Source organism: Sus scrofa, chromosome 1 (genome assembly GCF_054392235.1).
Source record: "Sus scrofa isolate SSC_HxYL_T2T_F1_AM1 chromosome 1, Sscrofa_HxYL_maternal_Yorkshire_Landrace_v2.0, whole genome shotgun sequence".
Lineage (NCBI taxonomy): Eukaryota > Metazoa > Chordata > Mammalia > Artiodactyla > Suidae > Sus > Sus scrofa.
In genome coordinates, this window is record NC_139383.1 from 31,200,563 (window position 1) to 31,261,510 (window position 60,948).

At 39.6% G+C, this 60,948-nt stretch overlaps 1 protein-coding gene and 2 long non-coding RNA genes across 4 annotated transcripts; all 3 read left to right on the forward strand.

The window, feature by feature from the left end:
• The first annotated feature begins 6,387 nt into the window (after window positions 1-6,387).
• Window positions 6,388-16,395, forward strand: LOC146406009 (uncharacterized). The gene is made up of 3 exons (XR_014803321.1): window positions 6,388-6,566; window positions 8,809-9,251; window positions 14,128-16,395. It is a non-coding gene; the product is annotated as an uncharacterized LOC146406009 (long non-coding RNA).
• On the forward strand, window positions 6,418-58,658 carry STX7 (syntaxin 7). 2 transcript variants are annotated; one of them, XM_001926476.5, is made up of 10 exons: window positions 6,418-6,518; window positions 13,890-14,040; window positions 41,612-41,681; window positions 43,613-43,706; window positions 47,206-47,343; window positions 48,079-48,131; window positions 48,937-49,033; window positions 49,884-49,956; window positions 54,116-54,198; window positions 57,313-58,658. In XM_001926476.5, the coding sequence occupies exons 2-10, from the start codon at window positions 13,956-13,958 to the stop codon at window positions 57,403-57,405; spliced, it is 786 nt and encodes a 261-aa protein (XP_001926511.2). In that variant the 5' UTR covers window positions 6,418-6,518; window positions 13,890-13,955; the 3' UTR covers window positions 57,406-58,658. The 2 variants fall into 2 exon arrangements, with proteins under 2 accessions (XP_001926511.2, XP_084812115.1); XM_084955989.1 differs by lacking the exons at window positions 54,116-54,198; window positions 57,313-58,658 and having other exon boundaries at window positions 49,884-50,848.
• LOC110260060 (uncharacterized) lies at window positions 32,423-37,154 on the forward strand. Its single transcript, XR_002342869.2, has 2 exons — window positions 32,423-35,904; window positions 36,299-37,154. It is a non-coding gene; the product is annotated as an uncharacterized LOC110260060 (long non-coding RNA).
• Window positions 58,659-60,948: the final 2,290 nt, after the last annotated feature.

Genomic DNA, 60,948 nt, shown 5'->3' on the forward strand with positions numbered 1-60,948 from the left:
CACAACCCAACAATCACACTTTTAGATATTTACCTAGGTGAATTGAAAATTTATACTTGTATTAAAATTTGTATGCAAATATTTATAGAAGCTTTATTAATCATTGCCAAAAATTAGAAACACCAATAGGTGAAAGGACAAGTAAAAGGTCTTACATCCTGGGAGTTCCCTTCGTGGTGCAGCAGAAACGAATCTGACCAGGAACCACGAGGTTTTGGGTTTGATTCCTGGCCTTGCTCAGTAGGTTAAGGATCCTGCGTTGCCATGAGCTGTGGTGTAGGTCGCAGATGCAGTTTGGATCTGGTGTTGCTGTGGCTTTGGCATAGGCTGGCAGCAACAGCTCCTATTAGCCTGGGAACCTCCATAAGCCACCTGTGCAGCCCTAAAAAGACGAAAAGCCAAAAATAAATAAACAAATAAAGGTATTATATCCTGACCACGGAATACTAGTCAGCTATAAAAAAGAACAAACCAATGACTTATACAACATTGTGGAGGTGTTTTAAATGCATATCATTAAATGAAAGAATTAAAACTCTAAAGTTTATTCATTGCATAATTCCATTTTCATGACATTCTGGAAAAGGGAAAAAGCTAATAGAGAAAACATAAGAATGGAAGAGGAATTGACTAAAAGTTACTGCAAAAGGGAATTTTTAGGGGAGATTAAACTGCTCAGTATGGTATTGGGGGTGATTGGTACATGACTCCATGTATTTGTCAAAATTCCACAGAGCTGTACATAAAAACAAAACAAAACAAAACAAAACACTTTTTTTCTGGGAGTTCCCATCGTGGCTCAGCAGATTAAGAGCCCAACACAGTGTTTATGAAGATATGGGTTCATTCCCTGGCCTTGTTCAGTGGGTTAAGGATCCAGTGTTGCTGCAAGTCTCGGCATAGGTCATGGATGTGGCTCAGATCCAGTGTTCCCGTGGCTGTGGGTAGGCTGTCAACTACAGCTCCATTCAACCCCTAGCCTGGGATCTTCCATGTACCACAGGTGTGGCCTTAAAAACAAACAAACCAAAAAAAGAGTGAACTTCGCTCAAATTAAAAAAAAAAAATTCAGTGCATGCCCAAATGGAACACAGGCACATGACAAAGGAACCAAAATACAATCCAAACATATACTTTCAGGGAAGGGGATGAGGAAAAAGGGCTGATCTTGGTAATTTTGGAAAACATAGTTTTGACTCAGTAGCCTAAGACCAAAAACAAAAGAATTGTCCTTAGATACTACTCATGTTTTTCCTTCACAGGAGTATGAGTTAGCCTGTTCTGAAGCTATGTTGTACCAATAAGTAATTGAATTACAGATAAGGGAACTAGGTTCCCCCTTGTCAAAGAAGTTAACAATAAGGAAGCAGAGAAGGCTGGAATGAATCTTGTGATGCTGGTTTAGAGTTGGAAATATCTATATGAACTCATGCTTATATTTATGTAAAATAAAGTCAGATAATATTATAGATACATGTGCATACATGAGTTAAGAGGCAGACATTTATTTCCTAGTCCTGGCCACTGAGAGGGTACAGAAGTGATGACACCCCAGGAGCTGGCACCCAGACCTTGGTTTCTAAATAGCATTTTCTGGTAAAAGGAACAATGGCTCCATAGTAAAATGACTGATTTTAGAGCTGGAGCGAGGAATATACAAGGTAAACTTGTAGTATCTTGTAATACTAACAAATAAGACAGTGCTAAGGAAAAGAAATTGGGGCCTGCCCAAATGCAGAGGAACCACCCTGAAAAAATCCGAAATGGTGGAGAGGGAATTCAAGTATAATCTAAAGTATAAAGTAAATATCCATTTATTTGGAATTCCCCTAGTGGCTCAGCGGGTTAAGAACCTGACTAGTATACAGAAGGACGCAAGTACCATCCCTGGCCTCACTCAGTGGGTTAAGGATAGAGTGTTGCCACAAACTTCAGCATAGGTTGAGGATGCAGCTTGGATCTGGCATTGCTGTGGTTGTGGCATAAGCCAGCAGCTGCAGCTCTGATTTGACCCCTAGCCTGGGAACCTCCATATGCCAAGGGTGTGGGCCTAGAAAGAACAACAACAACAACAAAATCCATAAATTCATACTGATATAAATAAATGATTGAAGAAAGAAAGAAATTTGGGAGAAGTGACAGATATTCCTTATAGAAGAACTGAAGGAAATAGAAAAATCACCTTTACAACACAGCGGAATAACTGCAATTAGGCAGGTGGACAATACGAGGAAAGAATACATGAAGAACGTAGAATCGAGGTTCAAAGCTGTAAAGAGCAAGATGGAACATTCATGGTCAGGATCTTCCTATGGAAAAAGAATTCCATATTACAAAAACAAAATAGTTATGTACATAAAATAAAGCTGAGAAAAGAAATCACAGCAATTTCCTAGTTTTTCTACCTAAGAAACTAGGTAGAGTTGAGCCTGAGAATCTATCTTAGCATCAAGTATCTGATGTGAGGAGGTACTTTCCTTAACTATTCACTTGAAAATCTTTTCTTTCCATCGTAATAACAATGATCTCTTATGGTTTAGCCTCAAAGCATCTTTGTCCAAATATTTGTAAGTTACTGTGGTAGTTTCAATATATGTCCATAATTTTTTAATATTCCTCGCTTTTGGAGATAGAATTCAGTTCTCCTCCTCTTGATTGTAGGCTGGATTTAGTGGTTCTCTTCTTATAGCATAAGAATGGAAAAAGAGTGATGCGCAGACATCACTTTAACCAAGGTGTGAAGATGAACACCATCAGTAAACAGCTTCTGTCCTGTACTCCCTGAAAGGACATGATAAGGACACTTCGCCTCCATGGTAAAAATCTATAACTCAGTCTAATCATGTGAAAACATCAGGCAAGCCTGAATTGAGGGACATTCTACAAAATGCCTACCAGTACTCTTAAAGCGCCAAGGTCATGATAAAAAAGGAAAAGGCAGAAAACGATCACAGATCGGAGGAGACAAAAGAAACATGCTGTATAAATACAGTGTGGGATTGGATCCTGGAACAGAAAATGGACAGTAGCAGAAAATTAGTGAAATCCAAATCAAGTCAACAGTTTAGTCAACACTGCTATACTAATGTTAATTTCTTAGCTTCGGCAAATGCATTAGCATTAGGATTATAAATGCATTAGGATTATGTAAAATGTTAACACTGGCTGAATCTATGTGAGGTGTAATGAGAACTCAGTATTATATTTGCAACCCTTCCATTAGTCTATAATTATCCTAAAATAGAGTTTATGTTAAAAAGTGGGAGGAAGAAAGAACATATTCCAATTAAAGGGAACTGATGGAGCAACACACAGAAATAAGAAAACCCTTGATGAGCAGTTTGTGAGCTGGTGGGAGGGAGGTGAAAGCAGAAAGAGATGGAGAAATTCTTTAAACTGGCATATTCCAAAGCATAATTTGAGTGCACAGAAAGGCAGGATCCAGATTATGTAGGTTCTTGTATGGGAGTTCCTGCTGTGGATTAGTGGGTTAAGGACCCAATGCTATCTCTGCGAGGATGTGGGTTTGATCCCTGGCCTCACTCAGTGGGTTAAGGATCTGGTGTTGGGCAGGTTGCAAATGCAGCTCAGATCTGGTGCTGCTGTGACTGTGGCATAGGCCTGCAGCTGCAGCTCCAATTCCACCCCTCACCTGGGAACTTCCATATGCAGCAGGTGTGATCTTAAAAACAAAACAGATTATGTAGGTTCTTGTGTACAAGGTGACTGTGACCATATAATATGTCATCTGAACTGGGACACTTTTGAGAAGCAAATGAAGAAGTAGAGCTAGATTTTTTGTTAGGCTTTCTCTAGCTTTCATACTTTATGGCTGAAACTGAAACAAGAGGGAAGGAGGGAGGGCATAACCTTCAAAGAATGACATAGCCATTGAGGATAAGACAAAAACCAGTTAGAACCAACTAGGTCCAAGATGGCAGAAGATTCAACTTCCCGTGGATTTTGAGCCTCATTATATGCTCATTGTAATATATTAGCATGCTAAATGACATGCCCACAGAGGCCAGGACAGTTCCAAGGGCAACCATGAAAGGCCAAAAGTGGGTAGTGGCCTATTTTCTGGAAATCCCACCCCTTCCCCTGAAATAGTTGGAATAACCCTCCCACTCAATAGCCTATGAACTTACCACACCCATAAAAGCTCACTACCCCATATTTCAAGACCTCTTGCATCCTGAGACGGCCCACACTTTGTGGAGTGTGTTTCTCCCAGGGCTGCTCTCTTGCCTTTTCAGATAGATCGCATTTTGTCTGTGGAGTATCTTCCAGGCAGCTTTCACCTGCTGAGATGGTCCATACACAATTGGCCTATTTCTCTCTCAATAAATCTACTTCTTACCTACTACTTTGCCATTTTTTTTTTTTTTTAATGTCCACACCCATGGCATATGGGAGTTCCCAGGCCAGGGACTGAATCCAAACCACAGCTGTGACCTACACCAGAGGTGCAGCAATGTGGGATCCTTTAAGTCACTGCACCTGGCCTGGGATCAAACACACACCTCCGCAGCAACCTGAGCTGCTGCAGTCTGATTCTTAAGCCACTGTGCCACAGTGGGAACTCCTCACTTTGCCTCTTACTGAATTCCTTCTGTACTGAGACATAAAGAACCTGAACTTCAATAAGTCCCAAGACAAGGTGTGTGATTTTAATTAAAAACAAAAACAAAAACAAAAACAATGGCTTTGAGTCCCACTGTGCAGTTTTAAAACTGTTGCCTGGAGTTCCCATTGTGACTCAGTGGATGAATATGACTGGTATCCATGAGGACGCAGGTTTGATTCCCTGGCCTTGCTCGGTAGGTTAAGGATCCAGCGTTGCTGTGAGCTGTGGTGTAGGCCAGCGGCTGCAGCTCAGATTCAATCCCTAGCCTGGGAACCTCCCAATACTGTGGGTGCAGCCCTAAAAAAAAAGACAAAATAAAAAATAAAATTATTTCCTATTACAAAGGATGAAATACATATTTTATTTGATCACAGAATGTTTTTATAAAAACTTAGAAAATATTGAAAAATAGATTTCACGTAAAAATCAGAATTTGGGGTTAGTAGGAGCAAAATTTAGAATGGATAAGCAATGAGGCCCTATAGCACAGAGAACTACATCCAGTCTCTCGTGATAAAACATGATGGAGGATAATATGAGAAAAATAAAGTGTACATATGTATGACTGGGTCACTGTGCTGTGCAGCAGAAGTTGACACAACGTTGTAAATCAACTATACTTTAATAAAAAAATTTAGAAGTATAGAAGTTTGGGGTAAAATAAAAACGAATCAAATTTCCACTATATCTCAAGAAAGCAGATAATTTGCTTATATTAGGCAATATTCCTAAAAGTCTACTGTTGGCTCTAGCTGAATCATGCTGCCCCTTTAGATGGGGTGTGTACCTTCTGCTTGGCCAGCGTGCCCATCTCTATTGCCCCTCTTCACAGAGGCAGAGTATAATTGCTGCTTATTATCACACTTACACCATAGTTTTCTTTAGGAAAAATGAGGAATAGAAAATACTTCTTCTTCCTGCATCTCTCTTAAAAATAGAAAAATGAAAAGTGAACTGAGAGCCTCTTCTGTTTCTTATCCTTGGTTAATCTCTCTCACATATGTACATATATGTGCATGTGATTCCAAACAACCTAGACTTTTCTCAGGTGGTACCAATTCAAAACATTGTTTTGTTTTGTTTTTTTCCACCTTAGTCTATCTGGACTTTTGATATCCTGACGATCCTTTTAGGAAATATTGTCTTATTACAGAAAAAGGCCTAATTAATTTGGTATTCTTTCATCAAAAGAAATTATACTTTTATCTAACAATTACTTTGACTATTTATCATGAGAACCTCTCTATGTTTTGGAAATCCGGTGAAACCTACTTCCCGCCCTTGAGGATGCTTAGAATGACTTGTATATGTATGAAAACTTGTCTACTTAGCACATGGGAAAGACTTTTCGCTTATTCCTTCATTGTTCCTGACTGAAATTTCCTCTATTCGTGTTAGTATGCCCTCCCCCCAGGGCCTCATTTGCGGGCGTCCGCATTTTTAATGGAGTTGTAAATATGGTCTACTACAGAGTCAAGGGTTAAGAAGCAAGGCAGGCATGAGTTAATCGGGCCAGCTGAAGACACGAGGCTAGGGAGGCCGGCATCCCCCGATAAACAGAGGGGCTCTCCATTCCCTCCTCCTGTTTTTGCTCGCAGGCTAAGACGTTCACCATCCGCAGGTCAGGCCTCAAAAAACACCTCCCTTGCAATTTTGCTGGAACCCCCATTCCTTAGCTTAGAACCAGAGGGGCGGGGAAGGGCTGCCGTCATTTAACCCCGCTGGCCAATGAGAGAGGAGCTAGCTCCGCCTCCTTCCCCAGGGAGGTATTGCGGGCATGCGCACTGGCCATCCTGGTGCCACCACCCATCAGCTGAGAATCGCAGCTGGGGGCTCTGCGGCCCTTGGGTGCCCGCGGCTAAAGAAGAAGAAGGAAGCAGAGGAAGTCGGGGTAAGAGGAGTCTCGGGAGGTGCCCATGGCCGGGCGCCCCGAAAGCGCGTGTCCCCGTGGCTGTCGCGCCACCTTGTTTGCGCGCGTTGTCAGGTGGCCGCCGCCCTGCGCTTTGCGGCAGGCGCTCGGGAGTCTGAGGGCCGGCGTTGCCCCAGCCCCGGGAGCGCGCTGCTCCCCACGCCCCTCGGCTCCGTGCGCGGCGTGGTCAGGCGGGCCCCGCCGGTCCCTGCTGGCCTTGCCAGCCCGGCCTTCCCGCCGCCTGATGCGCAGCAGCCCCGCCGCCTCCCCCTGCCTCCCCGGCCGCGCTTGCTCAGGCGCACCGGCTGGCTGCGCGTTCCCGGGCGGGGCTGGCGTCCGAGCCGCCCCGGCCCAGCTCTGGAATCCAGCTTCTTCTGCCTCAGGCTGGACATGAACTGACCTCTTCCTCTTTTTAATTCACGGGTTTAGAAAACGTGCTTTAAAGTTCTCCTCCCAAATGTAGAAGAACTGAAGATACGTATTTCTGTAGTGAAGGAACCATATACATTAATACAGAGGCTCATTGTAGTTGGTCTTCTCTTTGGTTTGGAGACTATGATATGCTAACTTTCTTTGGCCCTTTCAGTGATGTCCTTAATTGGTTTGCATAAAGCCAGTTACAAATACATGCAATATCTCAAGACACCTCCCCACACCCACCCTCTTGGTTTTCAGGTTGTTACTTTCTTTAAATTCAGACAAAAAGAAAAAAATTGCCTTTCAGGTTAAATGCTTTTTTCCCCCCTCAGATTTCTTACATTTGCTAGACTCTTATACAGTAATTTTTGTTTAACTCAAATCAACACAGTCTGACTACAGTTATATGTAATTTAATACTTGTGCGAACTCTGGAAGAAGAGGAAGTGATTATGAAATGCTGTGCTCTTTAGTAATATTGGAGGTGAATGTTTCTTCTGAGGTTGGCCCGATCGTCCCCCAGTACAGAGACTGATAGCAGTGTTCAATTGTCTGGTGATGTGTACAGGCCTCTGCTTTGCAGGCCACTTTGAGAAGTTTGCCTCAGACTTGTGACTCGTTGAAATTTAAGCTCCAGTTTCAAAGTTTCTGTGGAGGTTAATATGATACCATGTTAACGCATTAACTGCTCCCCCAAACAAAGTAAGCCTTAATTTTGGTTACGATCCTAAACTTTAGCCAAATGCTGCTGGTTGAAAAATAAATGATAGGAAGCACGTGCAGTAAGCCTGAGTAAAGTTTGCCATGATTCCATTTTATTTGAAAGTTTGGTGTATGAGCAGATCAAAAATAATCCTCGGTATTGTGAACTAAACCCAAATGGCATAATAGTTTAATGGATGCAGTTCGTGTAGTTCAGGTGGAGAATGCTCCTGTTTGTAGTAAAGGGATCACCTGCACATTCATGGAACATCTGTGCTCCCTCACAGCACAGATACCACAAGATGACAGCTTTGTCTCTCTTTATGTTCCAGAGGTAGGGACATAATAAATGATATACTAACTAGATAATTTTAAATGATTAGTAGCACCGTGATGCAGTAAGTTAGATCAGCAGAGTGGCAGGTGGTGACTTGGATCAAAGTGAATATGGAATGCTTATCTAGCATGTGATGAGACTTTGCTGTGGAAAAGGAGCAAGTCACATGGAGAATCATGGGAAGAGCCTTCTAGGGAGAGGAAATGGCACCCTGGGAAAAAGGAGCCAGTCACATGGAGATCATGGGAAATCCTTCTAGGGAGAGGTGATGGCCCCAGGCATCGTTAAGCCTGGGACATCCTGGATCTCAAAGAAGGCTCTGCAGTGCTGTCTTAGAAATGGTAATATTTATCCTCAGACCAGTTGTGAGTACTTAGGAAATAGTTACATTTGTTTATTCTACAAATATTTATTAAGCACCTCTTATATATCCAGGTATGGAGAGTAGAGAAGTCCACAAAGTAGATTTAAAAAAAAAAAAACAAAAACCTTTGCCCTTCTGGGAATTTACCGTTTTGGAACATGGGGTGAAGGGAAGTCCGGTGCTTTATGCTGGTGCTCACCACTAAGAAAGTGAAACTGACTATTGCTGTTGCTTTATCCAATTTGGATTTATAGAGAATGATATTTGTACTTCATGGGAAGCTTAAGAGGCTACACTTTGTCCAGCAGTAACTAAGGATAGTGTTTGACATGCAAGATTCCTCTTTAAAATTTCCTTTGTTCTTTTATTTGTGCTTTTTAGAAACAGTCTTAAGAAGATTCTCATTAGGAATATTGTACTTTGATTTGCTCCTCCCTTCTTTCCCTTTATAGTGTTTATATATCCTCATAGAAAGCTACTTATTAAGGTTTGGTGAGGACCATTCAATAGAACTTTTCTATAATGGAAGTAGTCCATTGGTGAGCTGTCCAAGCCAGTGGCCACACGTGTGATATTTGAACACCAGATATAGGTAGTGAGATATTGGTGTTTTGTTTTGTTTTGTTGTCTTTTTTTTTTTTTTTTTTTACTTTTTTCTAAGGCCGCTCCCACTGCACATGGAGGTTCTCAGGCCAGGGGTCGAATTGGAGCTGCAGCCACCAGCCCACGCCAGAGCCACAGCAATTTGGGATCCGGGCTGCGTCTGTGACCTACACCACAGCTCACTGCAACGCCAGATCCTTAACGCACTGAGCAAGGCCAGGGATCGAACCCAAAACCTCATGGTTCCTAGTCGGATTTCTTAACCACTGAGCCATGACGGGAACTCCCGATAGTGAGATATTTTTATTCTTAGCAATAAAACGAGGAATTCTGAATGAGCTTTCAAAAGTATACAGCAAGAGTACTTCTGTACATACTAGCTATGGGCCAGGTGCTGGAGACTGACATGGAAAGCAGACATCAGGAAAACTTGGTTGATTTGGCCTATAGGCAGAGAGCATACACTTTTACATCAATTTATAGTTAGCTACCTGTTGTTATGTTTTTTACAGTAAAGTTAGTCATTTGCGTCCTTTATTTTTCATATTTCATCATCAGAAGGGCTGCCCATTATTGTCTTTTCAGTATCCCTATGAGTAGAATAAGAGGGAAGAGCAGCAAGCTATTCATCAGTGTTTCCTTGATCCACTCCTGTAGTTACCCCAAGCCCATTTCCTCATCTTCCTCGTGGGTTTAGCAAAACTTCAAACAGAGTCTGCAGAAAGGTGGTAAGTTTGATTTTTCTAAATTGAGTGGGCTCCCCTCTCAGTTTATTTACATAAATAAAGCCATAAATAAAGCCATAGTATGGTTTTGAGTTTTAAAAGTATGGACTCTAAGATTTAGTTTCAAATTTCAACTCTTTAGCAACATTAAGCACATTGCTTATTATGCCTCTGCTTCTTCATGTGAATAATCATAATTATTATTGCACCTACCTCATAGGCTTGGTGGAAGAATCAGTTGAGAAAATAGCTGCAAAAGTCCTAAATGCTTGGGAATAAGTTAACCAGAGCTAATTTTGTTGATTTTTACCTACCTTCCCTTCCATTATTCACAATTTCTTTTCACTCTTTGCTCAGCATTGAGCTGAGGGAACCACTACTGGGCCCTTTCTCTGAGGAAATGCCAGCCAGTCCAGCAGTAGTAGCTTTTGGATGAATGAAGCTTAGTTACTGCACCAGCAGGAACTTTCCCAGATTTAGGTGCTTGAGTAAAGGGGTGAGGAAAATGGTAGCGTTTGTAGGTGGTTGGTTGATTCTCTGAAGAGAGGGAAAGGAGACCGTAAAAGAAAACAGTGAGAGGGTTTAGACCAGGCTTGTTGAATTTCAAGGGTTAAGAGAAAGTGGAAATCAACGGGACTCAGTGATTATACTTCCTCTTTGGGGCACAGAGCAAGCTCTGCTAATAATGTGGTTGTGTGGTTCTGATGCAGGTGAGGTTGTCATGATCTGTTGATGCTGGTGCTGCAGATGTCCAAGCAACTGTACCTTTCCAACTCTGCAGACTGGGAAAGCCCTGGGCCCCGAGATAAACATTTATTCCTTTGGATCCTGGCGGCAGGCCCACATGCTGAGTGTCTGCCCCAAAGTAGAGATTTCTATTGCCGGTTCCCCTGGCAGCTGAAAAGGTAGTTGGCAGGTTCCTGTAGCTTCAAAGACAAGTAGACACTAAATAGAGTTAATGGAGACATGGATCTGAGAGCCACTGGTGTGTCAGTGTGTTGTGTATGTGGACAGAGGAGCACCCCAAGAGAGTACACAAAGTAGAAAAAGGAACATTTCCTCGATCAGTGTGTTTGTGTGGGCTGTGTGCCAGGTTTTCTGGAGATCTGGTTGGCAGAGGGAGAGGAGAAAGGAGGATATATTGAGCCCAGAGAGCATTGCCCCTATTTGTATAGTGGAGGGTTGCTTGGCAGCGAAAGGAATGAAGGTTTTTTGGGGTTTTTTTTGTCTTTTTAGGGTTACCTCCCGACATATGGAGGTTCCCAGGCTAGGAGTTGAATTGGAACTGTAGCCTCTGGCCTACACCACAGCCACTGGAATGTCAGATCCAAGCTGCATCTGCAGTCTATACCACAGCTCATGGCAATGCCGGATCCTTATGCCACTGAGCAAGGCCAGGGATTGAACCTCTGTCCTCATGGACGCTAGTCAGATTCGTTTCCACTAAGCCATGATGAGAACTCCCAGGAATGAAGTATTGATACAACATGGATGGACCTTGAAAACACGCTAAGAGAAAGAAGTCAGTCACAAAAGAACACATACTGTACGATTCCCTTCATATGAAATGTACAGAATAGGCAAACTTATAAAGACAAGATAGATTCGTGGTGGCCTGAGCTAGGGAGTTGGAGAGAAGTGAGGAGTCTCTGCTAATGAGCATGGACTTTATTTGGAGGGTAAGGAAATGTTTTAACGGTGATGTGATGGTTGCACAACTTTGTCAGTATTTAAAAACACCTTTGGGAGTTCCCGTCGTGGCGCAGTGGTTAACGAACCGGACTAGGAACCATGAGGTTGCGGGTACGGTCCCTGCCCTTGCTCAGTGGGTTAAGGATCCGGCGTTGCCGTGAGCTGTGGTGTAGGTTGCAGACGCGGCTTGGATCCCGCTTTGCTGTGGCTCTGGCGTAGGCCAGTGGCTACAGCTCCGATTCGACCCCTAGCCTGGGAACCTCCATATGCCGAGGGAGCGGTCCAAAGAAATAGCAAAAAAAGACAAATAAATAAATAAATAAATAAATAAATAAATAAATAAATAAATAAAAACACCTTTGGATTGTACACTTTAAGTGGGTGAATCATATGGTATGTGAATTGTCTCAGTAAAGCTCTTATTGGGGAAAAAAAAAGATGTGGAATTTAAAGGTTCAATTGGTAGTTTATAGGGAGCTTAGGATGGTATAGGTTTCATTGACTCCCAGGATCAGCATTGCTTGGGGCTGCAGGCCCAAGGCCAGGGCTACCTGAAGGGAGTTTTCTTCCCTGCTGCCCTATTGCGGTTCTGTTTGAGTTGAGGTTTGAATTAACACTTTTGTGAAATTGGCTTTGGATCTCTTTTCAGTGACTTAGGTCCAAAGGGCTGAGAATAGATTTTCTGGACCTGTGGATCCATGAGGGAGAAAGGAGAGCTTCTAAAAGCTCCCAAGGATTCCGGAGTGGCGTCAATGCACCAGAGTACAGACACGGCCCAGCACTGGCCTACCCATTGCAGCAGTTCCCCTGTGGTACTTCCTGCCAGCACCAGCCCTTAAAACAGAACAACGTATTTACTTGTGGCCTCTTCTCCCCTACCAGAAATCTCTAGGGGTTCTTCTTGGAACATATTCAGCCTCAACCTGGCTTCCAGGGCCTGCCCTCTTCCATGACATTAGCAAGGATGTATAGCTTTAGAACCAGAACCCTGGGATTGAATCTCACCTCCACCTGGTGGGTGGGTCAGGGTCCCTTTCCAGTTACTTAATCTTTGTAAGCCACAGTTTGCTCATTGTGAAAGCAAGGTTTATTTGCTACTACCTACTTTAAAGGGGGAGATTTTGAAAATTAAATTAGACAATCTGTGTGAAATGCTTTTAATTTCACAGTTGTGCAGTAAATGTTAAGTCACTCCTCTCCTTCCCTTTCTCAAGGTTGTCTCCTACTCATCCCAGCCTTTAGGCATCTGGTTCAGGGTTGACAGAACTTCCCCTCCTTTGATAAATGACCTACTACATTTGTACTGTCCCCATGGTCTGGGTCTGTCTGCCCCAGGCTTCATGTCTTTGCATGTTTTGTTTTCCGTGCAGCCCTCCTCAGATATCCAAGTCTTATATCCAGGTTTCACAAGTTCTTTCTAGGTAAGGGTGATAGTGGTATTTCCTCTTTGTCAACCCTGTCACTTTTGCCTACCCTGTGACTTTTTGCTGATTCGTACTGTGTTTGTTGTTTTACTTTATTAACTTTATCATTTTTTCTAGATGACAAACTTGAGCAGGTAGTTTACCTTGGTTTTGTTTGTCTGCTTGCAACTCCACAGAGTTTATTTCATCTAAGACAGGGAATGTAGCCAACTTGTAGCAGCCTCAAAGTTAGGGGACACATCGACTGCCCATGTCTCTGCAATATTCAGTGCACACTCTGGGAAAAGATGGTGTAGGTGTCGTTGAAATTCTTTGCCATCCACACCCCTCTTTATCCTTTCTTTCCAAACTGTGACTGGCATGGTGTGACTGGTGTGGATTGAAGAACAGAACTTCATCTTAACTCCTTCCTATGGCAGCATCTTAGCTTCCTGTCCTAAGACGTTAGCTTATGCAAGAGGAGAGGTGTTCTCCTTGCTTTGTCAGGAAGGTGTGTGTATGATAGGCATTTTACAAGGCATTGCTTTTTTTCTTACTTGTTGGCTTTGCTCCTTCACATTTGACCTTTCCCATTAAAATTAGAAACACATTAGTGAGCCATTACTGTGTAAGTTAAATACAGTGAAATTTCTGGGGATAGCCTAAAATCCGTGAGCCTTATAATTCACATTTAAATTCCTCCTCTCTGCCAGGAATTATTTTAAATGTCGGAGAAGGAAAGATAAATAGTATGTAGACCCTGCTTTATAGTTGCTCACAGTTTAGTTAAGGAGAAAATGTATAAGCAATTAAAATGATACACAGAAAAGGGACTTACGAAGTCTTCCTTAGAGAGAGCACAGGTGTTTCCAAAGGGGATGGACAGTTTGAATGTTATTTTGTTTAAAATGTTGAATTCAATTCCATCCTATAAACTCCATTTTAAAAAATATAGACATGAGTTTTACTCTTTGATGTGTTCTGTGCAAGATTTCAACCCTGTTAGGGTCATCAAATTTGTACTTATAACCTCCCAGATTGACACTTTGGAAGATGTAAGCCAGTAACTTTAAAAATACAATTATGTGATTTTTCTTTTGTGTTGTATAGGTGACTGCTGAGAAAACTGCACAGCCCACCAACAGCTGATGAAATTAGTGAACAAGCAAATCAACCATGTCTTACACTCCAGGAATTGGTGGTGACCCAGCCCAGCTGGCCCAGCGTATCTCTTCCAACATCCAGAAGATCACACAATGTTGTAAGTTGAGTTTTCGGTTGACCTCACGGTTTTCAGTTCTTAACTGAAACTTGGAGACTTATAAGAGGACAGTTAGTGTTCCTCTAGAAACAGATTTTTAAAGGCTAGACCTCTTTACAATGTAGAGAAGAAATAATTAATATTAGAAAAGATTAACACTTAATGCATTTTTCTGTAGAGTGTCAGGCACCTAAGAAACATTCATTATTGAAAGAAAGATTCAGAAGGATAGATTCTTAGGTTTGCTCTAAACCTATCTGGCTATAGATGAGAAAACGAGACTTGATTAAATCCCGTAAGCTTGGGCTAAGGAACACCAACAAGGGTTTAAGGAACATATGTTTATTAAAAATAAAATCTGATTGGATATGGTTTAGGCTAATTTTGTAAAGGTACCTTTACAAAACATCTGCACCTTTACAAAAGTAATATGGTACATTATTAAGGAGCAGGGGTGAACTAAGGAGGGGACATTTTTATCTCTTGAAGCAGATATAAAAATAACTATCCAGATTCCTCACACATTATCCTTTGCTACACCTCTGCAAGACAGACTACTAGAAAACTGATGTAATGTAGCATTTTGCTAGAAATTATTACTCTTCACAATATATACAAGAATTAAAAATAACAATCAGTATAGAAGATTTGAGCCTAGAGTTTTTTTTCTTTTTTCTTTTTTTTTCTTTTTTTGGTTTTTCTAAATTACAGCTGATCCTATAGCTGAGTTGTTCTAGTCATTTTGTGATCAGTATTTTGGCCCTCTGGGCCCATTGCCTGGACTCTTTCAGGGTATGTTAATACACCTAGTTTGATTCTTCAGCCTGTCTCGTAAAAGCCACTCTCTTTACTAGAATTCTAACACACTACAGAACATCTGCAGTGTTTTCCGATGGCCAAACTGTGTTTGTTGAATCATTAACTTCCCAACAGTTATTACTCCACCTGTGAGATTGAAATGAGATGTCAGTGTGTTTTAGAGTCATAGGGAGTAAAATGAGATTATAGGTGGTTCTAAAAAAGTGCTGCTGTGCACAGCAGTGTAAGATAAGCCTTATTATGATTTGGGGCAATACTCAAGCTATCCTGGGAGGAGCAAGGAAGGGAAGGGAATAGTGAAGAGGTCTCACATTATCCCCAGCAGGGTCTATTGGTTTGGTGTAGCACGGATTGTTCCACTTTGTCCCAGAACACCAGTGTTGGCTCAGTTTTGCTCTTCCAGCATCAGATCTGTTCTGAAGGTAGCCAAAAGGGCCTCTCCTTTTTGTGGTTCCCTTGGGGCCGATTGGAAGTAGTGCTGGTCTGCTTCAGACTATCTGTGTGAAAATTAAGAGAGTTTATAATTTTAATGTATGTGTGTTGAAAATCAGGGTCTTTATCCAAGAAAGGAAGCGAGGAGGTCTTTTTCCATAAGCTAGGGCAGGTGTGCTGTGTTGGGAAAGCTAAACGGTGTCAGGAATTCTGGGAAGAGGATGAGGAATGACTACAGTACCCAGAGGTTGCAGAAACAGCACTTAGTGGTATGAGAAAGTCACGTGATTGGAGATGGTGTGTGAGCTTGAACGGGAAGGAAGGAAGAGTTAACTTCAGTCAGGTCACTCTCCCACTTGAGACCAGCCAGAAGAGATGTGGTAAACTAGGCCAGAGCCACGTATTCATGGCATAGTTGATATCTAAGTGTGACTGCCTTGCGGTTTGGGGCAGTTCGGGGGTATGTGGGAAGGTGATGATAAGACCCGAAACTCTTTGTTTTTAATAGCCTTGTGAAGAGCTGTTAAGGGGACTGGGACTCTTCAATCATGAAGGTACTGTCACCACCCTCAGATGTCTGTGTAAAACGGAAGAAACGTACTCAACTTGGTGATAGAGGCCTCTGAGGATAAACAGAAGGAACAGAAGTCAGACTTCAGCTTGAGAAGAAATAGGGGCTTTTGAATAATCCTAGTTGTTCAGGGATGGCTTTGTCCACTCAGGAGTGTAGTCCCTGTTACTAAGTGAGCAGGATGTGATGGTCAGATGTTTCTCAGGTCTGTTATTAAGAGTTTTAGACACTGGAGTAATGGTTCAGACTGAGTGACTTTTTGTTTTTCATTCATCAAAGAATTTACTGAGCACTGACTGCTTGCTGTTCCAGACCTTGGGAATCCAGCAGTAAGCAAGATCTGCAAGGTCCTGTTGTCCTGTAGTTGCCAGTATAAGAAGAAACTGATGGTTTAAAAAAAATTTAATGAACAACGTAATTTCCTATGAAGAACATAAAATGAGAGTGATGTGAAAACAGGCAATTAGGAAGAAGCTGCCTTAGTTTAGCTGGTTCTCCCCTGAATGAGGATGAGAAGGGGCGGGTAGTGAGAAGAAGGATAAGATACTGGGAAAGAGCATGAGATGGAGGCCACAGCAGTATTTAAAAAAAAAAAAAAAAAAAAAAAAAAAAGGTCCAGAGCTTAGGGTATTCAGAAAACAGGAAAAAAAGAAAAAATCCACTGTGGCTGAAGCACAGCACTTGAAGCAAGAGTGGCAGGAGATGAAATCAGAGAGGCCAGTCAGGTCATCTAGAGCCTGCAGAGCTTAGATTTCATTCTAAGAGGCGGGGAAGAGACACAATCAGATCTGTACTTGGAACAGATCGCTTTGGCTGCTGCTTAGAAAACAGACTGAGGAACTGGAAGGAGACACACCGGCCCTGGCAGGGGTCTGATGAGAGAGATGTTGGCTTGCACAGGGTTGGTACGGAGGAGTTGGAGAAATGTGTGGCAGAGTCAGCAGGACTTGCTGATGAATGGGGAGGTGGGGATGAGAGGGAAAGAGGAGTCCAGGGTGACTCCATGATTTTCGCATAGAGCAGCCAAGTGGCTGGTGGTGAGAAGGTACTAAGATGGGCAGAACTACAGTTCAGGAGATGGGGGGCGGGAGTTGTTTTGGCCACGTAAATTTTGCAATGTCTTTTGAACATTTGGTGGAGATACCAAACATTTAGTTTGGATATATGAATTTGGAGATCAGAGTGTGATCAAAATATAAATGGTATTTAAAACCCTAGGTCTAAAATAATCACAATGGAGTGAGTAGAATTCAGAGAAGAGGGCAAGTAGAAATCAGGAAAGTGGGGAGAAAACAGCATGAAGAGTCAGGGAAGGAGCGACCAGTGAGGTAAGAAGAAAAGCAGGATCTGCTGGGTTTTCAGAAATTAAAAGAATGTTTCAGGAGTGAGTGAGGCCTCACGGATCTGATGCCGCTGAGAGACAGAATAAGATGAAAGCAGACAATTGGATCTGGCAAACTGGTGACTTTGAAAGACTAAATCCCTGGATTTATTCCAGGGATGCCAGGCTGGTTCAACGTCTGCAAATCAATCACTGTGATACACACACTGCATCAACAAAATGAAGGATAAAAAGCATATAATCATTTCAATAGATGCAGAAAAAACAGTTGACAAAACTCAACATCCATCTATGATAAAAACTGTTAGCAAAGTGGGTATAGAGGGAACAGACCTCAGCATAACAAAGGCCACATATGACAAACCTGCAGCTAACATCATACTCAGTGGTGAAAAGTTAAAAGCTTTTCCTCTAAGATCAGGAACAAGATGATGGCCATTCTTGCCATTTTTGTTCAGAATGGTATTGGAAGTTCTAGACAACATTTAAACAAGAAAGACAAATAAAAGGCATCCAAATTGTGAAGGAAGAAGTAAAACTGTCACTGTTTGCATAGAAAAGACTCTATTAATAAACAAATATAGTAATGTTGCAGATTACAAAATCATTACCCCCAAATGTCTTGGGTTTCTATACACTAGTAATAAACTATCAGAAAGAGAAATAATAATAATAAAAAAACCAGTCCCATTATAGTTGTATCAGAAAAGAATCAATTTAACCAAAGATGTAAAAGACTTCCTACTGGAAACTACCTGACATTAAGGAAAGAAATTGAGGGAGACACAAATAAATGAAAAGATAGTCCATGGATCAGAAGAATTAATATTATGTTCATACCACCCATAGCAGTTCACAAATTCAGTGCAATCTCTCTCAAAATTACAATGGTAATTTTCATAGAACAAACAATCTTTATTTTTATTTTTATTTTATTTTATTTTTTGTCTTTTTGCTATTTCTTTGGGCCGCTTCTGCGGCATGTGGAGGTTCCCAGGCTAGGGGTCTAATCGGAGCTATAGCCCCCGGCCTACGCCAGAGCCACAGCAACGCAGGATCCAAGCCGTGTCTGCAACCTACACCACAGCTCACGGCAACGCCGGATCGTTAACCCACTGAGCAAGGGCAGGGACCGAACCCGCAACCTCATGGTTCCTAGTCGGATTCGTTAACCACTGCGCCACGACAGGAACTCCAAAGAACAAACAATCTTAAAATTTTGTATGGAACTACAAAAGATCCTGTATAGCCAAAGCCTTCTTGAGAAAAAAGAACAAAGCTGGAATCATCAGGTCCTTGATTTTAAACTTAATTACAGACTGTAGCAATTAAAACAGCGTGGTATTGGCATAAAAACAGACACATACATCAATGAAACAGAATAGAGATCCCAGAAATGAACCCATGCATATATCATTAATTAATTTACCATAAAGCCAAGAATATATACAGTGGAGAAAGGATAGTCTTTTCAATATCATGTTGGAAAAACTGTACAGCCACATACAAAAGAATGAAACTGGACCACTCTCTTGCACTACACAAGTCATAGAAGAAAATGTAGATGGTAAGCTCCTTCACGTAGGCCTTGACAGTGATTTTTTTAATCTGACAGCAAAAGCTAAAGCAACAAAAGCAAAACTAAAGAAGTGGGACTACATCAAACTAAAATGTTTCTCCACAGCAAAGGAAACCATCAACAAAATAAAAGGGCAACATATTGAATGGGAGAAAATATCTGCAAATCATATATTTAATAAGGGATTAATACAAAATATATAAAGAATTCATACAGCTAAATAGCAAGAAAAACCATCTGATTAAAAAAGGGGCAGGAGATCTGAATAGGTATTTTTTTCAAAGACATGGGAGGCCAACAGGTACATCATTAATCATCAGGAAAATGTAGATTAGTAAGATACCACCTTACACTTGTTAGAATGGCTACTATAAAAACAACAAGAAATAGTTAAGTGTTGGAGAGGATGTAGAGCAAAGGGAACACTTGTGTACTGTCGATGGGAATAGAAATTGGTGCAGCCACTATGCAAATGGTATGGAGGTTCCTCAAAAAATTAAAATCCATGTGATCCAGCAGTTCTGCTTCTGGGTATTTATCCAAGGAAAACAAAAATACTAATTTGAAAATGTATCTGCACTCCCATATTTATCACAGAATTATTTATAATAGCCAAGATATGGATGCAACCTAAGTGTCCATGGAAAGATAAAGAAGATGAATACATAATACCATATCTTTGTGTATATATATATTTATTATGTGTTATATAATTATATATTATAAATATTATATAAATGTAGAATAATTATGTGGTTATTAATATTAGCCATAAAATAAAGAAGAAAAGCTTGCCATTTGCAGCAAACAGATAGACCTCAAGGGCAATATGTTGAAAGAATTAAGTTAGAGAAATGTATGTATGGTCTTTCTTATGTGTGGGGTCTTTAAAAAAACACCAAAACAAACAAACTAAGCTGATGAATTTGCAGAACAGATTGGCGGTTTTGGAGGGGGGGGAGAAGTGGGTGAAGGGAGTCAAAAGGTTAAAAAAAAACCTTTTTAATTAAAAGAAAAGATGGTGCACAGATTTTGATAATTCAGAAATTTTAAAAAAAGTCTCATATCTCTCTTGCACACGTGGATGGAGAAAACGAGGAAGGAGGACCGATGTCTTCCATTTAAAGAGACTTCCCAGAATCCGACTCACCTCTGCATATGTTATTGACCAGAATTTAGACATAGTCACTCTGCTGCACCCACTGCTAGGAAGGCTGAAAACATTTTTTAGCTGAATTGCAGTGAGCTCTCTACAATTGGGGATTTCTCCTTTTGTGAGAGAAGGGAGGAGTCAATGTGAGGAGACAAATAGTAGCTTCTACCATGGAAGGAGAAAGAGGGTCAAAGGAAGAGGGTGTGTTTTTCCACTACCAAAGGGAGATTCTAGTGAGAGTATACTTGCAAAAGAAGTGTCTTCGAAGATGAGAAGGGGCAGGGAATGGACCCCGAGTGGGTGGTTTGCCTTTTACCCACTGTACAGATTTGATGCAGAGTGTGTGGTGTGGACGCTAAGTGCGGTGGATGAAGATGGAGAATTCCTCTCTGAGTGTTTTTAAAGGAAATAGGCGGCAAAGGCATCAAAGAAGGAATGGGAGGGAAAGCTGCTAGAAGTTTATGGAAGGAAGAGAAAGCAAACTACTTGTAGTTTTGACAATTGAGAGAGTAGATTCTCAGGGAAGCAGAGAAAATATCTGCAAATCATTTGATAGGTTGAGTACTCATTTGAGATTTGGGGTCATGAATTCAGTGAAACCAGTTATCACTGTGTATTCTTTAAAGTCTGCATTTCAAAGTTTAAATGTGGGGAAGTTTAGGTTTCAGTAGAGCAAGTTATTGTTAAAAATCTAACCTACCAACCAGTGTTCATTACTGATAAGGGCTATGCAGAAATCACGTGGAAGTGAAAGGGAGAAGTGTGAAATTTCAGTTCACTTTTCCCCCCATCTGTTAATGCTAATAATACTGGATGTGATTGAATAAAACGGTACTTATCACCACATTTAGGTGTTTCTCTTCACACTGCATTTGCATCTTTTGAATTTATGTCGGTACAAATTATCGACTTTTGTAAAAGAAATCCAAGTAAGGTAATAATCTTGTAGTTACAATACATGCGTCTGTTCCACTAAAGCCAAAGTCTTCCTGAGTACCACAGTGGGGAAAGTTTACTTTCACATTAGTTTTGATTAAGACCAATGAAAACTTGTAAAATACTGAGAATGGTATAATTTATACCAAAAAAAGAAAATAGCAATCAGAAGACTTTTGATTCTTGGAGGAACCTAAGAAAAAAAACATTTAATAAGATTGGAATTTTGTGAGTTTTTAAAAATAGTGTTATATCCTGGCAGTTCTGCTTTGCAAAGAGTAGGAGAGATGAAATAAAATGTCTTTACACTTAAGTGGCTTTTTTTCCTGTTAAACTATTTTTTTGTTAAAAATAGTCTGTAGTCTTAATTGATTTGCTTTACTAGTGAAGTATTTAAACTATATTACACTAATATTTGTATTAAATAAAATATTTAACTATCATAAATATGTAAGTGTAAAATATATTAGGCAGAAATAGAATTATGTTAAAATAATATCACTTCCTAAGTATGAGTAGTAAGTCATTATAATAAACTAGAACTTTATAAGGGATTTCTCTGTGGAGCATTTAAAATGATTAAGAAACTACTTTTGTCCTATAGGAGAGAGTGTGCTGTTGACTCCAGCAGAGTCAGCAGCATGTTTGTGCTCCATCCTTTGCCCATGGCATCCTTTGTCCTAACCTTACTCTCTGTCGCTGGCTTCAGCATGACATCAAGTCCTTCAGAGCCCAGTGCTCCAGGCAACCATTCATTCCCAGTGGAGTCAGCATGCACATTAAACCAATTAGTTATTCTTGGTCTAGAAGATCATAATGCATCAAAGAAGTGCTTAAGATTTAGTTCTCAAGCTTTAAAAAAAAAAGTACCATTTTTATTAGCATTATCTGGAAATGAGATATGTGCTCATTTATCCTGTATCATCTGTTTGTATTTACTTTGAGACAGGCTCCTGCCTGCAATGTATAGAACAAGGATAAACAAGTCTCAGGGGGTTGAAATAGCTGAACCTATCACACAAAGTGAACCAGAGTGGGGTATTTCACAAGGCCCTTCATCCTGGCACAAATACATGCAATACAGAAAAATATATTCAGGACAAATGGAACACTCAGAAAGGACTTGTGTTTTTGAAAGAAGCAGAAGAAATTATTGAAATCCGTTACAAACTTAAAGATTGGGTTTTTTTTTTTAACTTTTATAAAGCAGAAGTACAATATATGTAGAGAGCGTTGTATTCCAATTGTTAGTGTATAGCTAAATGCATTACAGCACCACATGTGTCTAGGAATAGAGCATTACCAGCCCCCGAAGCCCTTCTCATGTTTATAACTCCCTCTGTACTTTCCAGAGATAACCAGTGTCCTGACTTCTAACATCACTGATTAATATTTTTAGTTTTTAACTTTAATAGAATCAAATAATACGGTTTATATTGGACTTCTTTCTTCCATGAGGTTTGTGCAGTTCATCGATGTTACAGGTAGCTGTCGGTCATTTGTTTTTATTACTGTAGAGTATTCCATATTTAAGCATACTATGTCTGTTCTTTCTATTGTTAATCGACTTTTGGAGTGTTTCTGTATTTTTGGTTTGTTTGATTTTGTTTTTCTTAGTTATGAACAGTGCCGATCATTCTTGAATGTTCTTTTGTTTCATATATGTTTCATATATATTCTTTTGTTTCATATATGTAGTAGATACAGTTGAACAGTTACCTAAAGTAGCTGTTCCAGGTTATACTCCCAGCAGCCAGTGTATCTAGAGTTTGTGTTGCTCCAGAACCTTGCCATTGTTTAACATATAAAGTCTTTTAAATTTTACCTATGTTAGCCGCAGTTGTGTCTCATTGTGATTTATATTGCAGTTCCCAGGCTAGAATCAGACTCCAAATATAGCTGAGCTAGGACAATCAACAAGACAAGAGGAAAAGTTTCTAATTAGGCAAGCGGTATGTGCATGCATGCACATTTCCTGAAATCAGCTCCAAACAACAGTGTGGCCTGAGGAAGCTGTTTCATCTTCCAGGAAATGATTTTCTTATATAAATTTTCTGTGGGCTGGATCATGGTCTCTTTCAACTTTAACAGGCCATAATTTTAACCAAGTTACAGTTGTGAAGAATCCTGAAAGCTCTCCTAACATATGAAGGATTATTCTCTTTGTTATTAGGAAACTGGTTTCCATATCTGAATCCATCATGCATGCTTTTAAACACCCAGGTAGAGTTCCACTTAAGAGTTAGGTATTATTTCTAAATGAGGAGTAGGAGGTAGGAGAGTTGTAGTTACAAGGAATTCTAGTGTGAATCGTGTCAGAATTAAGTTATGAAGTGAAGGAAACTGATAAATAGAAATAACCATGGTTGACCAGGAAACACAATCCTTGAGATAAAAATTTCCTGTACTTACACATTACATTAAGTCTTACCAGTGCTAATGAGAATTCTGGCATTTGAGTATTTTTTAAAGAATAATCTAAAAGAGGAAGATAGAGTGGCTAAAAGTTAGCCTTTGGAATGTGAACAAAATAGATCCCTTGGTAACATAAAATATAGTTGGCTGAATATATAAGTGCAGAAATGTTCTGCCTTTTAGCAGAAATATGCATAACATGCCATATGTGCTTGTGTGTATTTGTGTGTTCAGGAAAGCCAGAACTTTCCAGGGAAGCATAAAATATGTCATATTATAAAGGTTAAGAGATGGTGACTGAAAGAGGTTTAGGTTGAATCTTCATTGTTTTATTATTTTATCATTTATCTCCTCTAGATTAAGGCTGTTAGTCCAACAGATTTGTTTAGATTGGCAAAAAATATTGTTGGTTTCTCCATGTTGCGATGAGCTTCTCTTTCTGTGTGCACACGTTCTTTGTTTATTAAGAAGCATCAGTGCTTGGCTCTTGTCCCTGTAAGATTCTTAGGACTTTGAGATGAAACATAAAATCTCTATAGTTGTTACTTTTGAAAATGAATACAGTTCTTTTAACTAGAGTCTGGTGAAGGGGGACGCTTGTTTTGCATCATAAGACGTGACTGCAAAAAAGGGGAAGCTAATATCATCAACTTCTCCTTTCTGATTGCCAGGGCAGACTTTTCTTTTAAAAAAGAACTCCAGTCCTGAGAAGTTAGTGAATTGACTGGAACTGTATTTACCCAGAAGCTGGAGATGTGTCTTTTTGGGGGGTAGGGGGCATAGTCTGCTGGTGGGTGCTGGTGGATGAGAAGACAATTGATAGAGGAAAAAGAGTTGAAAATGTGTTCTCTCTTTATCTCCCTCCTTCCCACCCTCCCCTAAAATGCTGTTTGTTATGTCTACCTCTGATGTCACACTTCTGAAAATACTTGGTTGAATTTTTTTCCCCTTGAGAAAAGCTTCAGTGGCTTTGATTTCATTGCTGCGATTTTCTTCATGCCTAAGGTATTGACATATGGCAGAGCTAGGGGTGCAAATTAATGTCTTATCCCAGGAAATTGGAACAGAGAGCAACCACCATTTCTTCTCTCTGCGGATTTTTCCTGCATGACTGAGCACAAGTGGTCTTTATGACTAACGTGAGTGAACAGTTTCGGTTCTATGAACGAAAACTTTTAAGAAATGGCTCCAGGGAGCTCAATCACTCATGGCTCCTATATGTGAACCATCTACGGGCCTCTGTCCTGAGCATGAACTCTCTTACCCTTGTTCCCACCCCAATCCCTAGGACTGTCTGTCCTTGCTCCCCTTTGACAACCTAAGTGCAGATCCTGTTGGTCCTACCTGCCACACTTGCCCATTTCTCTCCATCTCCACTCTGTGACCGCCAAGGTGTCAGCTGCTGCTCTTTCTTCTCTGCATGACTGCATGTTCTCCCTGCTTCCTTTCCTGCCTGTCTATAGTCTATTCTCTGTACTGCAGTCAAGGTGAACTGTAAGTCAGATCATGTCATCTCACAGCTGAAAACCTTGTAGTGACTCCCTGGCAGACTCATTCTCTGGTGGCAATCCCTGCCATGCCCCGCAGCACCCATTCAGATCTGATCTTGCCCTCATCTGCCAACTCCTACCACTCTCCACCTCGAAGCTGCGAGATCCCAGCCACATAGCTTTCTGCCTTTCTGCTGCTTGAACATTCAATCTCCTTCTTACCTCAGGGCCTTTGCACTTGCTACATCTTTGCAAATCTTCACACAAGTGGCTTTTCTTTGACATTCAGGTCTCAGCCCAAAGATCATGTCCTAGAGATGTCTTCCCTGATCTATCATTTTACCTCCTCCAGTCATTCTTTTCTCATTAACCACTTTTGTTTTTGCAATGCTTTTTATCAGTAAATTAAACTGCCATAATTGTCTACTTACTTTCTGTATTCTCTACTAGAGTGACAGCTCCTGGAGAGAAAGGGCTAAATGTGCCTTATTCACAACTCTGTACTACAGGAACAGAGCCTGGCAATGAGTCAATACTCAATAAAATGGAAGTGAATGACTTCAAGTAGGTTACGTAATGTTAGCTAAACTGCATTTATCTATTTTCAAGAAATAGGACTAAGTATGCCGAGCATGTAGTAGCCATTAGAAATGTTTATTTCTCTTCTTTCCTCTGACCTTATGGCAGCAGTCTTCTCTCACTCCTTTGGTAATGAAATGCTGGCTTGTGGAATTTTTTTTCTTCATTTTTGAAAGTTTTATTGAAGTATAGTCGACTTGGCTTGTGAATTTTTTTGTATGTTATCTTTATAATTTCTTCCAAGTGCCAATATTTTTTTTCTGTAACCGCTGGGGTCCTCTTCTAATGGCAAGGGATTGTGTCTTTATGCAGAATTAGATCCCTCAAGAGTTTTGCATGCAGAGGCTATTAAGGATTGAATTGGATGACAAAGGGTAGAACAGAAAGGATAGAATAGAAATTTTCAAGAGAGAGCTTTGATTCCATGTTGTGACTCTGGAAGGAAGGAGGATGGTTTGATAAGGTGGGAAACTCAGAAGTCGAGACCACAATGTAAAATCACCTAAATGAGAAGGAAACAAGTTACGTAAATTTTAAAGAAGAGGCACATGGCCATCCTTTGAGCTCAGTTCTAAAAGAAACAGTTGTTGAATGTGAATAACAGAAAGAGAAGGGAATGAGAAGGGTGTAGAAGTCATACTAGGGTACAGGGATACAGCAGCATTTGGAAGTACTAGGAACACTTCATCCACAGAGTGGGTAGGATTGCTGCTTTGGATAGTTGAAGGGGTGTCAGGTGAAGAGGGTCTCCCTTCCTTCTGTGTAATATTCAGGAGGGTGATTAAGAGATAAGTAGAAGGAAGTTAGAGTGATGATGAGTGGTCCTTCCAGCATAGCTTTCTGAGGATGCCGTAGACTGATGCAAGTTACTCATTCACAAAGGTGTTAGAGCTTAGATTGACAGGTCTCTTAATTTATTCATTACTACCTTTTTTTTACACTTTTCCCTCGTGTAAATGCTGTCAAGTTCCTTTATTTTTTTATTTTATTTATTTATGTTTTGTCTTTTTGCCATTTTTTGGGCTGCTCCCGCGGCATATGGAGGTTCCCAGGCTAGGGGTCTAATCAGAGCTGTAGCTGCCAGCCTACGCCAGAGACACAGCAATGCAGGATCCGAGCCGCGTCTGTGACCTACACCACAGCTCATGGCAACGCCGGATCATTAACCCACTGAGCAAGGGCAGGGATCGAACCTGCAACCTCATGGTTCCTAGTCGGATTCCTTCCTGCGCCACTGCGCCACTGCGCCACGACGAGAACTCCTCAAGTTCTTTGTTTTAGACTGAATTGTGTCCCTGTCAAATTCCTGTGTGAAGTCCTAACCCCCAGTGTGACTGCATTTGGAGATAGGAACTTCAGGGAAATAATTAAGGTTAAATGAGATTATGAGGGTTGTGCCATAATCCAATATGATTGGTGTCCTTGTAAACAGAAGAGGGACACCAGGGAGGCTGAGGCACAGAGAAAAGGCCACACGAGATCACAGCAGAAAGGAGGCCATCTGCAAGCCAAGGAGAAAAGCCCATGACACCTTGACCTTAGACTTCCAGCCTTCGTCCTGAACTGTGAGAAAATGAAATTCTCTTGTCTAACCCATCAGTCTGTGGTATTGTGTTATGGCTGCCCCAGAAAACTAAACACAGCCCTGCATTCCTTGGCGTGTTGCAGTGGGATTTAAAGTTATGGGAAACCCAGATAACACTGAAGTTTGCTTTTGAATCCTGAGATGCTACACTTGGTTGTAACTTACTATTACTTTTTGTACAAAAGGTAATGTGCATTACTGTGCTTAGGAAAATATGATTGATTTATATGATATAGATTGAGAGAAGAGATATTTATATATATTAACATCTTTTGACTTTTATGAAAAACTCAAGATTTTGAAAGATGTTTTCATTTAATAGCATGTTAAGAAGAGAAGTTAACAGATAATATAGAAAAACCTTTATTAAACATGCATTATTATAAGATTCGCTTCTATTTGATGATATTACTGATAACGATTATAAAGATAAACCAAGGCTGATAAAGTAACATCAGTTGATTTTTCTTATCTATCAAATCTATCTCATCTACCAAAAATAGTTATTTCTGTCTTGCTATACTTGTTACAACAGTGTCAACCTAAGGAAAAGAGCTTTGAGATCAACTTGCATACCCTTTTATTTAATGAAAAACCTGAATGGCTCCAAAAGTATTTATACCAAATTGTATTCTTTCTCTTTTTATGAAAATATCACACTGTACATTTTTTTGGTGCTTGCTTTTTCTCTTCTGTGTTGGTTGCATAATTTGTTATTATATGAATGTGTCATACATCACTTAATTAAACTTTTGTTAATGGATATTTTATCCTAAGATTATATTTTAAAAGTTCAGGAACCTACTAGTTATGTTGCATCCACAAATGAGTCCTTGAGTTCTATATAGATAAATCGTGATGCTGATTGTATGATAAAAATTCTTATATATGTTTCCCCACTCTTACTTAAAGTTTCATTTATTATTAGATTTTTTTCACTATATTTAATATGCTCAGTAATTGCATTGTAGGGTAGCTTCCCTTTTATTAAAATGAAGGTCATGTTTGGTGTGTAATGACTACTCAGTTGCCCTGTGATGTTGCCTGTCTGTACAGTTTAATTGGCTCAGTGCTGGTGTGAGAGTAGACAGCAAAACTCAGGCTGTGCTGTTTGGTTTTGGTTTGGTTTCCTGTAATGGTTTTGATAATTCTTCTTTTTTTTTTTTAATGGCCACACTCGCAACATATAGAAGTTCCTAGTCCAGGGACTGAATCCAAGCTGCAGCTGTGACCTGTGCCGTAGTGCAGCAACACCAGATCCTTTAACTCATTGCGCTGGTTGGTGTTGACAGTTCTCCTCATTTCTTTGATTCTTTTTTTGTTGTCTTTCGACAAATACTGAGCAATATTTCATTAAAGAGTAATTGCCTTTTATACTTCAGGACTAGTATTTTTCTTAAAGCAATTGTTAATTGGTTTACCTACTAATTGATTTAGAAAACTCCACAGGTCATACAAAATAGTGTTCTGTAAGTCTTGGTACATTTCCTTTTCCTGATCTTCATTCTTATTATAATGTCATTATCATGATCATTATTTGGAAAAACCATCATTGCAATAGCACATCACTGGTAATGAGTATGCCCCCAACTTACCTGGGGTGGATCACTCTTCATCCCATTTAATATCCGGGAGGATGTCCACAGATATCACCAAGATCCTCTCATAGCCTATGAATTATTATTTTCTTGCTGGGGAGTGTGGAAACCATTGGCTGAAAATCAACTAAGGCAGGCTTACTTGGGAGCCCTAGAGCACAGCCTTGCTGCAGGGGTGTGGGGAAGAGAGCTGGGCAGGGCAGCCCAGATACAGCCAGTGATTTTAGTCCTGTAGCATTGCCTATATGCCCTGCTTTATTCAAAAATCCTTCTGGAAGGATGTGTAAGTATCTTTTAGCTGTCTTTTATTAACTGTTCACTTTGTGCCTCATATTTGGTATTTTTAATCTTTTTTTTTCTTTTACATTGTATTTGATCTTCTAGGCACTCTGTCAGATGAGAAAATTTAGATTTTTAAGTGGTTAAGTCACTTGCTCAGGTTCATATAATTTTTTGGAAAGACTGGTACTTGAACCCAGAACGGTGTAAATTATATAGCACTGTGCATTTGGATCATGTTTTCTATGGTACCTGCTCATCAGTTGTGCATTTATATGCATTCATTCATTCCATGAGTGTTTATTAAGCATCTATGATGTGTTAGGCACTCTTTGGGTGCCAGAGATATGTAGTTAACCTTTAGTGAGAGAAGACAGACATAGCATAAATACATTGTGTAGTGTATTGAAGGAGATGTTAAGCGTTATGGAAAGCAAGCTGACAGAACCGTACCAGTGGGGATCTGGTGTCCTGGAGAGGGGACAGGGAGCCAGCATAGGCCTTACGGAGGAGATGACAGTTGTGCAAATATTTAAAGGAAGTACAGGAATACATCCTTTGGTATCTGGGGAATAGCAGGTAGAGGCTCCTTGAGGTAGGAACGTGCCTGAGTGTTGGAAGCATGATGAGGAGGCCCGTGTTTGCAGAGCACAGAGAAAAGAGAGAGAAAGAGCTGGGATGGTGGGTTGGGTGGGCTCTTATAGGTCATTGTAAGGACTCCAGGCTTTTACTCTGGGTAGAACTAGGCTTTTGAGTATGTAAATAAATGGAATATGGAAACATGGGCGACTTTTCTCATATAGTCAGCAACACCTTTTATTTTATCTGTATGGAACTCAGAAGGATTCATTCGTGGAGATAGTATAAATGGTTTAAGTCCCCCAACTTGTAAACAAGGATCTCAAGACAAAGTGTCCGTTAACAGAAATTTGGTTAACTGACGTTTGGCACAGTCATGTCATAGAGGGGACACGGTGTTGGGCTCCCCTAGAGTTTCATAACTGTCACGTGGCTGAGGTGAATGGAGAGCGGGGCTCGAGGGGATACCAGCAAGAGAGTGAAGATGACGGTGGAGTTTCCGGTGGTCTGGAGGCAAGGAAGGGCATGGAGGGAGGCAGAGGTCTCTGAGGGGAAGTGTGCAAGTGGCAGGACCAAAGGATGCTAGGTCCTGAGGGGTCAGAGGCTCGTTGGGGTCAAGGTGTCAGCGGGAGAGAGCCAGACACACAGGAGGTGGCGATTTATACGTGGTGTGTGGAACCTAAGGCTATGAAAGAGTTATAGTTTGGTAAAGAGAAGGCACGTGAGAAGTGTCCCTTCTCTTGGCAAGTGTCCCTGCAGCAGCGTGGAGAACAGGATCATCTGGGGAGAAGCCTGCAAAGAACTGAGGCCAGGATGGTGGAAGGATTATCGACAGGGGTATGGAAATCACCCAGAGTTGAGATAGGAGTTGAGAGTGATGGTGGGCCAGGAGCTAAAACCATCAGAAAGGGGGGTGTGCGTGTGTGGCTTGTGCATTCCAATATGACAGCAGTTGTAACATGGTAGTGATGGGGCTTGTGCTTTCAATGTGGCCTGTCTTTCCTGCCTTAGGTCTTCATTTCTGAATTTGTCTTTCTCTTTCTTTCCCCGAGTTCCTTGACTTTCTGCTTCGCCAGTGCCTGTTACCTGTCTCTCTCTATGAGTTCTTTTTGTGATCTTCCTTTAAAATTGCAATTGCCTCACTTAGTCTAAAAAAAAAAAAAAAATCGTGGTGCTATTCTGAGTTATAATTGACACTTTATCCACTTCTGTGGCAATGTTTTTATCCTGCTGTGTTTTCTTTGTAAGGAGTTATGCTGTTCTTTTCCACAATTTTTTATAGTCTCTTGAGTGGTTCTTTTTGTTGTTATTCAGTGGAGTGAGTTTGCTTTTCCTGGCAGGAGATTTCAGTGATGGGAGAGGTGGGTGGCCAGTCTCTGCTCTGGGGCCCCTTTCTCCTGTACCTCTCTGAGGTGCTGTTTCTCTCCCTCTCATCCTCTCAGAACTGAGCCTGGGGTAGGAGGGCCTCCCCTCCAGTCCTCATGTCCCCCCATCACTTCCTTGGCCCCCAGATGCAAACCACTCTTTAAGGCACCCCCTTCTCTCAGAGAATGGTGACACTTTCAGAGAAGGGCAGCATGTGCCCCCACACCCCCCGGCCCTAAGTACAGTCCAAAGCCCCGTCCCCACCTTCTCCAGCAGAGTGCTCAGTTCTTGCTCAGCGCTGCTGCTGCTTCCACTTGGGGTTTGATTGTCCTCTGCTGATGGTGGCTACTTGCTGGTGACGTTTTGGAGCCCTGCCACCTCTGTTCTCTGCAAAGCCCCTTGTTCCCTACCCCACCCACATGGCTTCCCACTCAGGATCTGCTCCTTTCTGTTGCTTTGGGCCACATACACATATTTTTGAGAATTTTGTTGTTGTCTTAATTTTTCTGAAAATGTAACCTGTGTGGGGGGGGTTCTTTCTTCCCCTTCTCTGTTCTGTATGGCTGAAGGAGGGCAGAAGAGGGAAAGTTGAAGAACAGACTTATACCATGTTCCTGTAGGAAGCCGAGATCCATTTGCAGTGTTTTAGCAAAAATATGACTAACAAGATCTTGCAAATAGAACTGATCAGAAATTTGGACTGAGGTAAACAGTTGAGGAATCACTGTTGTATAAACTGGAGGTGACCTTTGTGACCTGGCTAATACTTGGGCTGCTGGCACGGAAGGACTCTTGGGCCATCTGGTGGGTGCCCAGAAGGAAGCTCATCAAGGAGGTGGGGTGGCCAAGGAGGGGTAGGAAGGCCCGAGCACTCAAGGACTGCATCGCCACTGGCAAGTCCACTGTGTAACCTGCTTACACAGATCACCCGCAGGGGGCCATGTCCTCCTTTGGGCCTCTCTCCTTGCTCCTGATTCTAGACTCTCGGAACAGGGCAGCTCATCAGGGCCACAGTATAAGATATTAGGACTGAACATCTTTGCTAAGACAAAGCTTGGAGTGTACTGGCCATCTTAGAAAAGGCACTGTTTACATACAGTTTTCAAATAACTTGTTTTTGTAGTTTGTTCATTTTTAAGAACCATACCTTCAGATTTAACCCTCTATTAATCTACAGTAGCTTTAAAATGCCATACATTTCTACGTTATTAGCCTGTATCTCTTTCTCCCTTTAAGTATCTGGCCAGAAAACCATTGAGAAATTCAAAATTAAATGTGTTTTAAATGGGAGATCTGCAGGTGTTTGGGGAGGAGAGCATAGTAGGCCAGCGGGCTTGGCCCGGCAGCTGCAGGCTCCACCGTGAGCTTCTCAACTCCAGACTTATCCTTCAGAAGATCCTTCATCTTCCTGCCACCGATCTCTTCTCCACCATTCACATCAATTCTTTTACCCGCAAAGAGAAGCTCCCTGTTCAGGTCACAAGACCGAGCATGAGATAGAGACCATATTGGGGAAAAGCTCGTAATTATTTTAGTAGCTTTTTGTCAGATTCTGTAAGGAGTCCTTCCACTTGTGATGTGCTTTTTAGAATTATGACACTTTTCATGATTTTTCTTTTTTTTGTCCCCTTCTTCTTTTTTTTTTTTTTTTTGCTTTTTAGGGCCGCACTCGCAGCACATGGAGCTTCCCAGACTAGGGGTTGAATTGAAGCAACAGCTGGTGGCCTATACCACAGCCACAGCAATGTGGGATCTGAGCCTCGTCTGCCACCTACACCATGGCTCATGGCAACACTGGATCCTTAACCCACTGAGTGAGACCAGGAATTGAACCCGCATCCACGTGGATCTCCTAGTTGGGTTTGTTAACCTCTGAGCCATGAAGGGAAATTCCTTTTTTCTTGATATAAGAGTTAGACCAAGTTCACTTTTTTTTTTTCCTTAGAACCTTTTTGTGTTGATGCTTATTTTCAACCAGCTATATAGATACTTTCTCTCGATATGTTATCATATGCACCTTGACCTATATATTTGAGCTCTGCCTAATGACTCTAACTCTGATTATAGCGGACTTAGCATCTTGTGTTGTTATAGAGATCTGTGCCATTTAAAAAATGCTTATATATACGCAATCTCCAAACTACCCTTTAAAACAGGTAGATGGTTTGATTGATGAGGAAGGAGTTTAGTCTAAAACAGAATTTGTTTCTGTGAATATTTGGTTGGGTTTATTCCCACTTTAGTTTCAATTATATCACTTGCATGTAACTACCAGATATGTGTCACTGTCGGTCAGAGTGGACTCTTCCCTCCTAATTATGGGTTACAACTATCTTGTGTCAGTTGACGTTTCTCCCTATCTCTACCCTTCTCATCACTGTGTCAGAGGTTATGAAGTTTCACCACCCTCATGCAACATGGTTCATATTAGTTAGGATATGTTAATAAGAATATTCTTATTGTCCATTTCTGACTTTCAGAGAAAAACATAAACCACTTCATATTGTTCGCTCTCATTTTTCAAACTCTTTCTTCTACAAGGTACTTACATACATTATCCTCAGTTGAAGTTCATGATTACTGAGGAAGAGGTGATTTTCTCTCTGCTTAACTGGTGAGGCGTTTATAGCTTGGAGAGATGAAGTCAGTTGCCCAAGGTCAGCAGCCAGGAAGTGAGATCAGGTTTCCAAATCAGGCTGTCTGGCTCCCAGACTGGTCAGTCTTAAACTACTTCTTCCTCAGCGTGGCATGGGCAAGACTGAGTCAGAACCTCAAGACCACTTTGCCAAGGGTTTTAATAACCATTGTTATTTCTATGATTGACAGTTACAACTCTGGGTTATTTTGGGTTGAGCAACAGAGGTATTTTGTGCTAAAAGAGCAGGTAGCTGTATTCTTTTCTCCCTCATTTGGAGACATTTCTGTGAAGGTGATCTGTGTACTCGTTAGGGCTGACCCAGGGTGCCCCCAGAGCCCAGCCACCCTCACTGGTCAGACAGCGTCCTGTCCTCCCTGTTCCCCAGGAGATTCTCACAAGTGGTAACGTTACATAGCCCGTAATACCAACTGCTGCCTACAGTTTAATGGCAAAAAAAATACCCTTCCTTATGAACGGTTTTTCTTACCTCATCCACTAGATGGCAGCAGACCCACTTGGAACAAAATGGGTGTTTGGTACCTGAGGATATATAATAAAGAGCTGAAAGGGGGAAAATTTGAGTTTTAAAGAAATATAATGCACCTTGTCATGCAATGTGTAATATTCTTTAAAAATCACTTCTCTAGAAGTAATGGTGCAAATAGTTGCAGATTGTGGATAATGCAGAATTAATTTGTTCATTGTATTCTTAGTAGAGGCGCATCTTGATGTAATCCTATCTCAGTGTATTAGGTGAATTTTTCTTCAAGGGACTGTTTATGGCTATGTAAAAAAAATTGTTCCTTAATTTTCATGTTTCATGAGGGTTTTTTTTCTTTAAAGTTGAACACATGCCAATTAAAAATGACTGACTCTTCCATCAATTCACGACACCCCAGGCTAGGTAATGAAGTGAACCCAGTAGACATGACTTGGAAGAAACTAGGAATGATTATCAGTTTTTCCATATCACCATCATATCTGTTAGCCACATAGAAACTTTTTTGTCTCCCTCTCTCTAAACTATTTTTTATTAAACTTTTTTTTTTTTTAATGGCCGCACCTATGGCATATAGAAGTTCCCAGGCCAGGGATTGAACCCACGCCTCCACAGCGACCTAAGTTGTTGCAGTCAGATTCTTAACCCACTGTGCCACGGTGGGAACTCCTGTTAAACCTTTTTAAACAAGGACAACTTGAGTATGGCGAAAGATCCTCTGAGCCACTATCCCAAAATTAGGAGGTAGTAAAAAAACTGGAGGGTAATGAAATAAAAAATGGAGTGTGCCTACTTTTCTTAATTCTCCTTTTTTATATGCCTTATTTTTTATAAATACATACCGCTTCTTACATGATTTGATCTTTCAAATGCTCGTTTATGGTTCAGTTTTTAAAATGTTCGTTGAGTGTCAACAATATGGTGGGTTCTAGAGGTACAATAATGTTCTTGCTTTTAAGGAGTTTACCCTTGTGGTTGGAGAGACCAGTAGGTAATCTGATCATTTCAAGTTATGTCTAAACCTGGTATTAGAGATTTGAATCTCCAGAATAAAGTGTCTTCTGTCTTACACTTTAAAGACAATGCAAATGCCAGCTCTGTTAAGTCTTTTTGGATTGTCCTCCAATAGAACAGCTGTATTGTAGGTCCTCGTTTGAAACATTTTTATAGGATTTATTGTTTCTATTTCCACTTTGGGTTTATATGATGTACTTTTTTTCCCTCCCTTTTTCTAGATTATATACTGCTTGAGTATGGGAGGCTTTGTCTCACATTTGTGTTTATGAAAAACACATAGCACTCATTGATTAAGCGTATTGGGCAAAACATAATAGTTGCGTTTCTAAGAAACTTCAGTTTATGAGATACTGTGTTATTAAAATTATTGTTTCATAGTGAAAAGAAGGTTGTCAGCTAAAGCATTTGACTTATAAGGAAGTTTAGTGTTCATAAAACCTAAATGGCAGTACGTAAGTCTTTTTTGAGTCCACCTAGCTCGTTTGGTGAGTCTGGCCTTTCTTTTTGTGATTGTTGCCTGGACTGTCATTATCAGTCATCTTGTATTACTTATAATGGGAGTAAGCAAAGCTTAGAATAGTTTGGTTACATTAACAACAAGTTTTTTTTCCTAATACTGGTTCTGTAATGACACTTCCCAGTGGACAGGGTAGTATAACCAAAAATATCCCAATATAGTAAGAATTTTAAGCATCAGTTGGCCAAAATAAATGTCCATTATAGTTATCCCTTTTGTTTTCTATAATGAACATAGTCTTTTTTTTTTTTTTTTTCATACTAAAGCTTGAAAAAATTAGAAGCCCCTGTCTTACATGGTGCTACTATCACTCTTACAACCTGAATTCCTCTCCCATTTCCACACATGGGCAGAACCAACGCCTGTTTATTTCCTGCATCTGGTGCCAGGTCTAGTGGCCGATTTCCAGACCATTCCTCTTCTGATTCAGCAGGATTGCGTCATTGTGTTCCTTCACCTCTGCACCAGAGTGTAAGTGTAACCCCTAACAGCATACCCTGTATAAAACAGAGGAGGCTACAGATAGGGAAGGAGACAAATAGTTAAAAATATCTTAAGTATATACATTTCAGAGCAAGGAAGAAAATATTGACAGGTGTTACAGTGTGCCGTTGCTGTACCACTGGAAACAGGGCTGCAGTGTGTATTAATCCCTTTCTCCTTTAGTAGCGATTCCATGTTCCTTTTACCTGCTTTTAAGGCTTCAGCTGTAGAGTAGCCCAGACTCTCCAACCTGGGTCCTCGCAGCTCCTGCTCACATGTTAGATCACACTGACTTATGATTGAAGGTGGTGGTGGTGGCAGGTTCCCCGCAGCTCATTTCCAAGATGTGTTTACACTTCTTCTCCCTCTCACTTCGCTGCAGGCCTGCCTTTCCTTCCCCTTAACGATGACCTCAGTTGACGTGCTGCCACCTGGCCCCAAGCAGCCAGATGGAACCTCAGCTTCTCCTCAGGTGGAGGTGTGGTGACATTCCTTACTTGGATATTGTCTCCATGTCACCTCGAGGGGTGGAAGAAAGTTTGCAATAGGTAATTAGGTGTAAATGGAATATATATATATTTCTCAGTATCTTCACCCCTTAGTTCCTAAATCTGAATTTTCTTTCTGGCTGTGGGTGAAGCAGAACATGGAGTGGTTGTTCTCTTGAGAGCATAAAGATCCTGTAGGCTTGCACTTTAACTTCCCACAATACTGTCTCTCAAGGTGACCTCATAATTGGATCTCCAGAAAGCCATTAAACACTCTGGAAGTCCAGTAGCTTCCAGACCAAGAAATACTGGCATACTGGCAGACTAAGGAATCCCATTGTCCTCGGAAGATGTGTTTGTTTTGTTTTTGTTTTTTTTTCTCTGTAAATTGAATTAGAAGCACTGGTGTGTAGAATAGCATGATTGTGACTAATATATGGATTAAGAAGCTGGCAGAATCATGGGGGAGGACAGTAGAGGAAGCATAACAAAATCCGTAATACTGCTACTTCAGTGCACCAAGATGGAAGGAGCCAGGCGATTGGCTCACATCCCCAAGAATGGTGCCACATAGGTACATGGCCTTCTCAGTGAACGTGTACTCTGAGGAAGTCTGATAAAGAGGAAGTCCATGTTGGTGAGCCGTTACGTGGCTTTTATTCCTAAACCATTGCTGGCTTATTGTTCCATTGAACAAGTGCGGTAGAAGTTAGGGTGAGGAGCAAGCTGACTAACATACATAAAAGAAAATCTGGAAGAAGTACCAACAAAATAACACCTAATACATAACAGGCAGTGCAGGTCACTGGGTTACCTAGTCTACCACTGTGTACTTTTTTATCCAGGGCAAGACTAGAACTCTTCCTCGAAAGGATAACATCGGTTTGCCAAAGAGAACTTGATTTTGCTCCAGGGTTCTAAGAGACTCTGTGGTTGTTTTCCTTAGTGGGACTTGCCACTAGTTTTATACAGGATCCTGAAATTGCACAGGCACTTGAGTTAGCATTGGATCAGCCACATTATTAAAGCCAAATTGTAGAATTGCTTGTACTACTACTTAACCTAGCTGGATAGCCTTTTCTATTGGGGAGTTGATGTGAGAGCTGGCAACCTTTTGGGGCATTCAGTAATGGGCTGGTGCCACTTAAAAAGTCTCACTAAGCATTGTTTCCCCATTTGTATTTGAGACTGCACAGAAAAGCAGTTTCTCCTTTACTTTGCGGGAGCATGCTCATGTTCCATGCGGGTTAATGGACCAAGATCTTCACTGAGGAAGCAGGGCCCTGTATTTTCATGGAATTTATCTTATGTCTGCTGGCATACTTCTGTTCTTCCAGGGCACCTAAAAGTACATCTTGCTTCTTGCTTTTCAGATCCTAAAAGCACATGTGAGCAGTGTGTTGGGCTAGTGTAACGTCCTGCAGCAGGAGATGGTCAGTAACCTTGACAGCTAACTTGTAGTAAGGAGATAAAGAGTGTATATAACCTGAAAATAAGGGTGTAATTATGAAGGCTTGCTGCCATCCTATCCAGTTGAAAGCAAACTCCTTCTCTTGTTTTCTATTTTTTTTTGGAAGGAACAAAACGTATTTACTGTTATCAGCAGGCTTATACAAGGTACCAGAGATTGTGATGATCTGTTCTAGTAAATAGATCCCATTTTGAGGAGCATTGCAATTGGGGTCACCATTTGAACATGCTTCTGCTAGCCGTTGAAACTGTTTGCCTTCTGCGTCTTCCAGACAGGCCAGGTCAGTGGAAATAGGAGAGATGTCACCCATCAGCTTGTTAGGTCTTTGGTGGTGGTGCCGAGCAGTGCACAATAGGTGTTGCTCCTGGTTTTCCTGTTCCGTTGGAGGACAGAGCTCTCAGGGGCTTCCAAGTAGCTCTTCCTTCATGTAAGAGCCCTTACTCAGGGAGAAGGGATGAAAACTGGGGCGGGGGGGGGGAGTTGCTGAGTGTATCTATTTACAAAAACGAGGGAGAATAACCACTCAATGGATTTAGGTTCCCACTGGGCCTATCAGAAGCATGTCTTCTTAATTCTTTATGATGTCTCAACAGTTTTATCTAGTGTTCATACCTTAAAGTTAATTGTCTTTTCCAGGATAGATGCATTTTTTTCAGTCTTGTGTTGGTACTCATTTTTTCAGTGAATATTATTAAAATTCCTGTTTCTAGTCAATTTTTGTACTGGCTTGTCTGATCTTTTCTCAGTTATTTCTGACTTTTTATACATTATGGATATTGTACCTTTCTTATCTATGTTTTTGCCTTTTTCTGAAGGCTTTTGATTGTAATTATATAATCATCTGTTTATTTTTCTAAATTTTTACCAATCTGAGTTTTCAGATACTTGAGAAATGATTATCAGTGAAGTTGAGTATCTCATATGTTTATTTGCTTGTTGTAAATTTTAAGATGATATCTCTACCCATTTTTCATTGGGTTATTTTTGTATTTCCAATTTGTAGGAGTTTTTTCTATGTTAGAGAAGGCTCATCACATGCTGCAGATATTTTTTCCATGTAAACACACCTACACATTATATATATATGAAATTTAGATCCATATTTTTCACACAGCATTTAAAATTTGTGTGTATGTTTTATCAGTTTGTCATATTTTCTTCATGGTTTTTAATTTGTTTCATACTTGAATAATATTTTACATGTCATGCCAAGATCATAAATATAATGGTATAATAAATACTCTTACAGTTTTATATAGTAGTTTAATAGTTTCAATTGCTAATATTTAAATTAATAATTTATCACAGATTTATTTCACTACATGAAATTGATAGTGTTCTCTACTTAAACACTCACATGGTTAGTCAGCTTTCTTGGTGTCATTTATTATACATTATTTTTTTCTCACTTAATATGGCTTTTTTTTGGGGGGGGGGTCGTACCCATGGCATATGGAAGTTCCCAGGCTAGGGGTCCAGTTGGAGCTGTAGCCGCTGGCCTACACCACAGCCACAGCAACACCAGATCCGAGCTGTGTCTGCAGTCTACACCACAGTTCACAGCACTGGGCTCGTTAACTCAGTGAGGGATTGAACCTGAATCCTCATGGATACTAGTCAGATTCGTTACCGCTGAGCCACAACAGGAACTCCCAATGTGACCTTTTTAAAAGATAGGAACCCTCTAGAGATATGATAAATGCCTGCCTCTATCCTATAGAGGCCTACACTGCAGTTTGTCTTATCAACACAGTTTTTAAAATAAAAGCTTAAACCCCTATAACATGGCCCAAGAATATCTGTTAGGTTGAGAAGGAAGTATATAACTAATTGCAAGCAGCCGTGTTAGTTAAAACTAGCAAATGAAATTTCTCCACCTGACAAAAGAAAAAAAAGCTATTACCAAAAAAAAAAAAAAAGAAAAAGAAAAAAGCTAAAAGAAATTCCTTTGTAACTAGCTGAATGGTTAACAGTTGCTATATGCTATATAATTCCTCTCTGTTATTTATATTTTTCATCTTAGACTTAAAAGCAATGTTCATTACATCATCCTCAGTGAACAAAAGTTATCCTGTGTTTTGGAATACAGTCATTCCCTTGATCTCATAAATAAATAGTGACTATTTAAAAGCATTTAAGCTATATAAATAAACTGCTTATTTTAAATGAAAAGAGTGGGTGGGTTGGATCTCTCTCTCTTTTTTTTTGTTTTGTTTTGTTCTTGGAAATGGGAAAGTTCTTTACTTTGAGCTGGATCTTCAACTTATTTCTACTTGATATTTTATTTGTGTACATAAATACATAAAACTAGGACCTCCCTTTTGTGAAGAAGTTATTATTTTTTTTAATTGCAGACTTCTAGGTGGTGAGTTAGCGTGAATTTTAAATATTTTAATCCTACAGAAAAGTAAAAGTATAGTACAGTGAACTTATTATATACTCTTTACCTGGGTTCACCAGTTGTTGATATTTTTCAACGTTTGTTTAATCTTTCTCCAAATTCAAATGTCAAATTCAGATTCAAGTTTCTCCAACCCAGTTTTTTCAACATTTTTTTTTTTATAGATTTACACCCACCCCCATTCAGAATCCAGTCAAAAATCATACATTGGCTTTTGAGCTTTTTAGTATTTTGTGTTTTTTAGTTCTTTAATTTAGAAAGCTCTCCTGCCTTCATTTTTTTCTTTTGTGATATTGACATTTTAAAAAGTCCAGGCCACTTGTTTCGTAGATTATCCCATAATCTAGATTGGTCTTATTTCTCTCCCATGATTAGAATTTGGGTTAAATATTTTGGCAGGAAGAATACACAGGTTGTATCATGGCTTGCTTGCTTGCTTGCTTGCTTTTTTCTCTTTTTAGGGCTGCACCCACGGCATATGGAGGTTCCCAGGCTAGGAGTTGAATTGGAGCTGTAGCTGCCAGCCTATACCACAACCACAGCAATGCCAGATCCAAGCCGTGTTGCGACCTACACCGCAGCTCACGGGCAATGCCGTATGCTTAACTCCCTGAACAAGGCCAGGAATTGAACCTGTGTCCTCATGGATGCTAGTCAGATTCATTTCTGCTGAGCCACGACGGGGAACTCCATATTGTGGCCTTCTTATTGCATCATGCCAAGCGGCTCATAATGCTAGTTTGTACCATTGGTGGTGCTAAATTTGATTGTTCATTTTAAGCAACAAATTTATCTTTGATAGACTTAACTCAAAGTAATCACATCTGTGTGGTGATCATTTGAGGTCTTGTGAATATCCCTGTGGTTTTAGCATCCTTTGATCCTTGTTTGAAGCACTTACTAAATAGATAATTGAAAAATAATTTTTCCAATTTTGTTATTCCTCTTTCATTTATTGACTATAATCCACTCACTTTATATCCCAATGAATTATATATATATATGATTGTAACAATTATTTTCCTCACAGTTTTTATGCCAGTAAAGTTACATGTGCCATTGTACTAAATGTTCTGATGGGAAAGAAGATAATATTTTTGGACCATAATTGCAGTTTCGCATGTTAAGGTACCTACACAATCCTCCTGAAAATTAATCCATTGTCACTAATTAAATTTGAATAAACCATTTTTTTTCTCAGCCAATATTTTCTATATTTATCTCTGTTTTTTGGTCTTTTTAAAACTGTCCTATTGGTTATATCAGTTCCTAACTTAATTTCTATTTTCCTAGCATTTATAACAATGATTTTACATTTATTTTTTGTCATAATAGCCGTGGAAATACAAAGGACTCTGAATCAACTTGGAACACCTCAAGATACACCTGAATTGAGGCAACAGCTGTAAGTATTTAAACAACAAAAAGAAAATAAAGAGGGAAAACCACCTACTGTTATGTTCCTTTTATACTGTGTAGTGTTATAGTTATTGGCAAAAGCAATAGAAAACTGATAAGGTTTTTCTGCTGCCTTATGTATACTAAGCTTTTATATAGGTTTTATCCTGTCCAGAGTAGGCAGATGTTTTTCTTTAAGATCTGGCTTCCTCTATAAAAAGAAGAACTTCTTTAGTTGCCTCATACATTTTAATAGTTTTTTTTTTTTTTTTAAATGGTACTCTAAAGCTTCTCTATTTGTGTGATTTACTGCCCATAGCTAGCAATGCCTGCAGCGACCAGATTTTTATTTGGTTTAGATCCAGTACATAGCCAATATGAACTATGCCCCGAAAAGCTTGTATTTATATATTTGAATTTAAGAAAATATTAGCCTTTTTTTAAAATGATGAAGTTATATAGTACATATTTCAATAAATTAGTACACTGTTAAAACAGCAATAATACTTGGTGTTACAGATTTTACAGAGTGTTTTTACACATTTTCTCATCTGAACCTTACAAAATTGGAAGAAGTGAAATCAAAAAAACTACTTCCACTTTGCTTATATGTCTTTAGGGGGGTTGATATTTGCTCAACATGATCCTGAACCTGAATCTTAAATCTTAGTTAAGCATTTTAGAGCTACAGATTCGAATAACATATATGTAATAAGTGATATGCCAAACATTAGCTGTAGAAGGAAAAATCACAAAGTGGAAGAAATTAAAAGATAGGTAATAGTAACTCATAATTTAATTTGTATGAGGTATAATTTGAAGAATTTATAATCATGCTAGTTTATGTTGCATTTTTCTGCAGCAGATAGATATTGTGCGGTTAAAAATGCCCCCCAATTTAAATAATAAACCCTTTTTACAAGTCTAATAGAATATAAACTATAATTCTTAATAGTTAACCATATTTCGCTAAGGTTACTAGTGGGGATTTTGAATATGTAGATATCATTAAAGTCTTCTTTGTAGAATTTTAATTATATTACTTTTTTTAAGATTTCAAAAGACATTAAAGATGGGGCAGATGGTAAATATGTGTAAATATTTTTACAATTTATTTTATCAGTCAAATACAGATTCTGTACCAAAACATACTCTTACATAATATCTCATTATTTTAAGTGATCCTAAGTGTGACCAGTATGTGTTTAAAATGAGAGAGGATATATATGATAGATACTAATGTTGTGACTTGTAAAGCATTACGTTAATACGGGCCTTGTTTTTTAGCGTCACATTCTTTGGTTAGAGAACGTGTTAGGGATCTTTTGACTTTATAAACTAGTTGGCAAGAGAGGGAGATTGATAAAATGTACCCCTCTTATGTGTTCCATTCTTTTTACAGAGAAATGCTATTGTTTTTTCCACAGCAAACTTAAAGAGTAGTACATTTGTACTATTACTTATTACCGCTTCCATTTTTTTTTGAAGTATCTGTTGGATAAAATTGTTCAGTTAGAGAAATAGGAGAGGCTGGCCATCCCCTAAGACCTGGGAACTTGGCAAGGTTTAAAGCAAGAAATCCTCTTTACTTATTCAGCTGACTTCCCAATTGTGGGGTGCACATAGAAGGCTCCCACAGCCCCCAGATTGCAAGCATCAGACATCTCACAATCTCCCATTGGCTTGAATCATCTTCCTTTCTAAATGGCTGTTGGTATTTATTTCTCAGAGCTTGGTTACCCCCGCTGCATGTGTGGGTAAAAAAAACTTCTGTGTAATATTTGCTCAGTATTGAAGATTTTATTTTAATGGAGAAAATTTGGAGCCAGTCTATTAAAAACGTGATTTTTCTAAAACTATTCAACCGCAGTTGAATCAAGCAGCAAAGTTGTGCTGTAAACAAGTTCCTTGGCCGTAATGTGTGTTTTCTCACTTTAGGCAACAGAAGCAGCAGTATACGAACCAACTTGCCAAAGAAACAGACAAGTACATTAAAGAATTTGGATCTCTGCCCACTACCCCCAGTGAACAGGTATGAAGCTTTAAGACACATTGTTGATGTATTGAGTGTGGAAGAAATCAAATGCATAGTAGGATCTTTGAACTGTTGTGCTAGAAAGGAAATGAGGGGGAAAAATCTATTAGAGATTAGTTCACAGAACACAAAACTATATTTAATTGCCCAGATAGTATCTTGTGGTTCAATAAAGCAAAAATTATTTCCATGCGGTTGCTCTGACCCATAATTAAGTGAGTGCTCAGAAAATTCTTTCGGAATAATTGTTTCCTGGCCTTCTAAGCCTGACTTCATGCAGCGTGCACACTCATTCGAGATGTGAGGTTTCCTAGGGCCATACGCATTTATTACCCTGCTAACTGAGGGGAAGTTATTACTTAGGTGAGTCCAAGGTTTGATATTAATTTAAAAAAGAGAGAAAGAATTACTCTAAAATAAAATCATGACCCAGTTTTTAGGATGAAGACTTAACAGTGAGAAAACTAGCATTATGAGTCTTTGGCTCAGGGCGAATATGCACAGTATTTGAACTTATTGTCAGATGTTATTGAGAATTAATCAGGCCCTATGGTAGGAGAGTGAGTGAAATTAAATTTTCAGAATTAAATAAAGAGCCAACAACTTTTGCACATGTTGTAGAATTTCACAGCTTGATACTATCAGGTGTTTTTTGTTTTTTGTTTTTGTTTTTATATTATCACTCAAATTTATCACATCTGTAGTTGTATAGTGATCATAACAATCTAATTTCACAGGATTTCCATCAAACAGCCCAAGCACATCTCCCCACCCCCCAAACTGTCTCCTCCAGAGACCATAAGTTTTTCAGTGTCTGTGAGTCAGCATCTGTTCTGCAAAGAAGTTCAGTCTATCCTTTTTTCAAATTCCACATGTCAGTGAAAGCATTTGATGTTGGTGTCTCATTGTATGGCTGACTTCACTTAGCATGATAGTTTCTAGGTCCATCCATGTTGCTAAAAATGCCGGTATTTCGTTCTTTTTAATGGCTGAGTAATATTCCATTGTGCATATGTACCACATCTTCTTGATCCACTCCTCTGTTGATAGACATTTAGGTTGTTTCCACGTTTTGGCTATTGTAAATAATGCTGCAATGAACATCGGAGTACATGTGTCTTTGCGAGTCGTGGTTTTCTCTGGCTAGCTGCCCAGGAGTGGGATTGCTGGATCAAATGGTAGTTCTAGTTTTAGTTTTCTGAGGAATCTCCATACTGTTTTCCACTGTGGTTGCAGCAATTTACAATCGCACCAACAGTGTAATAGGGTTCCTTTTTCTCCACACTCTCCCCAGCTCTTATTGTTTGCAAACTTTTTGATGATGGCCATTCTGGCTGGTGTAAGGTGGTACCTCAGAGTGGTTTTGATTTGTTTTTCTCTAATAATGAGTGATGATGAACATCTTTTCATGTGTTTTTTGGCCATCTGTTATGTCTTCTTTGGAGAATTGTCTGTTTAGATCTTCTGCCCATTTTTTGATGGGGTTGTTTGGTTTTTTTTGGTATGGAGCTGCAGAAGTTGTTTATAAATTTTGGAGACTAATCCCTTGTCAGTTGATTCACTTGCAAAGATTTTCTCCCATTCTGTGGGTTGTCTTTTCATTTTGTTTAGGGTTTCCTTTGCTGTGCAGAAACTTTGAAGTTTGAGTAGGTCCCATTGGTTTATTTTTGGTTTTTTTGTCAATACTCTAAGAGGTGGATCTGAGAAGATGTTGCTGTCGTTTATGTCAGAGAGTGTTTGGCCTATGGTTTAAGAGTTTTATGGTGTCTGGTCTCATATCTAGGTCTTTAATCCATTTTGAGTTTATTTTTGTGTGTGGTGTTAGGGAGTGTTCTAATTTCATTCTTTTCCATGTGGCTGTTCAGTTTTCCCAGCACCGCTTATTGAACAAGTTGTCCTTTCTCCATTGTATATTCTTGCCTCCTTTGTCATAGATTAGTTGACTGTAGGTGCGTGGGTTTAATTCTGGGCTTTCTGTCCTCTTCCACTGATGTATATGTCTGTCTTTGTGCCAATACCATACAGTTTTGATGATTGTTGCTTTGTAGTATAGTCTGAAGTCCAGGAACCTGATTCCTCCAACTCCATTTTTCTGTTTCGGGATGTCTTTGGCTATTCTGGGTCTTTTGTGCTTCCAAACTTTAAAATATTTTTTTCGAGTTCTTTGAAAAATGTCCTTGGTAATTTGATAGGGATTGCATTGACTCTGTATATTGCCTTAGGTAGTATAGTCATTTTGATAATATTAACTCTTCCAAGAGCATGGTATGTCTTTCCATCTATTTGTGTCATCTTTGATTTCTTTCATCAGTATCTTATAGTTTTCAGAGTACAGGTCTTTTGTCCCTTTAGGTAGGTTTACTCCTAGGTATTTGATTCTTTTGGATGTGATAGTAAACAAGATGGTGTCCCTAATTTCTTTTTCTGCTCTTTCATTGTTAGTGTATAGAAATGCCATCGATTTCTGTGTATTAATTTTGTATCCTGCGACTTTGCCAGATTCGTGGATGAGCTCTAACAGTTTTCTGGTAGAGTCTTTGGGATTCTCTAGGTATAGTATCATGTCATCTGCAAATAGTGATAGTTTTACTTCTTCCTTTCCAATTTGGATTCCTTTTATTTCTTTTACTTCTCTGATGCTCTGGCTAGGACTTCCAAAACTTTGTTGAAGAGTAGTGGCGAGAGTGGACATCCTTGTCTTGTTCCTGATCTCAGAGGGAATTCTTTCAGCTTTTCACTGTTGAGAAGGATGTTTGCCATGGGTTTGTCATATATGGCCTTTATCATGTTGAGGTAGGTTCCCGCTATGCCCACTTTCTGAAGGGTTTTTATCAGAAATGGGTGTTGGATTTTGTCAAAGGCTTTTTCCGTGTCTATCGAGAGGATCATATGGTTTTCATTCTTCAGTTTGTTAGTGTGGTGTATCACACTGATGGATTTGCGGATATTGAAGAACCCTTGCATCCCTGGGATAAATCCCACTTGATCATGATGTATAATCTTTTTAATGTACTGTTGGATGCGGTTTGCTAGGATTTTGTTGAGGATTTTTGCATCAATGTTCATCAGTGAAATAGGCCTGTAGTTTTCTTTTTTTGAGGTATCTTTGTCTGGTTTTGGTATCAGGATGATGGTGGCCTCATAGAATGAGTTTGGGAGTATCCCTTCCTCTGCAATGTTTTGAAATAGTTTCAGAAGGATAGGTGTTAGCTCTTCTCTAAATGTTTGATAGAATTTGCCTGTTAAGCCATCTGGTCCTGGACTTTTGTTTGTTGGAAGTTTTTTAATCACAGTTTCCATTTCAGTTCTTGTGATGGGTCCATTCATCTTTTCTATTTCATCTTGGTTTAGTCTTGAAAGTTTAGTCTGAAAATTAAATTTTCAGAATTAAATAAAGAGCCAACAACTTTTGCACATGCTATAGAATTTCACAGCTTGATTCTATCAGGTGTTTTTTGTTTTTTGTTTTTTGTTTTTAAATCCCCCTTTCCTCTAGCGTCAAAGGAAAATACAGAAAGACCGCTTAGTGGCTGAATTCACAACGTCACTGACAAACTTTCAGAAGGTGCAGAGGCAAGCTGCTGAGAAAGAGAAAGAATTTGTTGCTCGAGTAAGAGCCAGTTCCAGAGTTTCTGTAAGTATTTAAAATGGCATTGTAAAAAGGAACACAGTATTCTCTAAAATATCTTAAGAGACTACATGGGTGTTTCTTGAGTCATAAAGACCTGTGAAAGTCTTAGAGATCAGTATTGAAATATTTAATTTCAGGTGTTTCTGCTTAATTTTTAAGAAGTATGATAATGGTGTATTACTCTGGTTATTCTGTGTCAAACAAAAGATTACAGATTATGTAAAAATAAACATTTTGTCAGAAAAGATTAGGGGTCTGATCCTAATTTGAACATGAGGCTGTTACTTCGTGTTCATGCTGGTGTAGAGAAGTCTTTCCTCCTAGGTTATGTGAAGATGATGGACGTGAACAGAGTGAATATACATATAATTATTGAAAATATATACCTGGAGAAAATAAATGAAAGGATAAGTTAGAGTGGAATTCTAACTTAATCTAATTATATATCTCCCCTGGAAACTATCACGAGTATATTGTTCCTTAATATAGAGGTTCCAAGACTACTTTACATTTTAATCGAATAATAATTATTATTTAGCACTTGAGAATATTTAATGAATTCTTTCCTTATCAGGTTATGATATAATTTTGTTATTACCTAAAGTAATTGACCTACAATATTAGAACAAGAACTCCCTTGTAGATGTAAATCAGTTTAGATTATTATAAAATAAAATGTGAGTGGTGTGTGTTTTTCCTGTGCACCTTCTTAATCCATTTTGTTATTATATTATTTAGGGTGGTTTTCCTGAGGAGACCTCAAAAGAAAGAAATCTTGTATCCTGGGAAAGGTAAGAAGTATAAAACATGCAGATCAAAGGGTAATTTTTGAAATACATTTTCTTACATCATGGTTCCTGGGCAGAATTAAAGCTTTCAGTATATTATGGCATGACTATCCGAAGTTATTTATGAATAAAAAACAAATAATAAATTTGAAAATTTTTCAGAGTAATTATTTATTATAAAATATGTAAACATAAAAATTTCCAATGTAGCAATACTTTTAAAATAATTATCCAAATAAACATTGACTTAATTATTATTTAATATAGATTATTCCCATGTGTGAGGATTAAGTCAACCAAGGAGAAATACTCACCTGCCAAATATAATAGCTTCCAAAAAGTTAAATAATAACTGAAAAATAATATCAGTGAAATGACAGATGAATAAAATTTGGTTAACATTTTTATCCTATTTTTAGAATTTAAGTGAGTAATTTTGTTTTTTATTTATTTATTTTTGCATTTTAGTGCCGCACCCAAGGCATATGGAGGTTCCCAGGCTAGGGGTCTAATCGGAGCTACAGCTGCCGGCCTACACCACAGCCACAGCAACTCCAGATCCAAGCCTTGTCTGCGACCTACACCACAGCTCACCGCAATGCCGGATCTTTAACCCACTGAGCAAGGCCAGGGATCGAATCCACAACCTCATGGTTCCTAGTCGGATTCGTTTCTTCTATGCCATGACAGGAACTCCTAATTTTATGTTTTTGAAGAAAAAAATTCAATACGTATTTCTTAAATAAGAAGAAAGCCCCATTGTTTTAACTGGTTCTTCTTTTTTACTTATTGTTTTGTTTTTTAACAGCCAAACTCAGCCTCAAGTGCAAGTGCAGGATGAAGAAATTACAGAGGATGACCTTCGCCTTATTCATGAGCGAGAGTCTTCTATTAGGCAGCTTGAAGTAAGCTTTATAAAGTTGGACTGCTGCTCTGTTCTTAGTGAGTTTGTCCTGAAAATGCTTAGATGATGCTAGGAGTGAGATCAAAAAAGATAACTAAAGAAATCCATCATTTTGGTGGCACTTTTTATATAAATTAGAATAATTTCTTTTTTTAAAAAACTAGTGATTGCTTTAGAATTTCTCCTAGGATGAGAAAATATATTTCCTTCCACTCCAGCTTTTTTTTTTTCTTTTTTAATTCTGTTAGGTCATCTAAAGGCTCCTGAGCGTTGAGAAAATATCAGTCTAGAGATAAATGTTTGCTTAAAGGGTCTGAATGGCTCCTGTGCCATATGATACACGTCACACCTGCATGAATAAGACTTTTTCCAAGGGCTTTAAAAGTATTTTATTTCTTTTTAGTATGTGCAGGATATCAAAGAGGTCTAAAGGGTTCAGTAGCCATAGTTCTTAGAGAACTTTTTCCCTAGAAAATGGGCTAATAATAGCCTACCATTTATTGAGGGCTTCCATGTGCCAAGCACTGTGTGATAAATTCTTTATGTTAACTGTCTCTTTGAGTTGACATATATTCAGCAACCCACAGCCCTTCTCTATTAGCTAGATCCTTCACTTCTGTCCCATGTGGCTTGATATTTTTAACATCACAATCTTATTTTAGAGAACTAGTTACTGTTATTCAAAGTCTGCTTACCTGGGATTGCTTATAGTAAAATAGTTTCCTGTGTGTTATTAAGTCTAGATGCATTCTCACCTGGGTATGAGTGGTGGCTTGGGTTTTTAAAAAATGTTCCCCTTTTGTGGATTGGAGACTGAATTTCTGATAATAAAGTACACTTTTTTCTCTTAGGCTGATATTATGGATATTAATGAAATATTTAAAGACTTGGGGATGATGATTCATGAACAAGGAGATGTAATAGGTAAGCTCTGCTCATTATATTTCGTGAGGTGGAAGCAAGCTCCATGCCGTTTACCTGCTGCAGCTTCTCAAGCCAGAGTAACTCCTTCCTCTCTCTCTTTCGGTCCTCCAACAGACAAAACATCATCCTTGGCAGTATCTAAGACACATCTTGTTTTTGGCTCCTACTGGTTGAAATGACCAGCTGCATTTATTTAAGAAGTCCCAAATTTAATTAGGGTCTGCTGCTGCTGAGCTTATGGAAGGTGCTATGTAGCAGCATTCTAGCTTGTTTCCAGGACCTCTGGTTTCTGCCTTATCCCAGTTTAATTCTCATCACACCAAGGACTTTAGGGGAAACTTCTATTCATAATTGTCTTTGCTACCTGTCTTTTAGAATAGAGGGAATAGGAATAGGTGGCCGTTTGCATGATCCTTTATCCTCATAGCTTTTTTGGTAGATTAATTTAGTAGTATTACTTAGATACTGAGAATTTTTTAATTAAAGAAAAATCAGTGACTAAGACTTCTATTAAGTGTAATCATAATTCATTAAAGGTGTAGTTGTCAGCATTGATCAGGATTCTGATCATTTTTATTATTTTGAAATACAAAAATATTAGTGGGTATTGCTAAAGATAGATTTAATGTATTTTCTGAATTTTGGTTCAGTTAAAATACTTGTATCTACAGTTTAATGTAATTATTATCAGTCCAATCTTACCCTCCTCTGTATCCCCAGTAGATCACAGGGTAAAATTTCCCAAATCATTCCATTCATCAAGTATGTATTTATAGAATGCCTGCTATATCAGGCATAATTCTAGACACTGGGGATTCAGTTAAAATTAAACGACATATAAACAATCTTAAAATCTAGTTGGAGGTGAGAGACAATTTTAAAAAAAAGAAAAGTAAGTAAAGGGTGATAAGTGTTACAAGGAAAATAAGGCCAGGTGGGGGATGGGACTCTGGGTGGTGGGGAATGTGCTGCTTTTCATAGGGGAGTCATATTAGGCCTCACTGATAGGTGACATAATAGTGAAGAATTCACGGAGGTAAGGGAGCAAGCAAGAGAACGTATGCCAGGCAGAGGAAACAGCAGGTACAAAGGCCTCTGGGCAGAAGCATACCTGTCACCTGAGGTGAATGGAATGAGCAGGGGGAGATGGAGACCATGTCAGAAGTCACAGGGGACAGCATCTTGTAGGACCCCGAGCATCATGAGGACTGTCGCTGTTACTAATAGAGGGGAAGCCACGAGAGCGTACGAGCAGAGGAGGGCTGTCATCTGACATAGGCTTTAAGAGGCTCACTTTGCTGGGTCGAGAACAGACTGCAAAGGGACAACCAAAAACAAACCGCTTAAAAGGTTCCTGCAGGAATCCAGGTGAGCAGTTGTGTTGCCTTGGATCAGGATGGAAACAATCAAGTGGTAAGAAGCAACAGGATTCTGGATATTTTTTTTTTTTTTTTTGGATGTAGAGCCAAAAAGATCTACTGACTGTCTGATAGGGGTGAGAGAGAGTTAATTCAAGGTGACTGTAAGGTTTCGGCCCAGGTCACGATGGTGGTGCCATTTTCCAAGATGGGGAAATCTGTAGCTGGAGCAGGTTTAGGTGGATATAAATCAGTAATTTTTGGATACAGTAAGGTTTGAGGTGCCAGTTGTCACCCAGGTGAAGGTTTGACAGGCATTGGTAGAGAACACAGGATTTGGGGGTGACGCCTGGGAGTCATCTGCACATAGATGGTATTTAGAACTGTGTGATTAGATGAGATCACCTAGGAAGAAAGTGTGGTGGAGAGGAGAGGAGGAGGAGGGGGACTCACAGATATTTAGAGCAGTCAGCACACTACATCCTTCTCTTCACATGTTACCTTCAGCAGCTTCATGCAGCAGAGGCATAGTTGACTATATATTTATGACAAATCATATGAAAGAACCAAGAAGCTTAAAATATTTAGTATCTGGCACATAAAAAAGGTTTGTTGGTTCCTGATTTAGAGCCCAGAGAGCCAAGGGGGAACCATTAAAAATAACTAAGAAAGACTAGTCGGTGATGCAGAAGAAAACCAAGTGAGTGTATTGTTTTGGAATGAAGTAGAAAAAGCATTTCAAGAGCGATGGCTAGTCAGCTGTTTCAGATGCTGCTGCTAGATGAAGTAAACTGAGAATTAAGAGTTGACTGTTGAGTTTAACAATATGTAGGGCCTAGGGGACCTCGGAGGAGAGCTGTGTTGGTGAAATGGCGTGGGAGAGAGCATGGTAAAATAGGTTTAGGAGACACTGCGAGGAGGTGATGAGATGGCAAGTGTACACAATCCTTCCTGGGAATCAAGTGCGGTCATAGCTGCAGTGGATGTGGAATAAATGAGAGGCTTTTGGGTTTGTTTTAAGATGGCAGCAGGAAGATTGATGGGAAAAAAGTGGGGATGATAGAGCAAGGTCTTTGAGTTAGTGACAAGAATGAGATAAAGGGCACCCAGGGAGGGGTCGGCTCTTGCTGGAGCTTGGCTGGATCCCCCCTAATCATGAACCAGAAGTCTGAGTACAGATGTTGCGGGGTGTTGCCCTGGCAAGGGTCGGGGGAGCATGTGGAGATGTCTTCTGATTGTCCCTGCTGTCTCAGCGATCCAGAAATCGGGGTCCCTGGTGGAGAATGATGGTGCGCAAAGAGGCAGGAGAAGTTAGAGGACAGAGGAGAAAGGATGACTTGGTCTTTGAGGAACTGGGAGAGTGAGGCAGGCATGCTTTGCAGTCCAGAATTTAATGTGAAATAAGTCAGCACAGGTGATCCCTTTTTGCACTTAATGCTCAGCTGCTGCATGGGACAGGTTAGGGTTTTGTCACATAAGTGTGATTAAGTAGGGACAAGGGGGATGAAGGTAAATACAAGAAAACAGTGACACCTGATTGTCCATGGAGTCTAAGCTAGAGAAGGGGAGTGAGGACATGAAGTGTGTGAGAGGTAGGGAAGAGTGGTGGGATCACTCAAGTCGGGGTCTCAGAAGGAGAGAGCTCTGAAGATAGCAGGTGGGGCTCGGAGAGTGAGACCTGAATGGAGATTACGAAGAAGCTGCAGTGATCGGTAATGATGGGTTTGGGATGTGATCATGGAAGTGGGTGGCTGAGAAAGGGTCACAGGCAAAGTCTTTGAAAAACATGTGCTCAAGAAAATGAGAGAGAGTTCCCCTCGTGGTTCAGTGGTAACGAATCCTACTAGTATCCATGAGGATGCAGGTTTAGCCCCTGGCCTCGCTCAGTGGGTCAAGGATCTGGCGTTGCTGTGAGCTGTGGTGTAGGTCGAAGACGAGGCTCGGATCTGGCATTGCTGTGGCTGTGGCGCAGGCCGGCAGCTATAGTACTGATTCAATCCCTAGCCTGGGAACCTCTATATGCCACGTGTACGGACCTAAAAAGACAGGAAAAAAAATAAAATAAAATAAGGGAACTGAGAGGCCAAGGAATAGGAAGGTCAGCCATTGGATATTGAAATTGCCAAACATGTACTAGGAGGAGCAGTGAAGAGAACATCAGTGGTTCAGGGGCTGAAATATTCTGGAAGTGAGAAGAAAAGACGTTGAGCTCTATGATGTCTGCAGCAAGAAGGGTTGGCTGAGTGGGACAGCATGAGTTATAGAACTGAAAGCTGGCAGGGAGGAGGATACGGTGGTCACCCATCCTGCAGATTGACACCTCTTGCCCCCCAGGTCAGAGGAGGGTGGAAAGGAAAACCGTCACCCCTCGAGAAGGCTGCAGGGCTCCTCAGGGAAGCTAGATCTCAGCACAGAGAACGTTGATGATGGCCACCAAGCAAATGATGGGTTTGGATTCTCTATATTTGCTCTAAATGAAAGTTCAGATGCCTGCGTGGTCCTGAGTTGGCCATCACAGAATGCAACTCTGTGACAGCACTTTGTGCAATAACCACATAGAACTAGAGTATGTTGTAATGAAGATGATTGGGGTTTTTTCCTTCAAATTTTTATGTTTTGTTTGGATCACCTGAAAAATAGTATACCTAAAAAGAAAAATATTCAACTTTGCCCGTATACTTAATAATAGTAACCTTTGACTGCACGTGTTTAATCTTACCTTAAATGAAATCTAGTGCTTTGTGCAGCTCTATTACTGGAGCATCAGCACCTGCTCAACAGTTGTGTGTTTTATTTTAAAGATAGCATAGAAGCCAATGTGGAAAGCTCAGAGGTGCACGTTCAGCAGGCGAACCAGCAGCTGTCAAGGGCAGCAGATTATCAGGTAATATTGACTATGCTAAATTGTCTCATAATTTCAACTTTTTAGTTGTGTCTGTCTCTCTGTAGGTGTGTGTGTGTGTAATCAAGTTCAAAGTGGCTATGTCAACTATAATAGAAAAAATAAAAATCTAAAAAAAAAAAGTTTAAAGTAGCTGAAATGTTAATATTTAAAATCCCGTGGAAGACAGGTCAGAAATATGCCCATCTTTTTTTTTTCATTTATATATATATATATTTTTAAGGCTTTTTAGGACCGCACCCATGTAGCATATGGAGGTTCCCAGGCTAGGGGTCGAAGTGGAGCTGTAGCCACCGGCCTACGCCAGAGCCACAGCAACATAGGATCCGAGCCACATCTGCAACCTACACCACAGCTCACGGCAACGCCAGATCCTTAACCCACTGAGTGAGGCCAGGGATCAAACCTGCAAACTCCTTGTTCCAAGTTGGATTTGTTTCCTCTGCACCATGACGGGAACTCCACCCATCAGTTTAAAACTGGGTTTATAGTCCGTCTATTCTTGGGGCCGAACCAGTCCTCTGACACACAGGGGTAGGAAGTTTAGTGTTTAGTGTTGAGGGGAACAGTAGACAACTCCAGTCTTTTCTGACAGCTGCTGGTCTCCGCAGTCATTTTGACATTCCAACCCAGAAATGTCTTTGATTGCGATTCGTCTCCATTGACTGTGTTCCCTTCTGCCTTTTCTTTCTTTTATGTCACTGATACTCTGGACTAAAGAGGCAAAGATCCTTGTCCAAAAAGACCTCTTTAGGTCCTGTGGAAATTGTATTAGCTTGGAATGTTCTTGACCGTTAGGTGTTCTGTCAGCATTCAGCAGCGCCTCCACCAGGAATGAACTGATTTCTTGAGTGAATCAGGTTAGTATAGGGAATCCATATGTCTTGAGTCATTATATAAATATGTATGGAGGACTACAAATATTAGGACCATTAATACTTTAATATTGATGTATCTTTTAATATTATAAATCTTTGTTGTTCAACAAAGATAAGGCCAGGCTCTTTGGGAACCCCCAAATACCATCCTAGTGTTTGATTTGCCTTTTTAAAGCTACCTTTTCTTGTTGTTGATAATTATTTTCTCAGAAATTTTTTATCTTATCAAATATCTAAGATATTGTCACCATCCAAGGTGTTTTCAATTGCTTTTCACTGTTCTCACTAACCTTTGAAGTTCCTTTTAGTTTCAATGCCATTTTTTCCCGGGACAAATCAGTGCATATTTAGTGATATGTCAGGGATTGGGAAGCTATACAGAGGATGCTGAGTTGCAGGCAGTTGTCCTCAACGACAGATGGTAAACTCATGTTTACCGTCTCTGTGTGAGATTCAGAATGGCATCTCAGCAGAGTTAATGTCACCATGTCATATATTGTAGATAGTAGAACTTACAAACACACACAGAGTAATCTGTAAATGCCAACAGTCATAGCTGTTCAGACATAGTATTTAGCAGGATTCATCAGTGACTGGGCTTCCATGCAATTTCGTTTTCCTTTTGGATTTTGAGGGGCATGCAGCTATATCCCCAAGTTTTACTTTTCCTCTTCCTGGTGGAAGGGAAAGCTTACAGCCACGCTGGGGAAAAGAAACACATTTTCCCAAGCTGTACCTCCAAGAGCCAGAGCTGCCCCCAGCCTTAACCCCAGGGGGCCTGGAGAGATGAGGAAAGAGCCCTGCAAGACAAGGGCTGGGAAGCCAGCAGCTCCCCGGGAGTCGCACTGGGCAGCCTTGGTATTAAATTTGTGCCTCTGCCAAATAAGGTGCTTTTCTACCGTTTGGGTGAACCATGAGCATAAAGGAAGGTGGTAAATGGTCTTATCACCACGGCAACCCAGCACCTCCCTGGAGGGCACCCTGGGCCAAAAAGATACATTAGTGGCACAGCTGTCATTTGTTGATGAAGGCACATCATACATGGGTCTGCGGTAACCAGGTGGAATCTGGGGAAAATATATGGGCATGATGAGATTGAAACTTGAACTGTGTTGAATATGTGAGAAGTACTCTGATGAAAAATTAATTAGAAAGCTATCTGGAATACTGAAAAGTACTCATGGTTTTCAGGATAATTTCAGAATCAGGAACTTAGCTTTTTTGTAAAATTTATGCTACTTCTGGTTGACACAAAGTAAATTTACAAATTTTTCTGCTTTGTAAGAAAAAGGATTCCTGCATGTTGCTGTGAGATATACAAAACTTTAGAGAAGTATAGAAATCTTCAGCTGGGCCAGGAGTGAAGAATGTAGCAAAACTCCTAACCTTTGTATTTTAAATGACTGGATTAGAATCTTTTTAGCTCTTTGTTTTTTATTTTTTACTTGTTATGTTGAGATTTCGAATGCAGTTTCCATTCATATTAAAGGATGGGAATGATTTGGGAAACTAAGAAGTCCACTTTAGGAAATATTGCCAAGCATTTCCACTTGCTGATTGTCAAAAAACTCATTTTGAAGAACAGTATTTTGATAAAACTGATGGTTTTGAGCTGTTTTTCACATATAGGTAAACTCTGTCTATATTGCTTAAGTTAGTAATTTTTATTTCTCTGTGTCTTTTTAAAAATTAAGCCCAACCACATGCCTAGGAAGAAAGTTGAATAATTACGCCCTGAATTTATACCATTAGTTCAACAAGAATATTTTTTAAAAATCATAGTGTTATATGTATTGAAGGGATTTTCAAGAAGCAAACAAATACTGACAAAAATTTGAGGGCAAGGAGTTCCCGTCGTGGTGTAGTGGAAGGGAATCTGACTAGGAACCATGAGGTTTCAGGTTCGACCCCTGGCCTCACTCAGTGGGTTAAGGGTTCCGCGTTGCCGTGAGCTGTGGTGTAGGTCACAGACGCAGCTCGGATCTGGCATTGTTGTGGCTCTGGCATAGGCTGGCGGCTACAGCTCTGATGAGACCCCTAGCCTCCATATGCTGCGGGTTCAGCCCTGAGAAGACAAAAAAAGACAAAAGACAAAAAAAAAAATTTTTTTTGAGGGCAATAACTATTGATTTTATTCTAGTAAAGAGCTAAATGATTTGTCACTTACTATAGAGATACTCCACTACATCTATAAACGTGTTTGTTTTTGCATCTGCAGCGCAAATCCAGAAAAACGCTGTGCATCATCATTTTTATCCTTGTTATCGGAGTTGTAATTATCGGCTTCATAATATGGAGAGTGAAAAGCTAAGATTATAAAGGCGCACACTATTGCACTACACTATGTCAATTATGTAGGAAGACTCCGTTAATCATGGTGGGTTTTTATTATTATTTTAAAGCTGTTGCCTAAAGAGTGGTTCCTATACTTTGTTATTTTTATTTGGGGGAAGTTTTCTTTGAATTAAATCTGATATTTTCTAATACTGAAAGTTTTTCTAAATATCACTGCTGGCATAACTTTCATGCTTTCAATCTAATAACTGTCAGGTTTTTGCCCACATCGTGTATGCCTTTCATTTATAATTTATTTATCCTGTTGATTTAGTTTTGGGACTTGGTAAACCTGAAGGTGTGGGTGTTCTCTGTGCATCTCTCTCTCTGTCACAGTGTAACATGCACCCACGTTTATATTACTTCAATTACAACTCTTCAGTTTAATTTTAATGTGGGCCAGCAGAGGAAATAGTCTCAATAACTTAAATAAATTAACATATATGTTTGTGGGAGTTGTTTGTTTCTTTCTGGTTCTTAGCAGCACAAATTGTCTATTTAACTTTTTTTGTTGTTGTTATTGTCTTAAGATCCTTGTTTATTCTGAAATCAAGGAGTAACTTGCTAGTATATCCCATAGTCCTGATGTGTATATAGTAAGCATTTGCTGTAGATTGCCTAGTAGAATACCAAGCGTAGATTGTTTTTACATAGGCTTAAGTCTGGCGTTCGTTTGCGGGGAATTGTGTAGTCACTGTAAATGTTTAATGTAATTTGGAGAAAGATTATGACAAATCAATACCTATTGTGTTAGAATTCTAAAGATCCCAGCTTGTTATTCTGCTGTGTATTTCCACAGCTATTATGATGGAAAATTACCTACCTTTCCTTACATCCTATAGAGTAATGGTTATGTTTGCATCCTTGGGTCACAATTACTTTGGGGAAGTAACTTTCCCACAGTTAATTGTTTTTGAGCATTTATCACAAAATTCTGTTTCCTTTGCGTACTGTTGTGTACCATCTTTCATTGGAAAAGGAGTTGAATGTTTGCCAGTTAACTCACTTGCCTTTTTTAATCAATGTTGTTTTAATGTACTAACCTGAATACTGTAAAGAAGATTATCTTAGTTTATAGTTTGTATTTTATAATGTTCTTATATCACAGTTTGATAGTGAAGGCAATGTTTTACATGGCAAGCTATGAGACTTCAAATGGGAACAAATACAATATTAAGTAACTAAGTAAATTGTATCTTTGCAGCCAAAATAAAGATGATTTTAAAAGTGTCTAGATCGTTTCATTTCTTGATAACTCCGCTTCCATGGGACTGGACGCTTACCTCACACTTTAGCCACTCTGCTACTTGAAATCTCAACAAAGGAGATGGAACCACGTGGCCACCCTTCTGCATCTTGCTGGAGTACCACTGTACTCAAAAAGTTTTTACCTTGGTTTTCCTGAAAGGTTTTGCCACTAATAGATAGAATCTACTTTGCATGTCATCAAAACTCGACGTATTCCATAAATGAGACTGTAGAAAACTCTTTTGTGAGGGAATGATTTAGAAACTTTGACTTTGTGTTCACCAGAATCAGCTTGCTTTAGCGAACAGGATGGGTGATGCAAGGAAAAGAATTCATACAAATACTACTTGTTCTGAAGTCAGCGCAAGCCCATCAGGCCTGCTCCCAATGGATTTTCTTTGTAAGTGCGCAGATAATTATGCTGTTTGATGTGATAAGCCATTGTTTTAGGACTGTGTAAGAGTCCCAGTGGCTGCCATAGATCCACTCAATTTTCTGCCGTGGTTATAATTGATAAAATGTTTGTTCTCATACAGACAAATGCATTTGTTTTTGCTTACTTCATGGTGAGTTCCCAATAACAGCAAAAGCATTTAATTTGGGGGACGTGAATTTAAAGTGTAATACTTTAGCAAATATTTTGACTGAGACACAGATCAGTGATTGAAAACAAGAACTTGAGTGGTTTGCAGTCTTTTAAGAAACATTAATGTTGAGGGAAAAATTTGAAACACAGTGTGTCGTCTTGATCAGAAAAAACAAAATGAAAAGTAGTACAATAGCCAAATTTTAAAAATTCGTCAAGTTTTCACTATGTTACATTGAAAATCTTTGAAAGGTGACACTTGCACTCATGCCTCATAGCATATCTGACAGGCACACTGAGTCTCAAACAGAATATTTGAAACACATTGTGTCATCTTGATCAGAAAAAAACAAAATGAAAAGTAGTGCAATAGCCAAATTTTAAAAATTCGTAAAGTTTTCACTATGTTACATTGAAAATCTTTGAAAGGTGACACTTGCACTCATGCCTCTCAGCATATCTGACAGTCACATTGAGTCTCAAACTGAAGAAGTTACCTTATCAAGAGACACACATTGTTCCTGTTAGTGTGTTCCAAAGGCATACTTGCACAACACAGACTTGACATTAACCAGTCTCTTTGCTTAAATTGAATGATGGTGTGACATGAAAGTGCTTGGCTGTTGTATTGGTCAGTAAATATTATGAAAATGTTTTGGTTTTGCACAGTGTTTACTAGTGAAAGAGTAACTGGTGCCATTTCAGCATAATGCAGCTTGGTTTTAGTAGATCATGAGATCAATTCTTAAAAAAATACAAATATGAACACAAATGGAGCTTGATCTGCAACTGCAAACCATGGAGGCAGCCTCTGCAGTCAGGGCCGCTGAGCACGCTGGGTGCCCAGCAGCTGCATCTACACTGTTCACTGAGAACACTGCACCTTGGAGAGGCTGCCACCAGCTCCTTCCTCAGGATCTCCACTACTTTTATTAAAAAATAGTAAAATTTGGGAGTTCCCATCATGGCTCAGTGGTAATGAACCCAACTAGTATCCAGGAGGACACAGGTTCCATCCCTGGCCTCACTCAGTGGGTTAAGGATCCAGTATGGCTGTGGCTGTGGTGTAGGCCAGTGGCTACAGCTCTGATTCAACCCCTAGCCTGGGAACTTCCATAAGCCGTGGGTGTGACCCTAGGGAAAAAAAAAAAGTAAAATCTTGTACACAAAAAAGTCATGTTTTAAATACCAATCTAGACATGTTAGTAATGAAAAAATGAATGACTTTTGAAAGTTTCTTGTCCCGCAAAATTAGTCTGTGGTTTAAAGGAAAACGCAGACTAGTTTTTCTAGTTGGTGTGATTTTTGTTTGTTTGTTTCTTCAGGTAGAAAAAGAAACATCACAATAAACAATAAAAACCTGTGTAAAGGAAACAAGGCATTGTCCACCTCAATAGTGAAGAGCCATTCACAGGATAACTGAATTATGCAGCATTTATTTTTTTGAAAGGTAAAATTGACTATTTTTTTACACACAATCATGTTACTACATTAAGAATTAAATTTCAGAGGAGAATGAAGAGAGTTATTTGGGTAAGTTATGGGTTTAATGACATTTTTAGTTCATTTAAAATAAATATAATGAGAATTTCTCATTAATAGTAAAGAACGTCATCATCCTTCTGTCCTGGAAAAAGAAAAGTTGTTTACATATTTTCATGATTCACTTAAGAAAACAAAAAACTA

What these genes read in the sequence shown, in the direction of transcription:
- STX7 (XM_084955989.1), top strand. Translation starts at nt 13,956, where the DNA reads ATGTCTTACACTCCAGGAATTGGTGGTGACCCAGCCCAGCTGGCCCAG. An exon ending in CCACTACCCCCAGTGAACAG is followed by an intron (nt 43,707 to 47,205) that starts GTATGAAGCTTT and finishes CCTTTCCTCTAG; the next exon opens with CGTCAAAGGAAAATACAGAA. An exon ending in GAGCCAGTTCCAGAGTTTCT is followed by an intron (nt 47,344 to 48,078) that starts GTAAGTATTTAA and finishes TATATTATTTAG; the next exon opens with GGTGGTTTTCCTGAGGAGAC.